This window comes from Rhinolophus ferrumequinum, chromosome 18 (genome assembly GCF_004115265.2).
Source record: "Rhinolophus ferrumequinum isolate MPI-CBG mRhiFer1 chromosome 18, mRhiFer1_v1.p, whole genome shotgun sequence".
NCBI lineage: Eukaryota > Metazoa > Chordata > Mammalia > Chiroptera > Rhinolophidae > Rhinolophus > Rhinolophus ferrumequinum.
Window position 1 is genome coordinate 47,697,857 of NC_046301.1, and position 69,490 is coordinate 47,767,346.

At 50.8% G+C, this 69,490-nt stretch overlaps 2 protein-coding genes, 1 non-coding gene and 1 pseudogene across 7 annotated transcripts; 2 read left to right on the forward strand and 2 right to left on the reverse strand.

Moving 5' to 3' along the window:
• The first annotated feature begins 3,507 nt into the window (after positions 1-3,507).
• On the forward strand, positions 3,508-11,509 carry DDX39A (DExD-box helicase 39A). Of its 2 annotated transcripts, none has more exons than XM_033135362.1 (11): positions 3,508-3,656; positions 7,330-7,541; positions 7,673-7,800; positions 8,626-8,718; positions 9,054-9,237; positions 9,936-10,054; positions 10,394-10,525; positions 10,617-10,726; positions 10,828-10,972; positions 11,102-11,249; positions 11,358-11,509. In XM_033135362.1, the coding sequence occupies exons 2-11, from the start codon at positions 7,334-7,336 to the stop codon at positions 11,372-11,374; spliced, it is 1,284 nt and encodes a 427-aa protein (XP_032991253.1). In that variant the 5' UTR covers positions 3,508-3,656; positions 7,330-7,333; the 3' UTR covers positions 11,375-11,509. The 2 variants fall into 2 exon arrangements, with proteins under 2 accessions (XP_032991253.1, XP_032991254.1); XM_033135363.1 differs by lacking the exon at positions 3,508-3,656 and adding an exon at positions 3,688-3,710.
• Positions 11,510-11,632: 123 nt separating this feature from the next.
• On the reverse strand, positions 11,633-26,958 carry ADGRE5 (adhesion G protein-coupled receptor E5). Of its 4 annotated transcripts, XM_033135359.1 has the most exons (19): positions 26,818-26,958; positions 23,605-23,655; positions 23,280-23,414; positions 22,580-22,735; positions 19,298-19,429; positions 18,572-18,718; positions 17,378-17,424; positions 17,161-17,232; positions 16,034-16,211; positions 15,843-15,950; positions 15,410-15,633; positions 14,646-14,828; positions 13,655-13,846; positions 13,220-13,446; positions 12,982-13,048; positions 12,746-12,837; positions 12,504-12,672; positions 12,314-12,412; positions 11,633-12,225 (listed from the first exon to the last, which is right to left on the reverse strand). In XM_033135359.1, exons 1-19 carry the CDS (start codon positions 26,900-26,902, stop codon positions 12,196-12,198), a joined length of 2,394 nt encoding a protein of 797 aa, XP_032991250.1. In that variant the 5' UTR covers positions 26,903-26,958; the 3' UTR covers positions 11,633-12,195. The 4 variants fall into 4 exon arrangements, with proteins under 4 accessions (XP_032991250.1, XP_032991248.1, XP_032991249.1 ...); XM_033135357.1 differs by lacking the exons at positions 23,280-23,414; positions 23,605-23,655; positions 26,818-26,958 and having other exon boundaries at positions 13,208-13,446; positions 22,580-22,730; XM_033135358.1 differs by lacking the exons at positions 23,280-23,414; positions 23,605-23,655; positions 26,818-26,958 and having other exon boundaries at positions 17,378-17,427; positions 22,580-22,730.
• A 27,435-nt stretch (positions 26,959-54,393) lies between these two features.
• On the forward strand, positions 54,394-54,500 carry LOC117038591 (U6 spliceosomal RNA). The gene has a single exon (XR_004425684.1). It is a non-coding gene; the product is annotated as a U6 spliceosomal RNA (small nuclear RNA).
• Positions 54,501-62,917: 8,417 nt separating this feature from the next.
• On the reverse strand, positions 62,918-63,226 carry LOC117038570 (U6 snRNA-associated Sm-like protein LSm3; annotated as a pseudogene).
• Positions 63,227-69,490: the final 6,264 nt, after the last annotated feature.

The following is a 69,490-nucleotide window of genomic DNA, read 5'->3' on the forward strand; positions in this document are numbered from 1 at the left end:
ATACGAGCAATACACCCGTGGCCATGACCTAGTCTACTCCCCAGCTACGTAAATTTTACTTGTGTCCTTTCTCAGGCTACCTTGTCCTTTGGATTCTACCATATCACCATAGATTAATTTTGCCTCTTCTTGAATTTCACACTGCATGGAATCATTTTATGATTTTATGTCTGGATTTTTCATGTCTGGATTCTTTCAACATGTTTTGTCTTCTATTGAAATAAAATTCACATACCATATAAATCACTCTTCTTAAGTGTGCCATCTAGTGATTTTTAGTAATTCACAATGAACATGATGTTTTTGAGATTTGTCCATCATGTCGTGTATATCATTAGCTTATTCCTTTTTATTTCTAGTGGTATCCCAGGGTGTGGATGCACCACAGTTTCTTTCTCCATTCACTTGTTGATGGACATTTGGGTTGTTTGCAGTTTGGGGCTATTATGCATAAAGAATATTCATTGCTCGTTATCTTTTTGTGGGCAAAAAGTATTTCATGTACTGTCAGATCTATACGTAGGATTGCTTAATTAATAGGTGCGTGCCTATTTAACCCAATGGGTCTCATCTGGGGTGATTTTGTCCCTTTTTCCAGGAGGGACATTAGCAATGTCTGGAGACATTTTTGGTTGTCACGACTGGGTGTGGGGTGGGTGCTACTGGCATCTATGGGGTGGAGACCAGGGATGCTGCTCAACGTCCTACAATGCGTGGGACAGCCCCCACCATAGAGAATGATTGGCCCAAAGAATAGCAAGTGTGCTGAGGTTGAGAAACCTGGTTAACTGTATAACAAACTGCTGAATCATTTTCCAAAGTGACTTTCGCATTCTACATGCCCACCAGAACTTCTCCAACCCCTGGTCTTTGTCTTTTTAGCCATCTGGGTGTGTGTGTTTTAAATCTTTTATGTGTTAAAATTATTCTGAACTGAATTGAACCAATATGAAAAAATGTTAATGTTTGTTACTCTTGGGTTGTTGGGTGGTGGGTGTACTTTAGGAGACTCTGATCTTTTCCTTTTCTGGATTTAAAATTTGTGGAGGGTTTTGTTTGTTTTTTGAATAGTAGAAGCTCCCCCTGGCTGCACGGGGGGTAGGTGTGCTGGAGTGTCTTCCTGTTTTCCCAGACTTCTCAACTGGACTCAGCTGGCTTCAGTGGCCTCCTCCACAACTCATCTCAGATGATCTAATTATTCCAAGCTGTTTCCCACCTGCTTTCCTAGCGCCCCTCCTCTCTCCCTGGAGACTGTTTTTTCCTAGGCTTTGGTCTCTGTCTCTACCTTCAGAGAATGCTGGCGCAGTCTAAGGGAGGGAGATGGCCTGGACTTGAATCCCTGGCAACAGTTTGACCTAAGGCCTGGGATTAACACCCTTTGGATGTCAGGTCACCCACCTGACAATGGATATGCTAAAACACACCTCTTTGTGGGCTGAGAATTCAATCTGTAGATATATTTAGATTTCTCAGAATAAGGCTGAGCACCAGAGCAGGGGTCTAAGGTGAGGAGAGTGAGGCAATTGCTTCAGGCACAAAATTGAAGGGGGTGCCACAAAACTGAAGATACACAATGTTCTAAAGCAATAATTTTTTTAAAAATCAAAATTAATGCAAAATATCCAAATAAAGACAGGATCAGTAATCTTGATCTTGTGCTTCTGCCTCAGGCGTCAACATGGCTTGGCACCATGTAGCACTGTTACTGAGTCTTGTCTTTACTTAAATTTTTGATATTTTATCATAGATTTAAAATTAGTTTTGATTTTAAAATAGTGCATTCAAATATTATTTATCTTTATGACTTGAGGTTTTTTGTTTTGGGTGTCCCCTTAAATTCTGCATGCCTCACCCTCATCTTGGCCCTGCTGGGCATACAGTAGGTACATGTTATGGTATAATATATACACTATCTATTTTTTTAATTAAAGTTTATTGGGGTGACAATTGTTAGTAAAGTTACATAGATTTTAGGTGTACAATTCTGTAATACATCATCTATAAATCCCATTGTGTGTTCACCACCCAGAGTCAGTTCTCCTTCCATCACCATATATTTTACAACATCTATCTTATAGTATGTAAGCCTCCCTCTGGATTGGTTGATTTCTCTTCATTGGGCTTTTTGGCTGAAATTTTACCCCTAGGGCTTCAGCTTTGAATTCATTGTCTAGAACATGGACCCCACGATAGCCTACACTAAATGAAATTGAAATGCTTGAACCTCCTTGGAAAACTGGTGGAAGGTTTAACTGCGTCCGGAACTTAGGGAGACTGGAATGCTGGAGCAGGTTTATTGTTCTGACCTGCTTACCTTCTTTCCCTGCATTGCCCCCCCCCAAAAAAATCCCCCAATCAAAACATAGCTGAGAAAAAACTGATTATACCAGGTGTAGGCAAGGACCGGGAGTAACTGGAACTTTCACAGGATGCTAATGGGAGTGTGAAGTGGAACTACCACTTAGGAAACCTGTCAGGATCTATTAAAGATACACACATGACCTGCGGTCCACCATTCCACTCCCATGTATTTACCCTGGAGAAGTGAACTTATGTTCACAAAAATACCTGTACAAACTTTACTCATAATGGCCAAACACTGGAAACAACCAAATATCCATCAATAAGTGAATGGAAAAATTATATTGGTTATATTGTGATAGAGCCAAACAGTGGAATACTATGCAGCAATGAAAAAGAATTAGGTATTGATATATGCAGCAATATGGACAAATCTCAAAACATCCTGTTGAGCAAAAGAAGTCAGACACAAAAGACAATGTATTGCAGGAGTCCATTTATATGAAATTCAAGAACTGATAAAACCATAGTGATAGAAATCCACATAGCGGTTGCCTGGCGGGGGCAGGGGGGTAAGGAGTGTGTTTGACTTCAGGGGCACAACAAAACTTTCAGGAAAGATGGAAATGTTCCTTATGTTCACTGGGCAACAGTCGCTCCGCTGACAGTCTGTTCCTTTTACTGTAAACTTTACCTCAGTAAAGTACTACGAGAAAACATCTGGGGTTAAGCTTTTGTCCTGAACCTGCATGGCTACTAGCACAGCTTCTAACCCAGGACATGACTCTCATCAAACCAGCACTGTTTCTATGACCATTTCTCTCACTCCCACAGCCTGCCGGCACAAAATGTCCTCTCCATACCTTCTAAGCTCCCAATCCTACTCAAAACCTTTTCAGAGCCTCCTCCTGGAGGATCGGGAGGCGGCGGTTGATGCCACTACAAGAGCCCAGGGTAGAGGCCACAAGGGTGAAAAACTAGCCACGGTTCACCCATTCCAGCTTCGATTGCCAGTACTGAATATGGCGACGCCCGCCGAGGGCAAACCCAGTCACGTGACAGGGCGCAGGCCTACGCTGGCCCAGCCTCCTCGGGCCCCTACTTTTAGATTGACCAATGAGCCCGAGGCAAGAGGCACGGCCTCTTTCCTCTGTCCACCAATAGCCTCCCGACGCCTCCCTCAGGACCCAATCACCGCTCCCGTCTCTCTTGACTGAAAAGCCAGCAGACCAGTGAGCGCAGCCTCAGTCGGACGCAGGCGGCAGGAAGAGTCATAACTCGTGTCGGGGCGCGGGGACCGGTAACCGGAGTCGGGCGGCTTTCTTCGCTGCACGCGGAGGCGAAAGGGGAACCAGGTGAGCGGCAGGTCCGGGCTGCGGGCCTGCGGTGCGGGGACGTCGGGCCTGCGGGTGAGCGGGCAAGGGGAGATGCCCGGGGTTGAGGGGAGATAGAAGGGAGCGCGAGACAAGGGGTGCGGGGCGGTTGGGGCGGCGCGCGACTGCAGCCGTTGAGCACCCGCGCGCATGCGCCAGGGGTGGGCCGGCTGTTGGCGCGCGGGTCGCGGAGCCGGTTTCCGGATGGGTTGTCATGGCGCCCCGCAGGGGACTTGGGGAGAGAGGCTGCTTGTTGGAGGAGACTTTGAGGCGACCCACGACTGTGCAAGGAGGGATTCGGAGGGCGACACCGGAGTCTGGGGCCGTGGTGGAAGAAGCCGGAGCCTGTAGACGTGACGGGCTTCTCCGAGCCCGAGGGCCTCCCCCGCCCCCACTAGGTTCTGTTCTTGCTCTGCGGTTAGCTGAGATTCGTGGTTCCAGGGATTTAGGGGAAAAAAAAAATGTCCCAGTGAGGAACAAACTGAAGTGGATATCCGTCCCGGGATTTGAGGGTGAAAGGGTACGCGGTGTCAGCTTCCACGTTCATCCGCTTCTGGGGCCTCGGCAGTCACTGTCACTCTTCCGGGCGGGGCAAATCCCGCCAAATCCTCTCCTGATCAAATTTGTTTTGAGTTTTATATCCTGGCTAGGCACTTCCTAGAAAATTTTGTGCCTCAAATTCAGTATGCTCCCAAATCTGTCTCTCCGTCAAAATAAATCGACATCGTTTGACCTCCTTGTTTCTTTTAAACACACCATCTCCTCCTGGTCAGCCAGGTTTGAAGCCCAGTGTAGCTGACTGGCTCTCTTATGCCCTCGGAACACCCAGGGCATGGTCCCACCCTGTGTTCCACCTTCTTCCCTACTTAACACCTCTACCTTGGTTAATTGGTTAATCTTCTTTCCCTTGCTGACTGATTTTCCCTGCTGCTAGTCTTATTCCCCACTCCTACTCCGAGTAACTTGCTCTTGGGCAAATGAAGGGCAAAAACTGAGTCACTGAACTAACTCTAAAACCTAATCAGAGACTCCCGGTATGAGCATCCTGGACCTAACCAGCCCGTCCAGCTTTGTTTTCTGCTAGTGTCAACCCAGTCCTATTCTTCGTTCCCCAAAAGGGTTCCCCAAAAGGGTCTGGTGCTTTTGGGACAGACCTTTCCTGGCTCCTGCTGTTCTCCCTGCTCCCTAGGAAATGACCTCTTCCTGTCTTTGCCAGTCTGAATCAGACAACCTCTTTCAAGAATCAGATAAGAATACATGATGACTTTATTCTCTAAATTCCACCTGAGGCCTTGATTCTGGTTCCATTTACTCATCATTACTGTTGAGTGCTTACCGGGTGTATGCCAGGCCCTGTTCTAGGACAGAGCCTTCCTGTCCTAGGCTCTTGGCTGGGCAATGGGGCTGGCATGACTGGAGGGTTCTTTTTAGGTCGGGACCAGCAGAAAATGCTCTTCTGCAGCAACAGTCCTGAGGGAAGTGGAGTTTGTGACCATTCTGGGCAGCAGGAGCAGCAAGTGCAAAGGGGCTCAGGAGTGTTTGAGACGCAGCAGTAGACCATTGAATGAGGGCGGTGAGAGAAGTGAGGTCTGACTGTAGAGGGGGTCGGGTTGTGTAGGGTCTGGTAAGATGGTGAGGACTCGCGTTTTACTCTGAGCACAGTGGGAGCCTGTGGAGGGTTTTGAGCAGGAGTCATTGGCTTCTATGGGCTCCTTATGGCTGCTGTGAGGGGCGTGGCTCGAAGGTCCTGGGGATGGAAAACAGGGAGACCAATGAGGAGGCTGTTGGCATGATCCAGGCCAGAGATGATGGCACCTAGATGCCCATCAACCAACAATGGATAAACAAACTGGTACTGTATCCGTATACAATAGAATGTTATTCCGCCATGAAAAGGAATGAATTACTGATACATGTTACAATTTGGATAAATCTTGAAAACGTACTGCAAGAAGCCAGACACAAAGGAACACACAGTGTATAATTCCATTATATGAAATGTCCAAAACAGGCATCTTCATAGAAAAAAAAGTAGATGAGTGTCAAGGGGGTTGGGCAGATAGGATGATAGCTACAGGGTACATGGTTTGCTTGCAGTGGTGAGACGTTCTAAAACTGACTGGTGGTGATTGCATATATCTGTGACTACCTAAAAACTCGTGAATTCCACGCTTTAAATGGTGAGCTGTGAAGCATTTGAATATCTCAATAAAGCTGTTCTGACTTAAGAAAGATCATGGTAGCTTGGGACCAGCAAGGTAGATAGCAGGGGTGAGAAGTGGCTTGATCTTCCTGATGGGACTTATTGGGTGATTGGACAAGAAGGGAGGGAGGGAGGGGGAGAGAGAGAGAGAGAGAGAAGACAGCCATTGAGAATATGGACTTGCCTTTTCTGAGATGAGGAAGCAAGCCTGTGGGAAGAAATGGAGGATTTTGCTCTGGCATTTTGAGTTCAGCTTCCAAAGGGAGATGTGAAAGAGGCAGCCCGTAACTGAGTCTGGAGTTGAGGGGAATTGTTACTGTTAAGAGAGGCAAGTTTGGGAGGCCTCAGCACTGAGGTGGTGAAAGCCTTAGGGCCGGAGAGAATGAGTGTCCGGAGGGCCAGAAACTGGGCCCAGGACCCTCTACACCCAGCTCAGGAAGAGCTTCTGCCCCCGAGACTGGAGGCTGGGGTGGGGCAGGGGTGACAAAAGACAGTATTGTCATGTTTGGGTCCCTGGAGCACCATTTGTACCCAGTAGGTGCTCTGTATGTATTGGGTTAAATAAAGCCAGGAGATAAGCAGAGCTTTGTATGCCATTTACTATCTCGGCTTCAATTGTATTGGCTTGGGCCCATTGGGAGGCCTTTTTGTGAGCGCACTTAATTATTCCCCAGTGCAGACCACAGAGAGTGGGAGGAGCAAGGGCTGGGCAGACGCTGCTCTCATAAACTGAGGTCTCCAGCAGCTGCAATCCTAGGTCTCTGGGGTGGTGGCCTGTGCAGGCTGGGTGGAGTCCCTGGGGAGTGAGGGAGAGATGGGGCTCCTTTAGGCTAGGTGGTCTGAGGTGGTTCATTAGAACCGAGACCGGAATGCTGAGAGGGAGGTGTTTGTACAAAGACCTAGGAGCAGCCTCTTCTGGCGGCGTCGATAGACTGTAAAAGCTTGGAGTATGGGGTTTGATGAGTGAACAGCGAAGCAAGTCTGGGGGTGATTTGAAAGGGGTGGTATGGAACGAAGTGTGTAGGGGCCAAGGAGGAGGGTTGGGAGGGCCGTGGGGAGGAACTGGGCTATCGCTCTGAGAGCAAATGAAGCCTGTGTTGGTGGAGGGTATATGTGCGCACGTGGGTATGGCTGGCCGGGCGCAGGGAGAGCTGCGGGGTTTGGAGGAAGGTGGTGGAAATGGGGCCACACAGGCTGAAATTGGGGGGTGCTGCCCAGATGGAGCTGATGGGACCTGCTGCTGGAGTCAGTGTGGGGTGAGGGAAAAGAGTGACCACTGAGCTGCATGGGCTGGGTGGCTTTCCGGGCGAATGCTAAGATCTGACCCGGTACATTGCCCCCTTTGACATGTCAACAGCCCACAGCCGCGTGTAGCCTTCTCCCTCGCTGCTGGGTTTTCCTGTTTGTGTCTCAGTTGCTCCTCTGGGCCCTTCCTCCCTCTTCTGTTCTCAGCATCATGGCGGAACAGGATGTCGAAAATGAGCTTCTGGATTACGAGGAAGATGAAGAGCCCCAGGCTCCTGCAGAGAGTACCCCAGCACCCCCTAAGAAAGATGTCAAGGGGTCGTATGTTTCCATCCACAGCTCTGGCTTCCGGGACTTTCTGCTGAAGCCTGAGCTCCTGAGGGCCATAGTGGACTGTGGCTTTGAGCATCCATCTGAGGGTACGCCTCCCTGGTCCTCTCCACCACGCCTTCCTCTGAGTGCTCTCCCCATGGTCCCCTCAGCCACCTGGTGAGGGGCCCACACAGGGAGCATCTGGTTTCCAATTGCTCACGTGCTGTCTCTCCCTCAGTCCAGCACGAGTGTATTCCCCAGGCCATCCTGGGCATGGACGTCCTGTGCCAGGCCAAGTCTGGGATGGGCAAGACAGCAGTCTTCGTGCTGGCCACCCTGCAGCAGATTGAGCCCGTCAACGGACAGGTGGGTGGGCGCCCTCCCTCCCAGGCCTGAGCTTCCTGAGGGACCATGTCTCCTCCTGTTAAAAATTCATGCTGCCAGATTCTTTTTGTGGGCTTTTAAAATAAAGTACAGTATTTAGTTGTAACAAAATTTTCCCCAAAATGATGAGCCAAGATAAAAAACTGTACAGTGCCCACAATTTTACCATCCAGAGACATGGCTGTTATTTCACTGTGTACTTTCTAAATCGTGGCTGTTTCTGAGGGGGGCTACACTGCGCACAGCTTTGGTATTGGTGTTGCTGACAGGCCGTAGCTGTCTTCTCATATCCGGAACATTGTGCTCCACTCTCTTGGAGAATTGAGCCGAACAATGGTATTCTGCTCTTACCACGCTGGGGAAACATCCTTGGGCTGTGTGGGGGTGCACAAGCTCTCGTTCCCGTAGGGTAGATGGTTAAGGAGGGTGGTTGAGTGGGAGGTCGCCGTGCGGTTGCCATGCTTGGTGGTGTGGGCCGGGAGGCCAGGGCCTCCGGAGAGCGACTCAGCCCAGGACCTCCTACTGGCCAGGCCAGGCTGCAACTCCATCCAGTCCACATGGGTCCCAGTGTTTGGAGACAGGCCTCTGTAGCTCTGAGAGGAGGCAGGGCATGAGGTGGATGAAGGGCTGTGAGAGGCATTTGGACTGGGCCTTCTTGTGGCCCAGGTGTGGGGAGCAGGTGGTGGGTACCCTTAGATGGGAGCCTGGTGGGTGTGGGCTGTCCAGGGAAGAGAGCAGCAGTGTGGGCTCTGGCCAGGGAGGATTTAGGACACCGCTTTGAGTGAGTCTGTGCTGCCCACCCCATAGGTGACGGTCCTGGTCATGTGCCACACGCGGGAGCTGGCCTTTCAGATCAGCAAGGAGTATGAGCGTTTCTCCAAGTACATGCCCAGTGTCAAGGTGAGCCCCCCGGGCCGGGTCGGGTGCCATGTGGTCCTCTGCAGCCTGGCTGGCCTTGGCTCTGGCCCAGCCAGCATTTACCAAGCTTGGCTGCAGTGGCTGCCTTTGAGGTTTTTGGTGGTTTATGCTCCTTAAAAGCCTGGTGAATTATGCATGCCCCCCAGAGGCCTGTGCCAGTCCCAGCCTGGGCTGCTTTTCAGTGGAGCTGTGCCCAGGGTCTCAGGCCTCCGAGGCAGGGCTGGCAGGGCTGCGGGCTTGGTAGTCATTGGCATGGAGCGCGGTGCAAGCTTCCAGCCGTTAGACAGGCAAAAGTGACTTCCTCTCCACCTGAACAGGTGTCTGTGTTCTTCGGGGGCCTCTCCATCAAGAAGGACGAAGAAGTGCTGAAGAAGAACTGTCCCCATGTGGTGGTGGGGACTCCAGGCCGGATCCTGGCGCTCGTGCGGAACAGGAGCCTCAACCTGAGGAACGTGAAGCACTTTGTGCTGGACGAGTGTGACAAGATGCTGGAGCAGCTGGGTGAGTGTCCTTGCCCGGTCGGTGGGAGTTGCCGGAGACCCACCCAGCTACACCCTCCCCCATCGCAGCCCCCTGGGCTTCAGAGCCAGGTGGGCCCTGACAGGGCAGGCTGAAGGTTGCCTCAAAGGGGGGTCACATGGGTGGTCGGCGCACGGGTCTCCTGTAAACAGTTTTAGGGGACGTTCTTGTGTTGGCTAAGTATGACCAGCCACTTCTGAGCCCAAGCTGAGCAGGACCACAGGGCCCAAATAAGCCACTGTCCAGCACATGTCACATCAGCCCTAGGCTTGCTGTGGCCTCATCACCTGCTGGGTTAGTTCTAGGCCCCTGCCTGCCTTCAGTGAGCCCCAACAGGGCTGGTGGGAGATGGGGCTTGTGTCCTGGGAGGCAGCTGCAGCTCTCACCCCAGCGGCTGTCTCTGCCTCAGGCTCCCCTCCCTGAAGCGTGGCTCGAGGCGCGCTGGCACGGCTGCTCCGCTCTGGCAGCGTGTAAGTGGATTGCAGCTCCTCCCGGGCCTGCACTCACCCCAAGTCCAGCCCCTCAGGCACCAGGCCATGGGGACTCGCCCCTCCCTCCACTCCTTGATGACACTGCCCTTATCATGGTGCCAGATTGGGAGGGGCTGGGTCTGGTCTTGGGTTGGGGGTCGTGGTCTGCCACGTGCTCACACCCATCTGTTTCTTGCCCTCCCCACCCAGACATGCGGCGGGACGTGCAGGAGATCTTCCGCCTGACACCTCACGAGAAGCAGTGCATGATGTTCAGTGCCACTCTGAGCAAGGAGATCCGCCCCGTCTGCAGGAAGTTCATGCAAGACGTGAGTAGGTCAAGGCAGTGGCCAAGACCTCAGTGCAGCAGCCTTGGTCCTTGGTCCTGGGGCCTGAGCTGTCACTGCTGCAGGACACCCACACTGCCCTCACGACACAGTGCTGGGGGGCCGTGGAGCTCTCCCTTCTCTGTCTTGTCAGATTGGGAGCTGAGCTTGGTCCACACCTGAGCCAGACCAGAGCTTAGATCCAGCTGTTGGGAGAGAAACGTTTACTGGGTATAGCAGCCTCTCTGGGAAACACTAGATAGTCACTCCTGGAAAGTTCTGGGCAGGTGCCATGCCCAGGAGTTAAGCCCTGCCTGCCCCTTGCTGCTCCCCTTCCCTCAGCCCATGGAAGTGTTTGTGGACGATGAGACCAAGCTCACGTTGCACGGTCTGCAGCAGTACTACGTCAAGCTCAAGGACAGCGAGAAGAACCGCAAGCTCTTTGATCTCCTGGATGTGCTGGAGTTTAACCAGGTGACATCACTGTCGCCTCTCGTGGGTTTCTGGGCCTTTGGGAGGCCAGTGCGTGGGGCCTCTGGCCCTGACCGCTGCCTCCCTCTGGCAGGTGGTGATCTTTGTGAAGTCTGTGCAGCGGTGCATGGCCTTGGCCCAGCTGCTTGTGGAGCAGAACTTCCCAGCCATCGCCATCCATAGGGGCATGGCCCAGGAGGAGCGGTGAGTGCACGCCACCCTGAAGGCTCGAGGCAGGCCCCTCCGAGGGAGCGCCGCCCAGGAACCCTGTACCTGATGGCCGCCTCTTGTTCCTCCTGACCCAGCCTGTCACGCTATCAGCAGTTCAAGGACTTCCAGCGGCGGATCCTGGTGGCCACGAATCTGTTTGGCCGAGGGATGGACATTGAACGAGTCAACATCGTTTTCAACTATGACATGCCCGAGGACTCGGATACCTACCTCCACCGGGTGAGTGGCCCCCCCAGAGGTGTCACCTCCCTGACGGCCCTCTTCTGGAGTGGGGACCTGGCCCGGCTTGTCCTTAGATTCCCCAGGTTGTGTCTTTGTGGCTTGACCCATGCTCCTGTCTCTCTGCAGGTGGCCCGTGCGGGTCGCTTTGGCACCAAGGGCCTGGCTATCACTTTTGTGTCTGATGAGAATGATGCCAAAATCCTCAATGACGTTCAGGACAGGTTTGAAGTGAATGTCGCAGAGCTTCCTGAGGAAATTGACATCTCCACATACAGTGAGTAGCTCGGGCAGGAGGGGTGCAATGGAGCCCTGGGGCCAGCGTGGGGGTGGGAGGGGCTCTCTTCTCCTCTCACTAACGTATGGTGTGTGTATCTCTTAACAGTTGAACAGAGCCGGTAACCACGCGCCTGACAGCCTGGAGCGACCATGGCTTCCCACGTGCTGCTTCAAGTCCTCTTTCTAGGTGACAGTGGGCCTTTCTTTTTACTGTTTGAAAGCTGTAGATTTGTGTAAGAATAAATTTTTATTATGGAAGCCTGGCTCCCACTCATCTGTTCTTAATTGTTCTACATTTCACAGACATAATGGACCTGGCTAGGAAGCTCCCAGCCAGCCAGCAAAACCACTTTCTGTATCAGTGAGATTTAATTTTAAGTGTCAACGTTGAAAAGTTTATACAGATAAAAAAATATTACACAACATCCACACTTCAAAACAGTGAGAACCCTCTGCTCCAGTGCGGGGCAGATAGGCCTCTGTACCGTGAACCACAGGCAGTGCAGCCAGGAAGGGCTCTGCCCTTCTCCCATTCCTGACCCCAGTCTTAGCTTAACAGGAAAAGGAACCCCAGCACTCTTGCTTTTTGTTCTGTAGCAAAGAGATGAGAGGAAGGCCAGGCGGGCACAGGAGCCCTCAATCTGTCCGGGTGTTGTGTACCTGGGCAAGGGGCTGCAGCCCGGGGCCAGCTCCAGCCCACCCTAGATCCCAGCTGGGGTACAGCAGAGGCAACCAAAAGCAGGTCCGTCAAGTCTGACTTTCCACCCTGGCTGTGTGCTCCAGGGTTTGGTGCCAGGCAACAACTGTCAACTCCTTCTCCCCGAGGCACATACGGGGGCAGGATGGCAGAGGGAGCAGAGTGGTAGAAGAGAAGGGGACAGTCTTCCACGTGTGCAAAAGCTGCTGAGGCCACAGGCGTTGCTGGCCTGGCCAGAGCTGCAGGGTCACATGCCCGACTCTGATGGCCTGAGGACCTGGAGAGAGAGGAGCCCTATGAGGATTGAGCCCAGCCCAGGCTGCTGCCTTCTGGTCTGACACCCCCACCGCAGGGTCAGCCCTTACCCGAGTCTGATTGTTGCTGGACCCCGATGTGGACGTGGCAAACTCCGAATACTTGTTCCCGATGACCATGCAAGCCCATTTCCGATACTCCTCTCTCACCTGCAGGGCCCAGGATGCCAGGTCAGGGGAAGGGCAGCCCTGGGAAGGGGTAGGGGGTACTGGCCCAACCCCGGCTTGGCCCAAAGCCCACCTTCTTGTTGAGCAGGCAGTGCAGCAGGAAGAGGAAGAAGCCCTGCAGGCAGTTGAGGATGGTGAAGGTGTAGGACTGCACCTGGCTCCTCAGGTCCAAGAGGAACAGGCCAAAGACCCATGTACAGCCCAGCAGGAAGAGCTGTGCCAGGGCGGTGATGGTCAGCACCCTAGGGGAGGAGAGCAGCTGCAGCAGGGGCCAACCCCCACACACCCCCTCTCCTGGCCAGCCCCAACCCTCACCTCGCCTTCTTTAATTTCTTCATGTCTGGGTTGATCTCAGAGAACTTTTGAGTGAGCTTCCAGACAGTTGTCACGAAGATGACAGCATTGCACTGGGTGAGGGACAGAGTAGGATTACTTAGGGGTTGTCCTTGGAACTCGAAGGTAGAGAGCTGGTCTATGGGACTCAGGGAGGCGTCAGGTGGCTCAAGTCTGAGTTTGAGGGTGGGGTGTGTGTAGGGGGAGCGGTTAGTTACCAAAATGATGAAAGCCACGGGTCCGTTGAAGCTCCAGATGAGGCCGCCTTCGTAGTCCAGCCAACAGCTGGGCAAGAAGGGAGGGGTCCGTCAGCGGGAGGGGAGCAGGGCACTGTGCACCGGGCAGCCCCCACACCCTGGGCCAGCATCATCACCAACCCACTCCCCACCCGGACCCCGGACCCCAGTCTCCTCGCCTCCCGTGGCTCCACCACCCGGCACTCACTAGGACACGGACCCTTTGACACGGCCGTAGCCCTCGCTTTTGACGGCCGCCGAGACAGCCACGATGAGCCCGGGCACGCCATAGCCGATCAGGTAGAGCCAGCGCTTCCCAAGGCCCTGGCCCTGGAACACGCGCACCACAAGGAAGTAGAGCTCCAGGCCTTCGAGGCTCATCCAGCAGAAGGCGGCCAGAAACCAGTAGTGCAGTAGCCCGGCCACTAGGCGACAGCCTGGCCCCACCTGCGGGCAGGGGTGGGTGGGGCGACATCAGTGTGGGGCGGGGCCACGCACTGTTGGAGCCAGAGCCCTCGGGGTGGGCGGGGGTTGAGGTGTGGCCAGGCTGCTCTAGAAGGAGTGTGGGCGGAGCCACCGTCTCCCCACGGAGCCCCGGGAGTGGGCGGAGCTACCCCTCTCCTGGGCATCGCTGGCCTACTGGGCAGGGTCTCACCTTGTCGCCTTCGTTTTCGATGCCCAACAGGAAAATGGCGGAGCCCACAAAGAGGCAGATGCAAAGGTGCAGGTGCACGGTAGTGCGCGAACCCTGTATGGGCCGCACTAGCAAGAAGGTGAGGATGCACAGCAGCAGGCAGACCAGTGACAGCGACAGTCCCACCTTGGTGATCAGGGCCAGCTTCAGGTCCTAGATTCAGGATGGGGTGGGCAGGTCTCCATCAGCATCCTGAGGCCTTCTGCCCTCCTTGTGAGCCCCCCCGCAGAGACCCACCTGGGACCTGGCCAGAAGAACTCAGATCAGGCTGCTCACCTTCCCCCACTTCCTCTGCCTTCAACATCTGAACAAACCTGCTGTCTGTCATCCTAAATATCCCCTACACACACACACACACACACACACACACACACACACATGCACGCGCGCGCAAGCAGGGATCCCATTATGCACTTAGACTGCTCTCCCGAAAAAGGTCCTCAGTGAAGCCTTGACTGCCACAACCTTTTTCAATACTGATGGGTCCCCTTCTCTAACCTCATCTCATGCCCCTTCCACACCTGCCGCACCTATCAGCTCACAAATCCCACACTTCGGTACTTCCTGGGCCTTTGGCCTGGACCACTGACCTCCCCTACTTTGCCAGGCTCATTCCAGTTATCCACGTGGCCCAGTTTATGGATCACCTGAGGCCGCATACAGAAAGCTGTGGTCTTCCCGGCTTATAGAGATATTAACAATTGGATGGGGGTGGGTAGTCAGAGGGGCACTGCCCAGAGCAGGGCCTGCAGTGCCAGGTTACACTCTTTAGTTGCTGAGTCATGGGGAGGTCTGGGGGGTCCAGGGAAGGGGCTGGGGGACATGGCATGGGGCCACCTGGGCTGTGCAAACATACAGAAGCAATTGGTCCTCATCAAGAACCAGCTTCCTGTCTCACCTAAGCCAGCCTTGCTATGTGTGGGCTTTTGAGGATGGCCCCAGGGCTGCTCACCTCAATGTCATAGTGGGCCATGAGGATGGCAAAGCTGCTCAGGTGGCTGCATTGACAGGTGATGCTGCCATTCCAGCCGCCCAGCTTCCAGCAGCCGGTAGTGTCCCAGTACCCGCCACTCTTATTGTCACCCTTCCAGAAGGCACAGATCAGCTCCTGCCGTGTCTCAAGTTTACGCATTACCTGTGGGCAGACGGGATGGTTGGAGAGGTTAGCCTAGAGGCCCCTCTTGGGTTCTGAGCTTAGGTTGGGTCTGAGGAAGGCTGCTTTTCGTTGACAGATATTTACGAAGCACCTACTGTGTGTCCCTGGCCAAGAGCAGACACAAGTCCCTGCCCTTATGGGGCTGATATGCTCACGGGGGAGACAGACCTAATAAGAAACCTAAATATGTAAACTAGAAAGTGTATTAGAAGGTGAGAAGTGCTATTTAAAAAAAAAAAAAAAGAGGGGGTGTCCGGTTTGATCAGTTGGTAAGAGCGTGGTGCTAATAACACCAAGGTTACCGGTTCGATCCCCGCATGGGCCAAAGCCTTAAAGAGAAAGTGACATTTGAACAAAGACTGGAAACACATCAAGAACTGAGTCATGTGGGGAAAAAGTGTCCCAGGCAGAGACCAAAGCAAGCGCAATGTCTCTGAGCTACGTTTAAGGAAGAAACAGAATGGGTGGAGGTGGGGGATGAAGGCTGCAGAGGGACCACCGTGACTTTGGCTATGGGGTGAGCAGTGGGGTTGATCCCCGCTCCCCACCCAAGGACTCACAGAGTGGGAGAAGGCGAAGGTGACAGGGGCGTCTAGTTTCTCTGTCTTCGTGTTGCTCAGAAAGACCGAGTTGACAGCAGAGACGAGGCTGTGCTGGACAGCCCTGACGGGACTTTCATGTGTCTTTTCCAGCTCGGCTTTCTTCTCGGAGTCCAGATTGAAGGCGGCGTTTTTCAGCAATTGACCCATGCTTGGGCTGGAGAGCATGCCTGCCACGGAGGGGCCTAGGGGACAAACACACTGGCTACCTTCACCTGCCCTCCCTCCTCCCTCCTAAGACGTCTAAATCAGGCTTGGCCAGTCCACTGTGATCCCTGGAGTCCCTCAAGATGGCTCAATTTCCAACTGTTACATATTTGGAACCTCACCTCTAATTCCATCCCAGCTCCTTCTTCCTCCTCCCACTGGTGCCCCTCCAGCTCCAGGCTGTTACCTGAGTCCTTGCTCCCAGCTGCCATGGACCAGTTCAGCAGCATGCGTGCATGGCTCTGGCCCATGGTGACATTTCCATTCCCTTGCTTCTGAATCATCAGGGACAGCTCTGAGGAGAGAGAGACAGTGATTGGGGGCTCCGGGTGGAGAATGGGGCCCAGGGCTGGGATCGGGGACAGGATGAGGCCTTACCTGTGTTTTTGGGGGAATGGTAGGTGAAGGGGGCTTCAGGCATGGTTAAGGCCAGGGTCCTCAGGAAGTTTTCAAGGCCTGACAGCAGGTTGGTGGCTATGCGGAGCCGGGCCCACGAGTCCAGGGTCTCCAGGTCCCCGGGTTCTTCCAGTAGCTCCTCCAATGACTTGATGAGATCCTGGGGGTGATGGGTGACAGCTGCTGGGTCATTGTACCACAGGGGCCGCTCAAAGAACCCTGATCTCACCCCCTCACTAGAGGACACACTGGAGAACCCACCCAGCTTCCTGGGGGACAGGCACAGGGGAATCAAGACACTGTAGTAACCTGAAGACGAGCAGGGGAATCGAGTATATGCCTGTGTACACATACGTATTATAACAATGGCCCTTACATTCATCGGCCAGTTTCTACTGTAAGTCTGCACTATCCAGAACTGTGGCCACAAGCCACTTGAAATGTGGCTCCATGTTGAAAAGGTAATATTTTGGATCTATTGGGTTAAATGCAATCTTCATATTAATTTCATTTGTTTACTTTTTTTTCATTTGTTTACAAATTTTTAAACTGCATAAGAGGCTTATATATTTCTACCAGGCTAAGCACATATACTAAAACATATATTATGCTTACTGTGTGCCAGGCACTATTCTTTGAGCCTTGTTTCTCTTAGTTCATTTAAACCTTCACAACCACTGTATGAAGCAGGCACTATTTTCAGAGGAGGTGACGGAGACCCAGAGACAAGGAGTCACTTGCCTGAGGTCACACAGCAGGAAATGTGGTGGGGTGTTTGAACCTTTGTGGCCCAGCTCCAGAGGCAAAATTCTTAATTGCTCCATTCTGTTGCCATCATATTCCTCTTGATCGTGAGTGTGTGTGTGTGTGTGTGTGTGTGTGTGTGTGTGTGTGTATGCCCTGCTCTGGCCATTGGTGGACTTCGGAATTGGGGTGTATATATACATCTGTGTTTGTGTATTGGGATTACGTATTGTGTATATATTGTGCATACGGCCACGTGTGTTTCTCTGAGCAGGGGCCCCTGCTTGGGCTGTCTCCCCTCACACTGAAGCATTCCTCAGCCACCCCCACACTGTCCTGGGGTTCCCCCCAGGTCCTGCCCTTACACGGATGGTGACCTGAGGCGAGTCAGAGTTACTGCTCAGATTCTTGACCTTTTCAAAGAAGTGGGAGAGACTCTGGGGAGAGAAGAGATGAGAAGTCAGAGAGCTTCACGCATGAGTAGGGGAGCTTGGGAACAATGGGTGGACACAGTGGGCTATGCAAAGGGATCCCTGCCTTCTAGGGCACGTGTGGGGGGGATCCCCTACTGGGGCCACTCACCTGGCTCTTGATTCCATGGGGCGGGGTCCAGGTGGGGAAGGAGATCACTGCTGAGAACAGAATGGCGGTTCATTAGGTGTGAGAGTGTCTGTGTGTGTTGGAGGCGGGTCTGGGGTCAGGTCAGGCCAGGTACCTACACATTAGGTGGTATTTTTGAAGCAGGGCCCAGGTGGGACTACTTGCAAAGTCCCCGGCCTCACTTTTCCTTGACCCTAACTTAATGATAGATCATCCCCCTGTGACTTGAAATGAGAATGTCCCTCCTGTCTCAGTTCCCAGCTTAGAAATTGCCCTGAAGCTTACGATCAATACCCTTAGGCGTATTGATCACAGTCTCTATGGTCCAGCATTCTTTCCAGGCTATTCCCATCATTGTTCCTGGGTTTCTGATGCCACCGGAGAATCACGTTGGCAGAGGAAAGGCTCCATCTCCAAACCACGTAGCCTCTGGAGGAACGCCCAGATTTTCCTTTAAATATCCCAGGCTAGTCTGAGAAAGTGAAGGCAGTTTTGCTGATAATAAACGCTTATTCTATGGCCCAACTCCTGTGTCAGTCTACTGGCTGAGTGGCGCGGGCAGCTCGTGCTCCAGACTCAGGTGCCCTCCAGTTCCATTTTGTCTATTCAGGAATCCGGGTTTGGGCGCCTAGCCTCGGAGGCAGTGGCATGTGCATGAGCCCATAGTCTTGACACAGCAGGTGGAGTTGTCACTCTGATGCCCCCAGAATGACACTCATCCACCTCTGGGGACACGAAGAACAGGCCCGGTCCCACCCAATCAGGCGCCTCTCCTCTCCATGCCCTGCCCCCTTCCCCATATTAGTGCCCGCCACCCCCCTTGGCTGGAGGTGATGCCACCTGATGACTGCACGTCCCTGAGTGGTGGACGCAGGGGTTATGGGAGGTGTGCAGAGGCCTGACACATAGCAAGTGAGCCCCGTACAGATGTAAGGTTGGCAAATACCTTCCTCCCGGTTAGTAATTGGCTGCTGCCTGGGGTCCCCCAGGAGCCTTTCTCTTGGTACATCAGCTCCTTCCCTGGGACCCCCATATCTGTGTCCATTTAGCCTCAAAAGAACTAACACCTGGCACAGCAGGGCACCCCCAACATTCATTCTGCTTGGTTTCTGTGAGTGCCACTGAATATGTGATCAGATGGTTTGAGTGTGGGAGTGTGGGATCTGAGCTCCAGACCTTCGCAGATGGTGGTGTTTGGGCCATTGGGGGACCCAGGCATTGGCTTCCAGCCTGGGCGGCAGCGGCACTTATAACTGCCCACACTGTTGAGGCAGTGGGTGGTTTTGTGGCATGGTTTTGTCTCCGAAGTACATTCATTCACATCTGAGGACAAAGCCAGAGTGTCAGGCCCTTCCTCCACTCACTACACCCACTTCTCACTGCCCAGCACTAAGGACTCTACCATTAGTACATGTGCCACTACCTGGTGACCTTCAACTTCACCCTCAAAGCACCTTATGGCAGCCTCCCTGCAAAATGAGCACAGCATAAACCATAGTCTCCAGTTTATAGGTGGCAAAGCCAAGAGGAAAACTGAGTAATGGGGGCTGACCTTCCTGACCAGTGACTCTTACCTGCTCCTTCCTGGGCCCTAGGCCTGGTTCCCCTTCTGGGAACTGGACATGACACCTCCCTCTGCTCACATGTGACAGATGAGGAAGGGGTGGGGCCTGGGGGAGCTCACAGGGGCTCCACAAGGGAATCCCAGGCCCCAAAGGCCCTGCCACCTCCCTGCTCTGTGGCAGGACTTTTCGGGGAGACAAATCCCTGGGAAGGGCCTTGGTAGGCCCTTGGCGTTTTGGGAACCTGAGAGTCTTTTCCCTCCTCCTCGGGCTGCAGGACCTGCCTCGGCTCCTTCCCCAGCTCCAGTCCAGCCTCATAGCGTCTTCCCGGGGCCCGTACCTTTGCACAGGTTTGGGTGCTGCTGGTCGAACTCGAAGCCAGGCGGGCACTCGCAGGTGTAGCTGCCTGCAGTGTTGACACAGATGCTGCGGCCCTTACAGATTCTGGGGTACAGCTGACATTCGTCTATGTCTGCAAGAGGAAAGAGAGGGTGATGGACACCTGCAGCTCTGGGCAGCCTTCAGGGCTGGGTGTCAGCCACATTTCCTGGCATGGAAGCATCTGGAAGGCCCCACTGTCTCCTCCCAGGAGAGTGGCCTATGGGTGAATGTGGTGGCCAAGGTGCTCTGTTGTCCAGATGTGGCCAGAAGCAACCCAAGTCCTCCCAATCTGCCAGCTCTGGCTCCCTTAGCGTCGTTGGGCATCTCCCAGGTGGGCAGGGACATCACAGCCACCTGTGTTCCAGCCTGAGCATTTGGACAAAGGCCAGGTGGACCTTCCTGGGAACCGAGTGCAGGGGAAATGCTGCGTTCCCTGAGCAGGCCCTGTCCTGACTCCCCTGGAGTGGGTGCTGCTGGCTGAGCTCTCCTTGGAATCCTGGTGACTGCACTCTCCTGTCCTTGCTAACTCTGAGACTCCAGCTCCATGGAGATGGGCCAAGACCCACCCCTGGGCCTGGCCCCTCAAGGATGAGGCTTTCAGGCAGGGGCTTGGAAAATGAGAATGATGCTTGACAGGCCAGAGCCACCCCAAGAGCGTCAGATTGTGGTGGACGGGGGGGCTCATGTCCAGCCATGCAGCGTTGGGGCGGTGCAGGTGCCTTTTCTGATTCCCATGACGGCATCCCCTGGACTGGCAGGAAGTGGTGAGAATCCACGTGGACATGGCCAGCAGTAGGCGAGGGCTGCATGGCCTGAAGGGGGAGCAGGTGCTGAACGGCGAGGGGTGACGTGTGTTTCTGTCATCTGGCCCCTTGGCCTCCCACAGGGATGTAGACCTGGGGGTCCTGAGTGGGGCTCAGCCTCCATCTTCTGTCCCCCAGTGGCCTGCGCTCCCAGGGGGCCTGGGTTGACATCCTCAGGAGAGGGCCGGGCCTGGGGCTGTGGTCTCCAGTGATGCCCTCTCTTGTCATATGGTTCACACGGGAGCCTCTTCTTTCATCCAACTGTCTGAGTTTGAGGTGGGGGGTAAATGTCGCCCTGCCTACCCGACATGACACCCGTCTAAGTCCTGGTCTTCTGAGCCGTCTTCAGGCCTGTGCAATGAAGGTATTGGGAAGGGTCAGGGCGGAGCTTTGCTCAGGGAAATAGACGGAGGCTGAGTGGCGGAGAATTGGGGTCAGGGTACCATGAGGCATCTTCTCCAGGTGGGGATGTTGGCCAGAGGCAGGGCCAGCTGGGGAAGGTGGGCCTGAATCTCTCTTCTCCCAAGTTTCTTGACCGGGTCCCTACATCCATCATGGCCCAGGGGCTCGGAGACGGCTCTTGGTGTTGCCAAGCCTGTATGGGCTCCGGTGGAGGCAGGTCTCATCCTGGCAATCACCGACGGTGGCAAAGAGGATGGATATTGAATGCACTGCACCATGAGCTCCTGAAGTACCTTGCATGCCACCTCCCGCTTTTGTTTTATGCAAATAAGATGCCAGGTGGGCAGGGGGACGTTCCAAACTTCTGGAAGTGGTCTCTGCAGAGGGTTCTGAACCTTGGGGTTCAGAAAGGGTCAGCAGACTAGGTGGGTGCCTGGGACGACCCTTTGATGCCTGGAGAAAGTAGGGCAAGGAGCCAAGGGAGTGGGCCTGGTCTCCTGCTCATAGCAGACCCCGTGGGCCATGACACTGGTAGACATGTCCTTAGGTGCGGCAAAGGCTGGTATGCTGAGGTGGGCGGGTACACAGACGGCCCAGCTGAACCCATCACAAAGCTAGGTCTTTAGGTGGCAGGTCTTGATCCAAACCAGTAGGCTGCTCTCTCCCCATTACCCACCTTGAGGTCCCACATCTCCCACCTCACTCTTGTTCATCCATGTCTCTGCCCAGCAGCTTGTGCCCCTTCTCTCAGCCCTGGCCTGTTTCTGACACAGTAACACATCTCCTCAATAACCACAATCACCACCTGCGCCGCGAGGCCCACAGTAGTCCAGGCACACTGAGTGGGATCCATGACTACCATGCAGTTGTGCAGGTTGTTCACTGCACAAGGGGGTCCAGGCAAAGAGACAAGTTGGGGCTGAAAACCAGCTCACTCTCCATGCCCCAAACACACTGTATTTCACCTGAAGATGAGGGACCTTTTCCCAATTCACATAAAGGCTTGGTCTTCTAGCCAGGCCACATGATGTTTGGGGCACAACATCCACCCACAGAGGTCCTTATGGACTAGCAGTGAGGTGGATGGAGCCCTCCCGCTGGGCTCTACCCAGATGCTGGTATCCCCTTTCCTCCCACCAGGGAGGCTCTGCCATCCTCTGAACGCAGGGCAGGGATCCAGGCTGTGGGCTCTTCTATCTGCAGCAGAGTGAGTCTGCGGACCCTGCTCCGAGTCCTCTGGGATCCTCGGCCCAACCTCCTCCTCCCCTCTCTATATTTGGCACTAACCCCCTCTCTCTGGGTGAGCCGTGGCTCCTGCCAGCCCATAGCTGGCTCCATCTGCCCCTGCAGCTGCCTCAAGGTCCATTGCTGCCCACCTGCTCCCCTGGAAAGGGGCAATGCCTGGTAATGCATGGAGGCCTGGCTCCTTGTGGGCCCCTGGTGAGGGGATGGACCGGGCCAGCTACTCTCAGAGCACCCATGTGGGGCACAGTCCCCTGGGATGCCCATCCTGGAGAGGGTGCATGAGGTCATAATTATTATAATCTGAAAACCCAACAACCACCTCTGGGGTGTGCTCTGTGATCTCATATACCTTCATGGCAATTCTATGAGGTAAACACTACCGTCACCCCCTTTAAAAGACAGGTAAATTGAGATACAGAGAGGTGCAGTCACACGTCCAAAGTCATACAGTTAACAAAAGGCAAAGCTACTTTTGTGTTGCTTTTTCCTATAAAAGATAGGAGCTCTTTTTAAAAATACATACACGCACAAAATCACAGTATTTTTACATCTCACACATTACCAGTGATTTCTGAATAAATGTCCTGGCTGGTGTCACACACACAACCATCAGGTGACAAAGCCAGGATTTGGACCCTTGGCTCTCACACCACCCTGTCTCTCTGTGCTGTTGGTACAGGCACAGGCACACCTGTCCCCACTCAGACCTGGGCACTGTACTGCTGCAGGAATGGCTCTGGCGACCCCAGTCCTCATGGATTGGGAGACGGAAGATGTGGGGTCATTCTTACCTTGACACGTGTTCTCACTCTCATTTCTGAACATTTTTGCCCCAGAAACAGGCTCGTATCCTGGGTTGCATGTGCAGTAGTAGCTCCCCTCCGTGTTCTTGCAGTCTGCAAATTTTCCACAGGACACTACCGGAGGTGGTCCACACTCGATTATGTCTGGAACACAACAGGATAAAGGGTCGCCTCCCAAAAGCATGAGATCGCTCAGGGCATTGATCTTCATCCCCTACCTCACCCCCCAGCATGGGGCCTGATGCATAAGCTGTGTCTTTTGGGGCAAGAATTAGACTCTCCGACAACACTGCTGGAGCTGGGCTATGGCTGGAGCAAGGCACTCCTGAAGTCCACTCAATCAGCTCGGCTCTTCTCAGCTCTCTGGCTGGCACCATGGATTTGGATATGGGAAAAATGCTGAAGGGGGGTGGGTAGGTGAAAGCTCTGCATCCCCCTCCCCAGTCCTGGAAGGGCAAACTGAGGCACAAATTCCAGACTCCTAGAGACCCAGCTCCTCTCTCCAGGAAGCCATGTTTATTCACTTCTTATTTTTCACCTTCATATATTTTCCTTTCTCTTTTCTCTGTCCTTGATGACAGTCTAAGAACAAAGGCTGAGGTCCCCAACCACCACCCGTATCCCTGTGAGCACTGGGCTGTGCCCCACAATCTCCATGTGCCCCTCCACCACCCCAAAGTCTCTGTACCATCACATGTCTCTGAGGAGCTGGTGAAGATCTCCCCAGATGAAGAATTGAATCCCGGAGAACAGCGACAGGCGGTGGCATTGACACATTTGGAGTTCAGAGGGCACCAGCGAGCACAGTCTGTGGAGGCAGAGGCTGTGGGGACGGAGACCATGGTCAGAAGGTGGGAGCTGAGTCAGGGGCTGGGGAAGGCATCTGGAGAGGGCAGCCCTGAGCTTCCTCTACAATAGGCCTCTCTACTCCCTGTGCTGAGAGGTGAAGCTGGGGGTCCGGGGCCCCTTTCCCAGGCTCTGGCTGTGGATTGTGTTACTTTCAGCAGACTCACCAGTGGTGTTCCCAGATTCAATTTCCAACAGAATCAGCAAGGCACACAGCGCTGGAACAGAGAGAGGGAGGGTCAGAGGGGACACAGAGCAGGGAAGGGTTGACCTGAGGGTGACGCATCTGAGGGAAGGGAGCTGCTCACCCCTCCCAGGCTCGGGCTCTGCCCATTGCTCAAAGAGAGAGCTGGCAGGTGGCACCTCCTTGGCCTCTGAAGCCCACAGCTCTAGAGGTGGCACCCGTCGATAAAACTAAAGGATGGGGAAGGGCCTGAGCCCAGCCGGGGTCTTGGCTCCTGCTGACCTGTGGGCAGTAGCTCAGAAAATAGACTGGAGCCGGGTGGTCCTGCTTCTAATCCCAGACCTTGGTGAGATTATCTCATCTTTAAGTGCCTCAGTTTCCCCTTCTGTGAAATGGGGATGAAGAGGGAACCCACTTTCTAGAGTATTGGGAGAGTTAAGCACATGAGTACTGCCTGGTATGGCAAAGTGTTTACTGTCATATCATTTCTTTATGTGAAAATGAAAGGGTTGGACCAGGTGTTCTCTCAGATCCCCCAAAATCTGAGGTGTTCTGCTGCCCCCCCACCGTACCCTCACTCAGGGACACAGGTGCAAGCACACCACACCCATATCTGTCAGCCCCAATGAGCGCGTTGGGACCCAGCAGTGATATTTCACCCCTGGCTCTCTGAACAGCAGAAGACGCTGTGGGCTCATTGGGGATGGTGCTGCACGACCTTCCCTCTCCTGCTACTCCTGCCTCTCGGGGGGGCCCCCCCGCCCCCAGGGCATGTCCTAAGGGTCCTCCTCAAGTCAGCAGGGGCTCTGGAGATGGGGACCTTGTTACCATTCACCAGACAGACAAACGAGGAAGACAGAGATTGAGGGAACATAAAGAGACACAGAGAGAGAAGAACAGAGAAGGAGCTAGAGACAGAGAGAGGTGAGAGGGGGAGACAGGAGACAGAGAGGCGAAGAGAAAAGTGAGATGAGAGAGACAGACAGAGACACACGCAGACACAGACAGATGGAGAGAGAGAAACAGGGAGAGAAACAGAAGTTAAGACAGTGATAGAGAGAGGTGGACAGAGAAATAGGGAACTCCTAGAAAGGGAGGGACAGAGATTAGACAGAAAGATAGAGAGGTGGAGAGCCAGCTAGAGAGACAAACAATTATAAACAGAGAAGGGGAAGGTAGGGAGGAGGGTGCCTGGGCAGCAGGTGGAGGCATGGGGAGGGCTTGGGAGCCACCCAGTCCCTACCTATCTGGAAATGTTGAGGAGGAAGCCCAGACCCCCAGAAATCAGGGAGACCTGAGGAGAGGTCACGGAATTGAGGCTTGGAGGGAGGGCGGGTGTGAGTCACTTCCTGGGCGAGAGAAAGGATGACACATGGCTCCTTAGCCCCTAGAGGGGCTCCTAGGGGAATTCTGGGGTCAGTCGTTGTGAACACAGCTGTGGGGGTTGCAGACTGCGGAGTCCCCTGAGCACTCAGCCCCAAAGTCCAAACTTGATACCCCTCAGGCCGGGGGAGGGTAGAGATCCCCTTCCAAAAACCCTCTTAGCCGGGGTAAACTGAGGCCAGAATGCCCTTCCCCTTCCTCGAGTGAGGATTCTCTCTTCCTCCCCTCTGGCCACAGGGTTTGACCAGTTTCCTCTTGGGCCAGGACCCAGTTCCTCTGTGCAGGACAAACCACACAATGACCGCAGTAGCAACTTTCATGCTCACAAGTGCCCCAGGAGGCAGAGGCTCTGTTTATGTCCACCCTACAGATGGACAAACTGAAGCTTAGAGCCCAGAAAAGGCTCAGGGAGAATCTAGTGAACAGAGGGGGCTGAGGAAAGTGGAATTGAGGGGTCAAGGTCTCCAGACCCTTCAGGGAAGGGCTCTTTGTGCCTGTCCCCTCCCTTCAACCTGGGCTGGGCTTGGCTCTCCTCCCTCACCAAGGAGGCTGCTGGGCCAGACCTTCTCCATCTGGGGCCTTGGAAGTCAACCAAACAGGAGCTGGAAGAGGAGCTACTGGTCGTCTGCTCCCAGTCTCATCTGGTTTGCATTCCCCTAGCTGAGCACTTAACAGTCAGATTCCTGCTTAGGGACCCTGGGATGGGGGCAGGGCAGTCATTCTCTCCTTGCTGCCCCTGCTAAGAACCACCCCCCAGTGAAATAATAATAATAATAACAACAACAACAACAAATACTGTTTACTTAATTCTTACTGTGAACCAGGACTCACTAAGCCCTTAACACAACCCTATAAAGTGGAGACAGGTCTTGCCTCATTTTACAGATGTGGAAAGTGAAAATCAGGGGCTCTGTGACTTGGCCCGGAGGACACACCACCTCCCATCAGATGTTCCACATGGATTCCGTAAATTTACTAAAAATCATTTAATTGTATGCATGCAACAGACAAATTATATGCTATGTAAATCACACCTCGATAAAACTTTTAAAAAGCTCATGCCTGACACCCTGGGCCACCATGGGGAACCCCATCCCTGTGGCTCAGGGAAGTTCCGATTAATACCCCAAAAGTCATTTCTTCACTCTCTTTGTTGCCTGGTTGCCCAGGTAACGAACTGCCGCAAAAGAAACCGTTAGAACTACCCTGGGTGGGGTGGGAAGGGAAGCACAAGGGAAGTCACAGCAAAACTTAAGTTCAACCCACAGCTGACAAATCCCTTCAACCCACAGCTGAGTCCCAGCCAGGCCTGGGGAAGCAAGAACGGGGGTCTCTGGGCTGCTCCTGTCACTGAGACACTGGGGGACATATTGGGGACACCCCATGGTGGAGAGGTCCCTGACCCTAGCTTCCCAGCAGCCCTTATGCCATCTGTTAAGAGTGAATTCCTGAGGCAGACTTCAGCACTCACTTATTGCCCCCTTTCCTTCCCCTCTGCCTCAGTTTCCCCTCTTAAGGAGTAGCCTCCACAGTGGACCCAGTAGGGAGCTCAGAGATTCCTCTGGGGGGGGGGGGTGGTCCAGGCTCTTAGAGTACGCGGGGATCCCTGCCAGGATGTAGGGGGCCCGGGCTCTGCCAGCCACTCTCCCCATGTGCTTGTGGTGCCTGCCTGACCATGTGGCTTCCTCCTCCACAGGCCCCAGAGCTGCCAGCTGAGCCGTCCATTTCTCCACGGGAAACAGGAGGCCACAGAACCGAAATGGTACCGCCAGGAGCTCCCTCGCCCCCCTTAACAGGGCCCCCAAATTCTCACCATGTAGAACGAGAAAGACTCTGCAGCGGGAGCCTCCCATGGTCTGAGCTGCCAGCAGGGGAAGAAGAGGTTGGGGCAGGGCCATCCAGTGTTCCCAGGCTGGACAGCTGTGTAGCTCTGCAGCGTCCCTTAGCCTCCGGGGCCTTTATGAAGTGGGGGGTGGGGAGAGTCACTGGCCCAGGTCCCTCCCCGGAACTGGCAGGGCCGCTGGAAGCCAACAGGAAAGTGCCATAAAAACACAGACCCAGGGGTGTTGCCTGAACTAACACACACACAGACACATACACACATACATGCAGACACACACACACACACACACACACACACACACTCTCTGGAAGTGCAAATTTGAGCATTTGACAAATTTTCTGACCCCTGTGTGCTCACCGTGGTATCCCAGGGAGAAGCGGGGGCAGTGAGGAGAGGGGTGGCAGGTGTCTTGCCCAGGGGGTCGTTTAGGTTGGGGAAGGCCCACTCAGAAACAGCTCAGGATTGCCACATGGGCACCCCACTGTGCTCACTGCCTTGACAAGCCCTGGTCTCCAGGGCCAGCCCCTGAGCTAACAGTAGCTTCTCCCTCATTTTCAGGTGAAGAAATTGAAGCACAAGGAGTCCAGAGTCCAAATAGGAGCTGGAGGGGCGTAAAGAGGCCTCTCATGAATACCAGGAAGGCAGCAAGAAGAGAAACTTCAGGCCACCGAGGGGCAACCATACGGGAGCTGGACTTTCTGGGCCAGCGTTTCCCATGGTGTGAAACTTACATTTTAGGGGCACATGGGCACTGCGTTAATCAAGAGAATCACATGATAGGAAAGTTGTTTCCTTTTTGAAATATCACATGTCAGCTTTCCTCCGGGCCATTTAGTAATTTTTTAAATATGCTCTTATTTATAAAGCGCTTACTCGGAGCCAGGCCTGACTCTAGGTGTTTTGTCCATTTCAACTCATTGACTCCGCCAAACACCTATGGAGGCAGGTGTTGCTCTGACTCCCATTTACAGAGGGAGGAAGCTGAGGCACAATTAACAAGTGGCCCAGCAGAGATCCACAGGCAGGAGGCCTGATCCCTGGGTTTCCGTGAAGAACCTAAGGTCCAGGAAAAAGTCTCTACTGAATGCTGTGTCTTTAACAGCTTGGTGGCCCTGAGGTTTTTCCAGCTAGCCTCCATGGTTTTATGTTCCTTATGTTGTTATTTATTTTTAAGTTTATGGACTCTTCAGGGCAATGAGAAGGGTTTTCCAATTAGAACATCAATATAGAGTTTCCTTTTTAAATGAATAGGTTCAAGGATGTGAAAGTGTAGAGAATCAAAGAAAATATTAAGTCCATCATAATTCAAAAGGGGAGGATTGTGGTCATGGAAAAATAAGGTCACCAAGGGCTGAAAGCAGAGATGCATCACCCCGAGGGGTGGTGGAGCACCCCCACCCCCCAGAATTAACCCCTTTCTGCCCACTGCCATTTGACCTGATTGGGGCATGGGAAGGGGTCCCACCATAGTGCCAATGGGCCTGGGGGAGGGGAGTGGATACTGCAGGAGGCTGGGACAGACAGTAGGGGGCCAGACCAGGTCCAGAGTGCCTTTTGACTTTTTTCCCAGTAATCTGGAAACCCCAGGGCTGGACGTCCTGTGCTATAGGCCACTGGTATGACAGCTGGTACCTGGAGAAGCTGAAGGGTCAGGGTTCCAGCCTGGAGAAGGTGAGAGGCTTGGCCCCAGAGTGTTATCCACACACCCATCCAAGCAGTCATCCATTGTTTTGCTTTCGCTTCCCCTGGAATATGCTCGGACCATTGGAGCAGGTCTAACCTGTTTGGGACTCAGTTTTCCTGTCTGGTGAATGGGATTAAAATGCCTGCCCACTTGGTCTCACTGAGCAGGGTGGGAAAGGACTAAGGTAATGTAGGAGAAAGCTTTGAGATGTTTGCTGCAAGCTTGAGAAAGGCATGAATAAGGACACCCCCCAACCCCCACCCCACCATAAACTGGCTTATCAGCAAGCCCTATGGCCCTATAGACCCAGAATCCTCTCACTTCTCATCAGCCCCCACTCTGGTCTAGCCCTATCATCCCCACCTTGGTGCCCAGACTCTTGTCCCCTACACTCTTTTCCCCTCACAGTGGCCCAAGGCATTCTCAGGCCGCCTGAATCAGGACACATCCCTCCTCTGCTCAAGAACCCTCCATGGCTCCCACCTCACTCAGCATAAAGCCAAAAGTCCTCCTGTGGTGCAGAAGACCCTGCACACTCTGCCCTGTCACCTCCTTGCCCTCACCTCTTCCCTCTCTCCCCTCTTGTGGGAAACATCAGGCATGTTTGACCTCAGGGTCTGACCTTTGCAAGGGTGGCTGTCTCTGCCTGGAGCACTCTGGCCTCAGATAACCTCCTGTCCTTCATGTTTTTGCTCAAACATTCCCTGATCTACCTCCCACGTCCAAAATGTAATCCTCTCCCATCCTCAGTACCCCCAAATGCTCCCCACTTTTCCCATTCTCTGTAGAACCTTACCAGACTCCCATCATGGAATTCCCTTGCTTCCCTTGTTCACTGTCAGCTCCCTACCCTATAGATTGTCAGCACAGATGGCAGGACTTTGATCCCTTTGTGTCTCTGCACCCCACAGGGCTCCATAGTTAGTGATACTGAAACCAGAGGGCAACTGAGTCCAGGGCTGTGCTGCCTGCGCCACTCAGCCAATAGACGGACACAGGAGTTGGGCTATTGAGAATAAGTGTGTATTGTCAGAACACCAGTGATCAGAAATGCAGCAGGTTAACACCTTCAAAAACTGCCTTAATATTCCCAAACCGGCTTAGGGTCTGTAAGGGAAAATCTGGGCATTGCTCCAGTTGACGAGAAAACCTATGAGTTTATTTGAGGCAAACTGACGACAACTGCAGGGAAGCAAAATCTCAATGAATTGAGAAAATGCTCCGGAAAATGGTGCTTTTGCAACTTATTTTATCCATTAGAATCAAAGGAGGGTTACATGAAATCTATTGGTGGTAGATTAAGGGAGTGGGAGAAAGCAAAGCAGGAGGAAATCTCTGGGATTGGATAAAAAGTAAAATGGAGAGACAGGTTCTTCTTTTACGTTGGTGAGTGCAGGATAGTTAATAGCATTTTACAGCACAGAGAGATGGTAATCAAGGGATTGGAACAACAATGAGGGATTCTGTAGTTTCCTGTTCTGGTGAGTCGGGTGGTGCCCTGCGGGTCCAGGAAAAGGGATTACTCTGACATTCCAAGGGCAAGTTATCTTAGATGCAAAAAAGACTACAGACAGGCTCCCTCAAGGTAAAGATTGACCTTTGTCAAGGAAGCTACAGGCCAAGGCTATGACTACCGGTCGTGACCCACTCTTAGTTAGGAATTTTTATGTTCGGATCATCCTATGTGGTTAATGTCGGTCTCTGAGTTTGTAAGGCCCGCCATGCAGGCCTCCCCTGAGCTTGTCAGGTTTAGTATGTGGCCCTTTTTTCGTCCACCCTCCTGAGGTCTGTTCTGCTTCATGAAGCCTTCCCTCTGGCATCGTGTCTCTCCAGCATCCTCGACAACCCAGGAACAATGAGGAGTAGCCTGGAAAGAATGCTAGACCATAGAGACTGTGATCAATAAGCATAAGAGTATTAATCATAAATTGCAGGGCAATTTCTAAAGCAGGGTAACTGGGACAGGGGACATTCTGAGCTCAAGCAGCAGGGGATAATCTATTACTAAGCTATAAGTCAAGGAAAGGTGAGGCCAGGGGGCTACTGGAGGCCTCTGTTATGGGATCCCAATCAGGCCTTGCTTCGGTGCCACGCCTGCTGCTGCCCCCCCACTGAAGGAAACCACCTTCAGGCGTCCTGATCTGGCCCCTGACATCACTCCTCCTCCTTCCTTGAAGTTCTCTTAAGTTCCAACCCCACTGACCTATTTGGCAGCCCCTGGACAACCCCAAGACCTCTGTTCCACAATGGTGTGAGGCAGGGACATGGGTCTCCCTTTGTCAGAGAAGAAATGGGCACCTGTGGGGTAGGGCCAAGATTCCTCAGCTAGGAAGTGGCTGAGCCAGGCTTATTCAACCAATAACAACAAGTGTATTATTTATGGTCTGATATTATGATGTTCGTTATTATAGTTGCAACAGGACCAAGTCATCGTGGTGGGTGATAGATGTCATCTAGTGCCTACGCTATGCCTGGCCCTCCTCTCAGCACTTCACAGGGATTGAACTCATTTCTCTTCCAAGGAGTCCCAGAAGGCAGGTGCTGGGATTTGCCTTAGACAGATGAAGAAACTGAAGCACAGTCACAAAGCACTCCCTGTCTCACATCAGAGGTCCTCGGAAAAATCCATCTCTTCCGCTTTTGGATCATGGGGTCTCAGGCAGTGAAGTGACCTCTCTGGGCCTCAGTTTTTCCCTCTGTGAAATGGTGGAAATCTCGGCGAGCACAGGTGAGGGTCATCTGGGAATGAAGGAATTGCAGAGCTGTAGCTCAGAGTGGACATGCAGTCAACATCAGCAGTGGTTCCTAGGATGATGGCTTTCTCTGTGATGCCCTCTGCCTTGGGGAAGGAGACGAGGGGACCTCAGTGTCCTGCCCCTCTTCTTGTGTCACCAGTCAGCCCATGCCCAGCAGCTTTGCAAGCCCCAGCTGAGGCGGGGGGTCAGATGGGGTCTCTGGAGGAAGGGGGGCATAACAGGAAGCCCCCTGCCTGGGAGACAATGGCAAAGGAAGGGGCCGGGCCAGCCCCCACGCGGATGATCCCAGCTGCCGGCTCCAGGAGGGCGGCACAGCTATTGTGAGGCCAGACAGCTGTCCCTAAGCCAGGAAGCTCCAGGGAGTGAGGGAAGCGGGTGGGAGCCTGCTGGCCAGCCTTGACCCCAGACCCATGGGCAGGCCCGACAATGGATCCTTTGTCGCCTCCTGCAGGCTGGACTCGAGGGTTCCTCCCAGGCCAGGCTCTCCGAGTCCACCTGGCTGGCATACTCATGGTCAGACCCCTCCCAGCCCCCAGTGGCATCCTCCTAACCCATGCCCCCCACCCAGCCTGGCGCAGGGTGCTGGGAGGCAGCACTGAGTTGGGCCGTATGTATAGTTCCTGGGCACTGCTGAGTAAACTCCTAAATATAGAAGCCGAGCTATTTGGGGCCTTGGCATGGGGCAGAGTGAAGTGGGAGGCACCACACATGTGCCTCCCTGGCCTGGGTCCCGAAGACTTGCCTGGGCCAGTCAGTTTCCTGGGGCTGGAGTTAGGGGACATCTTGAGATGGGGTAATATGTCTGCTTAAATGTAGGTACAGACAGAGACCTGATGGAGGAGCCCAAAGTGACGAGAGGGCAAGCAAGATGCTGTGATACATAAAGAGGGGCACGTTCTGGGGGTCAGAAGAGGAGGGCGTCCTGGGTCACAGCACCCAGTTCCTCTGCCTTCAGCTCAAGACCGCAGCAGTAAGAAAAAGGGGTTGAGCTGTCACCCCTGAGTGTTCTCTGCTTTTAGGAAATGAAGGCCTTCAGGAAGCTGCGGGTGCACCCCAAACCTCAAACAAACCCCAGCTCCTAGCAACCCACTTCTTCTTCTCCATCGGGGCTGAGTTCACTGCAGGCAGGGGGGAGGCGGGGTGGTGGTGGTGGTGGTGCTGTGACGAGGGCTGGGGGAGGGTGGGGTTATAAATAGCTGGTTTATAAGCAGCTGCAGACAGCCAGGCAGAGAGTGGGCCCCCCAGCAGAGCGGAGAGGGCTCATCACTGTCACCTGGGCCCCACAGTATCCCCAGTTTCACCCCCTCCCAGTGATTGCCAACATTTAGGGAAGTAAGTGTGAGTTATTTAAAAGCGACAATGCCAAAGATCGGTAAGGCAGCTCAGGGACTCGATGGCCATTCAAGTTTAATAGAAACTGAATGCTTCCTCAGCCACTGCATAAAGTGGATTGGAATATTACACAGTGGTGAAAAAGAACCCCAGGGGCATACAAGGAGATGAATCTTAGCAACACATTCCTGTCCTGATTTTAAAAAGTGAGTGAAGTGCAAACATCTTGATTTACTTGATGGACTTTGTAGTAGAATCTTGTTTTCAGCTTTTTCAGCTTGATTGAGGTACAATCGACAAAATCATAATATATTTAAAGGGTACAACTTGATGATTTGATCGTAGTAGACTCTTGAGCAAAAATGAAGTCCCCGGAGTCCCATACAAAAGCCACCCTTTGTCATAAAGCGCTGACAAGATAAGGTGTCAGCATACGCGAAAGAAAACAAACAAACAGAAATGAGCAAGGGAATAAGAAACAGAATTGGAGGTGGTGGAGGGAGGGAACATGGTCACATCCCAATCCTTGGTGGGGGGAGCTCACGGGGCGGGCGGGGTGCGTACAGGATTTAAAAAAGGATAAAGTAAACCGAAGCTGGTCACGGGTGGACTGATGGTTATGAGAAGTATATTTAATCAATTCTGTGAACCTGAGGCCCTGTAAAACTTTTCAAAATATTTTAAGTCTCTAATGAGAAGTGGTTAGAGGAATCACAGGAAAGAGAAATGGAAAGAAGTGCTCAGGGTGGGGGTAACCAGAGGGGGGAGGCCCCGCTGAGAAAGGGGAGCAGCTGTGGGTGGCAGTGGGTGGAGGAGGAACTGGTAGCAGCCAACAGGAAGCTGTGCAGTCCCTGGGCTGGGAACACTCAGTGACATTTCTGCCTCTTTCTCGAAGCTCTCAGCCTCTTCCCCATTCTGCAAGGACTTCTGGGAGTGGCAGGCTGGGGACAATGCCCAGTGAGGATGGGCTCCAGCTTCCCCGGGACCCTGCAAGGGGGTCCCAGGGTCCCAGAATGTGGGGCAAGGCGGGGAAGGAAGGGGGTTTAGGCTGAGAGCCCAGGTCAACCTCTCCCTGAGCCTCAGTTTCTCCAGCTGCCACCCCCCCACCCCTGTCACTGGTTTCTGGGGTCATGGGGAATGGTGCGGATGGTCACGACCAGTCTCAGAAAGAAGCAATGTATTCTGGGAGCCAGGGGCTTCAGTAAGAATAAAGTTATCCCCAGGACTCTATCAGATTGTGGTCTCTCTTCACCAGCTGTGGAAAACAGTTTGGCGCTTCCTCAAAAAGTTAAACACAGGATTCCCCTATGACCTAATCATTCCACTCGTAGGTAGATACCCCAAAGAATTGAAAGGGACTCTGACAAATACTTGTATGTCCATGTCACAGCAGTGTGATTCTCACTTGCCAAACGGTGGACACAAACCACGTGTCCAGCAACGGATGAATGGATGAACAAAATGTGGTCCATCCATTCAATGAAATAGTATTAAGCCACAAACAAGGAACGAAGTTCTGATAGAGGTGATGGTTGCCCAACATTGTGAAGGTGCTGAATGCCACTGGATTGTGAACCTCATCCCAATTTTTAAAACTCTTGAGTGGATGATGGCAGTGTCCCACAGGCCCACCCTAGGCATCTCTGCTGTCACAACCTCTCCTTTGTGGCTCACACGTTGCCCCTCAGTTCATCTTTCCATGAAATAGGCACTTTTTACAGAGTTGACTGTCACACATTCACTCAAACACTGCATGCCGGGCACTGTTCTAGGGGCTGGGGGTATAGGTGTGAACAAGCCAGAACAAAACCTCTGCCCCATGGGGCTGACATTCCCACATGGGAGATCATGAACGTGGTATGTAAGAACATTGTGGAGAATGTCAGGATGGGAACAATAAGCAGGAGGAGGAAGGGATGCTGGGAGGTGGCAGGGAGGGGGGTAGGGGGGTCGACAAACAGAGTGGTTGGGGAAGGCCTCACTGAGAAAGTGACATTTGAGGAAAGACCTGAAGGAAGTGAGGAGGGAAAAGCCATGAAGATATCTGGGGAAGAGAGTTTCAGGCAGATTGAAAAGCCTGTGCAAAGGCCCTGAGGCCAGAGAGTGTCTCGTATGGAAAACCAAAGAGGCCTATGTGGCTGAAGTCCCGTGAGGGAGGGGGAGAGAAGTGGGAGATAAAGCCAGAGAGGTAAGGGGATGACATTATGTGCTGCAAGCAATGAAGTCAGAGGTGATATTCAAAGTATTTAACACCCAGCCACGCTTGCGTCAGCCCTCATGGGTTCTTTCCTGTCTCCCTTAACTCCAAAGGCTTCCGCTGATTGCCTGGGAGATTGGGACCCTCCACAGCAGCTCTCCCCACCCCAGAGGCAGCACAGCCCTACCCACACCAGACCTGAGCCAGGAAGGATTACGTGTCACTTCACAGGTGGAGAAACTGAGACTAGAGTGGGCGGATGGCTCAGGGTCACATAAACTCTGGCAGAGCTGGGCATCTTGGTGCTCTCTACTACACTGGGGTGGGAATATGGACTCTGGGTGACTTCCTGTGTCCAGCCCCCATCTTTGCTCACCTGGACCAGTGCAGTCACCTCTGCCCTGGTCCCCCGGCTTCCACCCTCATCCCTCCACCACAGCCAGAGGTGCCTATGAGCACCCGAGTCAGGGAACATCCCTCTGTTCAAGAACCCTCCATGGCTCCCACCTCACTCAGAGCAAAAGCCTGAGTCTTCCCACAAGGCCCTGAATACTCTGCCCTGTCCCCTCCTGCCCTCACCATCTTCTGCTCTCCTCACACACTCTGCTCTAGCCACACAGGCTGTTCCTCAAACACTCCAGGCACATTCCCGGCTCAGGGTCTTTGCACTGGCTGTTCCCTCTGCCTGCACTGCCCTTCCTTTCCCAGACATCCACACATTTCTCCTCTCACCTTCTTAAAGTCTCTACTCAAATGTCACTTCACTGAGACCTTCTCTGATCCCCCTCCTTAAAATTGCAGCCATCTCCAGTCTCCTTTAACCTGCTGTACTTTTTCATTTTTTAAAAGCACTGATCTTCTTCAAAGTGACTTTTTTCCATTATTCACTGCCCGCCTCCCACCAGCACACCTGCTGTGGTCACAGCTGCGTCCCCTGCACCTTCAACAGTGTCTGGTAGACAGCTGGTGCTCAATAATGGCTACATGAATGAATGTCAAAGTCTGAGTTTACTGCAGTTATATCTTTGACACCTTTAAACACTTTTTCTTTCATTTATTTTCCTTTTTGTTTTTCTTTTTAATAAAAAGAGCAGTGTCTTTGATCGAAGGCTGGACTAGAGGGTGAGGCTGCAGCTCTCAGGGCCCTGGGAATGCAGGTACAGCCCTGAGAGCGAGCAACCCCCCACGTTTTGCCCCTGGATGCTTCACTTTCCTCATCCTCGTCCCAGTTCCAGCCTTCAGCAGGCAGCCACATTAACCAAATTTAATATCACCCACGCCTACCCCACCGATGTTCTTTTTTTTTTCTTTTTTTCTTTTTCTGCTTTCAACTTTTGGAAATGGCCCTGTCTTCTTTTTGTGGCAGTGGAATAAGGTTCCTTTCAAAATAAATTCATTTAAGAATTAAAAAAAAAAAAAGGAAAAGCAAGTTGATTGAAGGAACAATCTGTGTTCTGTGGGGAGAGGAATGAAGGATGTTTGTGAGCTGCCAATCAACTCCACACTACAAGAGGTGAGGACAGGGCAGTGTGTCTGGGTTTTGTGTGCAGGTGTGACAATGTCTTGGCCAAGTGTCCTGTAGGTGATGCCACCAGGAGCTGGAGAGGGCAGAGGGTGCCTCTGGGCAAAAAACATCATTTTTTTTCTGAGTGATCCAAGAAGGGACTTTTCTGAGATCATTTCCTGTTGCCACCCCCATATCTGGGGGTGTGAGAATCACTGGGGTTTTCTGTGACCCTTGGTGTGTGTCTTGGTGCCAAGTCACAAAGTTCACTGGCAATGTCCTAGTGGGTATGCCACCACCATGCCTGCCTCTTGCCCCCAGCTTCTACCTGGCTCAAGCAGCCAGCCCGGGGGACCCTCCCCCTGCCCAGTTCCCATGAGGCCAGCTGGCCCTGGCATTGGCAAGGAGACTGGCACCCATGTCCTAAGCTTTCCTTGAAACAGAGTCGTTAAAATCCCTAAACAAATAGCCAATATAAAAATGAAAGGATACTCAACATCACTAATCATCAAGGAAATACAAATCCAAACCAGAATGAGATAGCACCTCACTTTTATTAGAATGGCTACTACAAACAAACAAACAGAAAATAACTAGCGCTGGAGAGGAAGTGGAAAAATTGGAACCTCTGTGCCCTGTTGGTGGGAATGTAAAATGGTGCAGCCACTGTGGAAACTGTCTGGCAGTTCCTTAAAAATGAAACATAGAATTAGCACATGACCCAACAGTCCCACTTCTGGGTATACACCCCAAACGAATTGAAACCAGGGTCTCAAAGAGATACTTGTACACCATGTTCACAGCAGCATTACGCACAATAGCTAAAAAGTGGAAGCAACCCAAGTTCCCATCAATTGATGAATGCATAAACAAAATGTGGTATTTACAAACAGTAGAATATTATTCAGCCTTAGAAAGGAAGGAAATTCTGACACATGTTGCAACATGGGCAAACCGTCATGACATTATGCTCACAAAAAGACAAATACTGCTTGATTCCACTTACATGACCTATTCAAAGTAGTCAAATTTATAGAAACAGAAAGTAGAATGGTGGGTGCCAGGGGTGGGAGGAAGGGGAATGGGGGAGTTAGTGTTTTGTGGGTCTAGAGTTTCAGGTTTGCAAGATGAAAAAGTTCTGGAGTTCACTTAAAAATGGTTAGTGGTAAATTTTATGTTATATATATTTTTATCACTTAAAATTTAAAAAAAAAAGGAAGGAAATTCTAACTCCTGTTACAACATGCATGAAACTTGAGGACATCATACTCATATTAAGTGAAATAAGCCAGTCACAAAGGGACAAATACTGTATGACTCCACTTATGAGGTCCCCTGAGGAGTCAAATTCATAGACAGGAAGTAGATGATGGTGCCAGGGGCTGGGGAAGGGGTATGGGAAGTTGGTGTTTAATGGGGACAGAGTTCCAGTTTGTGAAGATGAGAAAGTTCTGGAGATGGATGGTGGTGATGGCTGCACAATGATGTGAATGCCGCTGGACTGTCCACTTAAAAATGGTTAAGATGGTAAATTTTATGTTACATGTATCTCACCACATTAAAAAAAGAAGAAGAAAAAAGAAAATCCAGGGTGGGAGTTAAGACAGGAGACTCACTGTGTTCTTTTCCTTCTTGCCCGGACAGTAGCTGGGTGAGAAGGAAAATCTCTGGTGTCTTAAACCCCTGAGATTTGGGGTCTGCTTGTTACTACAGTGGAACTGAGCCCACCCTGAGTCCGATGTGGCAGCTGACACCTGAGTGCTCTCCTGTGTATGCTGATGGCCTCTGACTCTGAACCCCAGGTCTGGAATTAGGGTGAGAAGTGAAGCACTCACCTCAGGAGCAAAATTTAAGGGGGCACCAAAGAACTCAATAGTCAAGATGACTATTATTCTAATGCAATGTTTTAAAAAATCAAAATTAATACAAAACATCATGGTGAATGAAATAGCAAAATTTTAAATTAAGACGAGATCTGTCACAGTGATGTGCAGAGATATTTTGGAACCAACGCAGAGGGAAAAAAATCAATCTTTGTGCCTCATTCGCCTCACTCTAGTCCCAGACCTAGTGAACCCCAGAGGTGCTCTGTGTGGGCGCTTTCTATGGCCCACATGGCCAAAGGTCGGAATTCTAACATCCCTGGGAATAACCCTCCATTACTTTTGGTGAATCAATACCCCAGCTCCCTCCCTGCTCAAGTATGTATCCTACAAACTTTCTCAGAGGTCCCCAGAGGGACTGAGCTCCAGGTACCCTCTGCAGAAATGTGCTCATTCAAACTCTCAGTATTTGCTGCCTATACCTCCTCCTCATTTCCCTTCTTCTCTGCTCATGCTTTCTAAGGTCCCCTTTTAATGGAGAATGTGTACTCAATCCTTGTCTCAGGCTCTGCAGTTGAGGGAAGCCAGATGTTTCTTACATTTTATTTCAACATGGCAAACACTATAACTCCTGACTCCCCTTTTAACCTCTGGCCAAACCTGCTGCATTAGTGAGTTATTGCAACAAATTACCCCAAGCGTGGAGGCTTGAAATAACAGCAAACAGTTATGATCTCACAGTTTCTGTGGGACAGGAATTGGATGTGGCTTTGCTGGTTTTTTCTGCTTCAGGGTCTCTCATGGGCTGCCACCCAGGTGTCAGCTGGGTCCTCAGTGTCATCTGAAGGCTTGATGAGGGAAGGGAACATTCCCAAGCTCACTCACGTGTTGTTGGAGGATTCAGTTCCTCGCTGGCTGTTGAGGAGGCAGCTCTCAGCGCCTCACCACTTGGGTCTCTCCACAGGGCCACTCACAACATAGCAGCAGTCTTCATCAGACCCATCGAAAGAGACAGTGGGAGCAAGATGGAAATCTCAATCTTTCATAACCAAATCTCGAAAGTGACATCCCATCACCTTTGTCTTACTCGATTGTTAGAAGCAAGTCACAATGCCCTGCCCACACTCATGGGGAAGGGATTACAGAAGGTGTGGATACCAGGAGGTGGGGATCATTGGGGCCATCTTGGAGTCTGTCTAGTGATTTTCCCATTCTTAGTATATGGTTCCACCACCAGCTCAGTTGTTCAGGCTCCAAGTGGGGGTGTCCTCTTAGACTCCTCTCTTTCTGTCATCCTGTCCACAAGGCATTCTAACCTAGCACCAGATGACCCTTCTGATCTCACCTCTTTTCTTTGTCGTGTGTTGGCCTTCCTTCTCTTCTGGGAAGCTCAGTCCCACCTCAGTGCCTTTTGCTCCTGCTGTGCTCTCAGCCTGGAATTCTCTTCCCTCAGATATGGGCATGGTTTCTCCTTCAGCATCTCTCACCAGCCTGCTATCCAGGTATCAGCTGGGGCTGCAGTCTCATCTGAAGCCTGGATTAGGTAAGAACCCACTTTCTTCCAGCCTTAGTTTTAACATGAACTTAAATATGCATTCCTGATCCACCATAACATTTAGCCCTATACAGTGAAGAGTTAACTCTGCAGGCTTGAGGTGTTCCAATCCTACACCTTCCAAAGGAAGGCCTGTCTGCAGGATGCCTTTGTTTTGCTCCTGGGAGGTCATCTTTAAGGCTCTGGACTGTCATGTCTGACAAGCGTGTCTATGAGGTCTCACAATTAAGTTCGCAAACTTGTTGCAGCCATGTTGCTAACTTTTTTGATATCAGAGGGATTATTCATTATGAATTTGTACCAACTGGACAAACAGTTAACCAAGTTTACTATTTGGAAGTGCTGAAAAGGCTGCATGAAAAAGTTAGACGAGCTGAACTTTTCACCAACAATTCACGGCTCTTGCATCACAACAATGCACCAGCTCACACAGCAAGGTCTGCGAGGGAGTTTTTAGCCAGTAAACAAATAACTGTATTGGAACACCCTCCCCACTCACCGATTCTGGATTTCTTTCTTTACCCTGAAGATAAAGGAAATATCAAAAGAAAGACATTTTAATGACATTCAGGACATCAAGGGTAATGTAACGACAGCTCTGATGGCCATTCCAGAAAAAGAGTTCCAAAATTGCTTTGAAGGATGGATTAGACTCTTGCATCAGTGCCTGGCTTCCCAAGGGGAGTACTTCGAAGGTGACCGCAGTGACATTCAGCAATGAGGTATGTAGCACTTTTTCTAGGATGAGTTTGCGAACTTAATTGTCTGACCTCGTATATACCTAGGACCCTAGACTACGTCTGATAGTTGTGTTCGCAATATGATTCATGGTGGAGGCCTTGGGCCACCATGCACTATCAACTTGACCTCTGCGGGCACTGGACCCTGAGGTCAGCCACACGAGTGGTCAGCCATGCCCACATGACTGACTCCCAGTAAAAACCCTGGACATCAAAGCTCAAGTGTTTCCCTTGCTGGCGATACTTCATGCATGTTGTCACACATTATTTCTGGGAGAGTTAAGAGCTGGGATTCCCCTGAGAGGAGGCTTCTGGAAGCTTGTACCTGGTCTCTCCTGGGTCCCACCCCATGTGCTTTTGTCCTTCGCTGATTTTGATTGGTATCCTTTCCCTGTAATAAACCGTGACCAGGAGTATAACAGCTTTTCTGAGTTCTGTGAGTCTGAATGAATCATTCACCCCGACACAAGCCCTCACCCCACAGCCACCCTCTTTTGAGATCTCTGACGCCTTTGTCACTGAATGATGTCTTCTTGTTCGTTTGCCATTTCCTGTCTCTCTTCTGGACTGACCGCTCCAGAAGGCAGAAAAGCAGGGTGGTCAGGCCAGGTGCCAGCTCTGCCACTTTCTGCACTTTCTGGTGGTATAGCCCTGGGTGAGCACCATCGCCTGTCTGCTCCAGTCTCCCCATCGGTAAAACAGGACCGTGAACACGTGCTCCTCTTTCATAGGCCATCAGGAGATGGATGGACTGGTTGATTAACACCCAGAAAGGCCTCTACAAGTATTAGCTTCTAAGGGTTGGTCACTCTGTGTCCCCAGTAGCTACAGCAGGGCCCAGCGGGTCAGTGCTCAGTTAAGATCAAACGAATCATGACGATCTCTCTGAGGAGGCAGGAGGGGCCCAGAGACGCCTGGATGGTGGGGAGGAGGAGGACAGAAGAGGTACAGGGAGGGTCGGACATCTGCGCTGTGGCTTTGGCCACGCACAGGCCCTGCCAGGGCTATTTGGGACTGCATGGGGAGCCAGGCTTGCTGTGGCTGCTGTGGCCATTGAGGTCCCTGGGAATAGCAGAGCTGGGTAGAGAGGGAGAGCGTAGGGGAAATCTAATCCCACGGTCAGGGCTCCTAGGAGGAAGTACTGAGAGGTCTGGTTTGTGGGTCACGGCCTCTGGGACGGGTTTCCAAGGGCTCCAAGGAGAGCCTGTGCTGGGCAGCAGCCGGTCTGGCCTGGCCTGGCCTGGGAGGATGCCTCCCTTTTGCCGGACGCCCTGGAGATGCCGCTCGGCTGCTGGACACAACCCTGCCCACCCCCAAGAAATGGGCAGCTGCCCCACCCCCTGCTTCTAGACTCTTCCACATAAGGCTTTCAGGGTGTTGATGCCATATGAGCTCAGGACAAAGGAATCAGAAGCAGCACATGAGCTGAGTCCCCAGGGAAGAGAAGTTCTGGAATGAGACTGAAAGGAAGAGAACAGAGCCAGAGGGATTTCTGGGACGTGGACTTGGGAGGCACCGGGAGGCGGTGCCTGGCTCCGAGTAGCCTCTGTCCCTTGCAGTGCGAGAGCTCTCGAATCAGGGCTGTCACTCGGCTGGGGATGAGGGCCACTGTGCACCCGTGTGCAACCTGGGCACCTCCCTCTGCCTCTCTGGGCTTCAGTGTCCTTCCTAGTGGCCAGGCGTTCAGGTCAAAATAATTGGAGTCATCCGTGTCTCTCTGTGTCTCTGTCCCTCTTTCTATCCTTCCCCCGCCCCCATCAGCAAACCCTGAGGGCTCTGCTTTCAAAATCTATCCAGAATCCACCCACTTATCACCCCTTCCACATCCCTACCCTGACCCAGCGCCATCATCTCCCACTTGAACCAGTGCAATCACCTCCGCCCTGTTCTTTCAGCCCACTCTCAACCCCCTACAGGCTTTGTCCCCAACAGCGGCCAGAGGGCAACCTTGAACACATGAGTCAGGATACATCCCTCCTCTGCTCAAGAACCCTCTGTGGCTCCCACTTCACTCAAAGCAAAAGCCAAAGTCCCCCCTGTGACCCACAAGGCTCTGCACTTCCTGCCCCATCCCTTCCCTGCCCTCACCTCCTCCGACTGTTCCCCTCACTGTTCCCTCCAGCCCTACTGGCTTCCTCATTGGTCCTAGCTCGCTCCCACCCCAGGGCTTTGCCCTTGTGATTTCCTCTGCCTGGTACCTCCCTCCCCACGTGTCCACACACCTCTCTCCTCACCTCCTTCAGGGCTTTACTCAAACGTCACTCCTCAGAGAGCCTTCCCTCCTTCCCTGAGCCCCTACTTAAAGCTGCACTCTGCCGTGCCTACTTTACTTTTTGAAATACGTCGCCATCTGAGACTCTGTAGATTTCAGTTCTTCATTTTGTTTGTCTGTCTCCCCAGGAGAATGTCCACGCCATGAGGGCAGGGCTTGTCGTCTATCTTGTTCCCTGCTCTATCCCCAGTGTTTGGAACAGAGTCTGGTGCTGCAGGTATCTGTTGATTTAATTGGCCGAATGGTGACAGTCCCGTCTATGGATTGTTTGAGAGACGTTTGATAGCTTTATTGACGTATAATTTATATAGCATATAATTTGTCTGTTGTTTGCAATACAGTTAGATGATTTCTAGTAAATCTACTGAGTTATGCAACGATCACTACAATTCAGTGTTTGAGAACACTTTTATCACCCCAAAAGTTCCCCCGTACCTTCTCTGGAGGAAAGTCCATCTCCACTTTCCTCCCTTGCTCAGGCAACCACTGGTCTGCTTCCTGTCTCTACAGCTTTGCCTTTTCTAGAAATTTCATATATAAGTGAAATCATACAAGATGTAGTATTTTGTGTCTGGCTTCTTTTGCTCAGTATAATATTTCTGAGGTTCATCCATGTGGCTGTGTGTATCAGAAGTTTGTTCTTTTTCATGGATGAGTAATATTTCATTGTCTGGGTGTACCACATTTTGTTTATCCATTCATCCATTGATAGACATCTGGGTTGTGGCCACCATTTGACGATTGTGTGAATGAATCTGCTGTGAGCCCTCCTGTACAAGTTTTTATGTGGATGTATGCTTGCATTTCTGGATCCTATGGTAAATGTATGCTTAACTTTTTAAAGAAACTGCCTGATTGTTTTCCAAAGTGATGGTACCATTTTACACCCCCACCACGAGTGGCTGAGGGTTTCAGTGCCTTCATCCTCACTAACGCTGGGAAGTGTCAGTCTTTGTACTGTTATCTTCTCCAGTAGGTGTTGCAGTGGTATGTCACTGTGATTTTCATTTGCATTTGCCCAACAACTACGATGGTGAGAACATTATCCTATCCTTATACGTCACCTGAAGAGCCTCTTTGCTAAAGGATCTATTCAAATTCTTTGCCCATTTTTAAGTTGAGTTTTTGGTTTTCTTATTATTGAGGTTTTTAAAAAATATATTTTTCAATCGCTTGTTGCTCATATATAAAAATAGAACTTACTTTTATATATTGACCTTGTATTCAGGGACCTTGCTAAATTCACTTAATTCTATTAGCTTATTAGATTTTATTAGATCTGCTAGTTACATATTGTGTTGTTCACACAACACAAGTTTTATTTATTGCATTGCAATTTTTAGTTTTCCATGATCTTTTCTGTCTTTGCTGCCCTGGGTAGGTCCACTGGTGCAATGTTGAAGAGAAGTGCAATGCCTTCCTTTTCTGTTCTAATCTCAGGGGCAAATGTTTCACTATTTCACAATTAAGTTTGATATTTGCTGTGGGTTGTTTTTTTTTTTAACTTTTTAAAAAATTTGTTTTAAATGTGTTTTTCCAGGACCCATCAGCTCCAAGTCAAGTAGTTGTTTCAAGGTAGTTGTGGAGGGCGCAGCTCACACTGGCCTATGTGGGGATCAAAATGGCAACCCTGGTTGTTACGAGCATCGTTCTCTAACCAACTGAGCTAACCGGCTGCCTGCTGTGGGGTTTTTTGTAACTACCTTATGGCAAAGTTTAGAAGTTCCCTTCTACCTTGCTTAGAGTTTTAAACATGAATGGATGTTGCGTCTTACTGAGTTTTGAGAGCTCTTTATACATTGTCGATACAAGGCCTTTATCACATATATGATTTGTACATATTCCCCCCTGGTCTGTGGCTTGTCTTTCTGTTTTCCTGATATCTTTTGAAGAGTGCAAGTTTTCATTTTGATGAAGTCCAATTTATTAATGTTTTCCTTCATGGATTGTGTTTTTGGTGCAAATCTAAGAAATCTTGGCCTAAGCCGAGGTCACAAAGATTTCCTTGTATGTTTTCTCCTAGGAGTTTCATAGTTTTAGGTTTTATGTTTAAGTCTAAAATCCATTTAGAGTTACTTTTTGTGTAGGATGTGGAGTAAAGTCTAAGTTCTTTTCTTTTCTTTTCTTTTTTTTTTTTGTATGCATCTATCCTATTCTTAGGAAAATTTGAAGGAGAGCTATTGCTGTTTCTGGTAGAGTTAACAGCTTGTGTTCCCTTGGCTGTAATTCTCCCACCATGGCCAGGGCAGGGCTGCAGGACAGAAAGCTATAGGAGCCTGTCCAAACAGGATGTTGCCCAACATTCAGGGCTGACATCCAACCTCAAGAGTCCTTATCAACACTTCCATCGACAGCTCTGGCCACAGGGCCCGCCACCCCAGTCCTACCCCTTCCTATGGCTTCGGTTTGGGCAGGAGCCTTGATACCCAAACAGAGAAAGGTGCCAGGGAGGCCCTAACTGGCCCCTGTGCTTTCTCAAAGGGGGTCCACTGTCTTCCCCTCCAGGTCTGGGGTCTGGGTGACACAGCTTCCCTCCCCTGCCCTATCCCCACGCCAAATCGGACCTCCCCATGACCCCAGCCACACCTGTTCCCACCTACTTGGAGAACACAGAACACAAACATTTCCTGCAGCTCTGCCCAAGTGTCCTGGATTGGGGTGGGGCTGGGGGCTCCTTATCTCCTGGGGGGGCAACCCCAGGCGGCCTGTCCTCCTAGCCCTTCACCTGACCTGTGCCTCTCCCCATGGGTGGTGGGAAAAAGCAACAAACCAAGCCACAGGAGGAGGGGATGGTAGCGGGCAGACCTGTGGAAACCATGGCCTACAGCGACCCTGGCTGGGTGAAGGACTAGCTCAGCCTGAGTCCAAATCCAGTTGTTACACATAAAATATCTCTCTGTATACACGATGCTGCTTTGTTGGTTTGACCATCGGTCTGACCATTTATTCTTCTTGTGAACACCCGAGTCAGGTCAGATCCCATCCCTCCTCTGCTCAGAACCCTCTGTGGCTGCCACCTCACCCAGGGTAAAATCCAAAATCCTCCCCGAGGCCCACAGGCCCTGCGCCTCCACTCCTCACCTCCCACTCTCCCACTCACTCACATCCTCTAGTCACACAGGCCCCCTCGCTGCTCCCCAAACACACCAGCCACAGTCCAGCCTCAGAGCCTTTGCACTGGCTCTTCCCTCTGCCTGGAACGCCCTTTCCCAGATATTTTCGTTCCTTCTGCCTCAAATCTTTGCTCAGATAACACCTCCTGTTTACAATCACAGCTCCCTCCCCCAATCATTCCTATCCTACCCCACCACCTGCCCTCCGTTTTAATTTTCTGTCACCTTCTAATATTACTCTAATTCACGTCTTTACCTAGAGTGTCAGCCCCACAAAGGTAGGGGTTTTTCTGTCTTGTTTGCTGCTGTATCCCAGCACCTAGACCAGGGCCAGACACACAGTAGGTGCTCAATAAACGTTTTTCGAATAAATTATCTCCTTCTATTCCACCCTTTGTCCACATAGGTCTGGTATGGCGGGCCCCACCCCCATCATCAGGAAAGGTTACATGACCCAGGCCTGGCCAGTGGGCACATTCCATCCTTTCCAGCCACAGTGATTGGTTCCTAAATGACATGTGACCCAGTCTGTCCAATGAGCTGTAGCCTCAGGATTTTTGCTAGAGCTATTGGCAAAGTGGTTTCCTTGTTTTTCTCTGGAGTTTCTATTAAAATATAAACCAGGGATTGCTAAGGCCCTTTTATCCCCATGGAAAATGGCTGCCTGGTCTTTGGAGAGTTGTGGAAAATAATTTCATAATTATTGCCCAATAGTTCACATTCTTGCCCAGTATCAGATTGTAGCATTTTCCACTATGGCTTCCAGTGTTTTTTTTTGTGTGTGTAATGACTCTGACCCTCTCCCTAATATTTAGCATTTACTTAGCAGAGGATATATTTCTCAGACAATTTTTTTTTGTTGGGGGGGAATTTTATGAAGCAGAATCCTCGTGATACTAAATATGAAATTCTGCCATTTCCATAAACTTCACTGATAAGTCTGCCCTGATTCTTGTGACAAATCTGAATATCGTTTTACCTCATTAAAGACTCAATAACAAGATAAAATGATTTTAATTTACTTGAGAATGTCATCAAAGTATGCTAGATATCCAAGAGTCACATTAAAAACAAACAAAAAACAAAAACAGAGTTGATTACACATATTAAACAAAAATATTTAATGAAATTTGTATTTGTATAAATCCTTCTATATCTTGAATATATAATAAAATATTAATTTGGTGTCTTCTATGTGATATTTTGACTGTTTTCTCTTTTAGAAAAGAAAAAAAGAAAAGAAAAGAAAAGAAAAGAAAAGAAAAGAAAAGAAAAGAAAAGAAAAGAAAAAATGGCTGCCTGAGAGTGAAGCTCCCCCGAGGAAAGCTTAGTTGAAGGGGGACATAACTTTGTTTGAGCCCTTGGATCCATCTATGCCTGAAGTCAACATACCTTAGACTTTGCAGTTACATGAAACAATATGTTCTGTTTCCTTTTCTTTCTTTTTATTTTTCAGTCAGTTTAGGTTTGGATTTTTACTTGCAACTGAAATGCTCGTGACCAATTCTTCCTTCCTTCCTTCCTTCCTTCGTCCCTCCTTCTCTCCTTCCTTCCCTTTCTCTCTCTCTTCCTTTCTCCCTTCCTCTCTCTCTCTTCTCTCTCATCCCCTCCCTCCCTCCTTTTTTCCCTTCTATCTCTAATTTAATCCTTATCCCACCCTAGCCTAAACCATCATTCCCCCAACACACACCCAAGTCAAAACTACTTTATACCCTCCTGTCAAATAATCTTCCTCCTACCACTCCCTCCTCTACCTCCTCAGGCTTACCTCTCTCTCCCATGCCAGTCCTATGGGACTCAGCCAAATATGAGTGTTAATCCCAGCTCCCCCACTAGAGGGCTGTGTGCCCTTGATAAGTGACTTCTCTCTGGGCTCGTTTCTATCTCTGTAAAACAGGAGCGTAACATCCTGACCACTGTTCCCAGGTCTGCCTCTTCTCTAACCTCTTCTGACAGTGATCACCTGAGTGTCACTCTTGCCTGCCCTGCCAGTTCACTATTATCAAGGTCTGCTCAGAATCCCCTGAGTCCATCCTGTGACCTGCAGAAGAAGGTCTTTACACATCCTGGCCTCTGGGACCACTACAGTTAGGCTCTAGAACCTTGAGAGGACTGTTGACATCATCCCCATTTTACAGATGAGGAAACTGAGCCCCAGGTCATTCAGCCAGGACATAAACAATGCTGTGTTTCCTCAGAGGGGTAAAAGCATGATAAGCTGGAGAAATCCCAGGAAGGGAGTGGTTCCTAGGGAGACAGACTAGTCAAGGAGGGCTCCCTGGAGGAGATAACATTTTAGGGCCAAGGCTTCCTAGACACAGCACCACTGGGGAGAAGTAAGCCAGACAGGGAGAATCACAAGGGCAAAGGGCCTGAGGTAGGAACCAGTGTGGTGTGTTTAGGGCCCAGCGAGTGGGTCAGGTGAAAAGCACGGGGGTGGTCAGTACCTAATACTGGTATTGCTATGAGTCCAGGCATAGGGCTCCAGGAGGAACACGGTGGCTTCCAGGGTTGCGTGAGCTCCAACAAAGGGCTGTCACCTTGGTACCCACCAGGGCTTCCGCTCTTCAAAGACTGTTGTTCTTGGCATGCTTCATTCTGCTCACTCTCAGTGCCTAGTTCATTGTGGCTTTGCACCCATTTAACAGGTGAGAAAATTGAGGCTCCAAACAGGTCCCCCTAAGCCAGAATCATCAACCCCAGCTTCTCCAGGTCTTGCCGCTCCCCAGGTAAAACAGGATCTTAAAAGCCCTGGGCCCAACCAGGGACCACTTGGGGTCCTTAGAACCAGCCCTCAGCCACCACTTCCAGGAAGTCTTCCCAGCTTTCTCTGCCCAGAGACCTCCCTCCTCTGAATTCAGCCCTTGCCAGTGTCAAGCCCAGAAAGTGGGGTTTCTGCAGGCAGACAAGTGGTTTCAGGTCTTCCTGACTCTTCCCAGCCCACTACACACCTCTATGCAGAGAAATTGAGATGATGTGTGTGTGGAGGGGGCGCTTCTGGGAGGGAAAATATTTTGGTTCTCAGAAGGCTCAAGAATTGCTTGATTCTCAACCGATTAGGGGTAATTAACCCTTCGCAAGGCAGTAATTAAGTCTGTGCCTCTGAAACCATAATTAGAAACTCCAGGAGGCCCCCCCCCTTTCCCCAAGAGCCAGGCAGTCCCCAAAGCTGAGGCAGTTAGGACTGGGGACAGGGCTCTGTTCCCCTCATGGGCCTGAGGGAGACCTAAAGCCTTCTTTGTGGCCCCCCAAGGCAGGGATGCTGGGAACAGCATTCATGGAGCCTGAGCATGTCCCTGCACAGGCCCTTTTGGGGTTGTCGGGCCACACAAGGGGACTTTACTCTCGGTAGGGATCAAGGCGGGGATTGGGCTGGGCTGGGAGCTGGGGTGTGCGGCTGGTGACAACCCTTGAGGGCTTTCCTCTCTGGCCAGAATGAGCTGAAGCAGAGACACCAGCCTCAAATGGGGAAAAGGGTGCCAGGGATACAGGCTGACCACAGGAGGATGGGAGTAGTACTTGGGGAAGGGGGCTCAGAGAGGACATCCCCTCTGGTGGGGGCACTCAGCACAGCCAAGAGGCATTGGTCTCAGGAGCCAGACTGGCTGTGTGGTTCCTGGCTCTCACAGAGGGGCAAGAAGCGGGCTTTGCCAGCAGAGCAGACCCCCTGCCCCAGTGCCAATGGAGTGTCTGGTGTGGGGCAGCTGGCACACAAGGAACCCTGGACATGCAGGGCCACATGAGCTCCCTGTGTGGCTCCTGTCTCAACAATCTGACCCTTGGCATCTCCCAAGGAGCTGTCTCAAGCTGACTTTGGGTCCCAGGAGCCCTAGCCCAGTCATTGCCCAGCTCCTCTCCACTGCGCATGGCCCTTGGTGGTGTAATTAAAATCAATATCATCAGAGGCAAAGGCCAGGGAGAGTGAGGTGGGGCACGTGGGCTGAGACTTTTCTCTGTGGGAGAAAAGTGGTCCCTGGCTGGTACGGTGGGTGAGGAGGGTGAGGCAGGAGGATCTCTGTGGAACTGGGTGGTGATGAGGGTTTTCAGCTCAGAGTGAGGTTTATTCTCCCATTGGGAGTATGGGCTTGGACTTATCTCCAAAAGGGGCTTTGATGTTCCACCCCACCTCTGCCACCATCTCTCAGCTCTGGTCAACCTGACCTCCTTTCTTGTTGTCCAACATCCTAAGCTCCTTTCTGCCCTAGGGCACATGCTGAGCCCTCCACTGGACCACCATGTCCCTCTCCTGCCATGGCTGGGGCCATATCCCTCTCAAGCCTCAGCGTGAACGTTGTGTCCTCAGAGATCCCTCCCCACTCACCTTATCCAGAGCAGGCTGCCCCTCCTGTTACATCCCTCTGTTTATTTTCTCCTTTAAAACACTAATATCCCACCAGCAATCGCCTCCAGGAGTGTTGTCACCTTTCTCTTCTGTCTTCCCCCAAACTGTAAACTCCAGAAGGGCAGGGAGGTTTACCTTTTCTGTTCCTTCTGTGTCTTCTGAACCCAGAACAGAGTCTGATACACAGTAGATGCTCAATAAATGTTTGTTGGTGGTGGTGAATAAATGAACGACAAGGTTAGAGTGAAAAGAGTGAATGGGAAAAGCCGAACGTAGGTGCAGGCTGTATCGTATACTGATGGGGGTTCCGGGGGCCCTAGGAGGAGTGAAACGCCCGAGGCGACCTACTTTTCCAGGAGACGCACGCACCTCCCCGCGGTGGCCTACAGGTGGCGCTCGTTCCCCGCGCTGCAGCGTCGGGAAGCGGAGGTAGGAAAAACCAAGTATTGGGTGGTGGGAGAGACACCTCCAAATTTAGCCCCCTCCCCTGTCTGCCTCATAGGGTGAGCCCTTAATTTGGACTTCAAGCCGGGCCTCGGATCCCAACTACTGGGGTTTCATCGGCAAGGGGATGAAAGCTGAGAATTGGGATTTGAGGGCTCCGTGCCTCTCTACCCACTGCTTGCTGCTGCTCTCCACCAAACTAGTTAAGTGGGCACCATGCCTGCGGGAGGGGTAAGTGGGAGAAAACGAATACTATGCACCTGTCCCGCCTTTAGAGCTGGGCAGAGCGCAGTGTCCTCATTGGGCTCTCGGCGCACACTTGTGGAATGGTGAATAGGTGAATCCCCATTTTACAGATGGGGAAAGTGAACACGTTCCTGCACACGTTCACAGAGCTAGAGGTGGGGCTGGGGTTGGAGCCCCAAGCGTGTCTGACTCCAGGGTCAGCCGGTTTAAGAAACGTTTAAAGATAACTGTCTTACCCACAGAGAAACAGGAATCCCTCTGGAAAGCTAAAGTCTTCTGTGACCCTCCTTACTTGAGCCCTCAGACAGTAGGTGGGGAGTGCCCTTCCAGCCTGTTTCCTCTGCCTTTGCACACATACCTGGGGCAGGGTGTCGTCTGGATTTCCAGCTGGGTCACTGGGCATAAACTTTCCCTCTCTGGGCCTCAGTTTCCTCTTCTGTAAAGTGGGCTTAATGGTCATTGAACCATTTCCCCACATGGCTGCGAGGATTGAATGAGTTATTCCCACAAAAGCCCTTCAAGCAGAGCCAGGCAGCAGGGCAATGCCCAGACCTGGCGGATACCCTCTGGTGGTCTACACACCCTGGTGGGAAACACACCAGACTTGAATGTTTCTGCTTACTTCCCAGGGATGAGGGCCTGGTACAAGTGTGTATTTGTGGTCTGAGGCTACCTGGGAACCCCACTGCGTGTCTGAGTTGGATATGCACGCACTCAACTGTTTCCATGTGGGGGTCTGTGGGGACAGAGCCAGGAGTGCAGTTTCCAGGCTCTCGGTGTCAGGTGGAAAGGTGCTGGCTCAGGTAGTAAATGGCCATCCACTGATTGGATGGCCATCAACTGTGGCTAGTTGGCCATCAGCTGTAATCAGTGAGCCATTGGCCACTAATATAACTGCCGTGGCTACGCTAGCAGCAAATGGGGGCTAGCAGGAAGATGGTGGCTGAGCTAGCAATGGCGGACTACAGTTAGCACGGCGGATTGCAGCTAGCAAGTGAGGTTGGTTGTCAGAGAAGTGGACGGCAGGTTGCGGATCGTGTGGCTCCTGCTTCCTGTGTCTCCAACCCAGCTGCCAGTGAGACTATAGTGGTATGACTCCCCTATCTATGATCCGTGGGTGTTTATTTTTGGCCTCACGATGTCCTACGTTCTTATGTGGGGAGCGGGAGCTGAGACCCCGCATGACGCCCCGCATGACAGGGTCAGTGGGTGTGACAGTGCATGAGGCAGCTCCTGCAGACCAGAGTTGTCAACCTCAGCACCTGACACTGGTACTGGATCACTCTTTGCTGTGGGGACTGTTCTGTGCACAGCAGGGTGTTGAGCAGCATCCCTGGCCTCCCCCCACTTGATGCTAGTAACACCCCCCTTCATTGTGACAACCCAAAATGCAGCTTTGTCAAACATCCCCTGAGGGACAAAATCACCCGATTTGAGAACCACCCCTGAATGCCCTTCTGGTGTATGTTCACACTGGCCAGTGCATGCTCGTGTGTTTCTGCTCTGGGTGCCTTGGTTTGACTTTCCCCAGGTGCAGACCCTGACACAAGGGTTGGAGGGTACTGGGTTGATTTGAAAGATGCAACAGCCTGAATGTTTGTGTCCCTGCCTCCATATTCCTATGTTGAAATCCTACCCCCCGGTGTGAGGGTATTAGGAGGTGAGGCCTTTGGGAGGGGATTAGGTCACGAGGGGGGAGCCTCAGTGAATGGGATTAGTGCTTTTATAAAAGGGACCCCCGAGAGCTCCCTTGCCCCTTCTGCCATGTGAGGACAGTGAGAAAATGGCCATCTATGAACCTGGAAGAGAGCACTCATGAGAACCCCGCCCTGATCCTGGACTTCCAGCCCCCAGAACTGTCAGAAATAGGCGTAAATGTCTGTTGTTAATAAGCCACGCAGTCTATGGTATTTTTGTTATAGCAGCCTGAGCTGGCTAAGACACGTGATGCTCAAAGGGAACTTGGGAGTGTGGGGGAGAGAAAGGGAGACAGGGCTGGGTCCCTCTGGGGGCCTCTGGGATTCCCTGTGGACCATGCATCTGCCCAGAGAGGCAGCTAGGATATTTACCCTCCCACCTTTGGCCAAGGGCTGCTCCTGCGGCATTCATTCCCGCGCTGTGGCTCCTGGCCATGTGCAGGGCAGTGGGCAGCACCCAGATGTCGGGTTGGGTAGCATCTGTGCCAAGGGGGCTGTGGGTGTGAGGATTCTCCACCTTACGTGTGGCCATTCCTGGGGGGTCTCTGGGTTGTCTGAGCTGGGCTGCAGGAGCCCACCCCAATTCCTACAGCCGGCTGTGTGTGTATTTGGTGTGCCAGTGTGTTTATCTGTCGTGCATGTATTTGCGTCTGTATTTATCTGGCACGAGTGTGCCGTCTTTGTTTTCCCTTCTGTTCCGTCTCCTAGAACATGGGGGAAACTTCTGTTTTTAATCAGGGACAAGGGAACTGTCTGGTCGCCACGGTAGTGACGGCGTTATTGTTTAGGCCGATTGGAAATCATCTTTTAGAGCCTTCCCTGAGGTAGGGCCCAATGTGCCTTGTCCTGGGACCCTCCAAAGGGGCGCAGCAGCAGGGAGGCGACCTGCCCATTCCCTGTGTGCCAAAGAGGGAAACTGAGGCAGGGGGCTGGAGGAGGCCTCTCGGTTGGCAACCAGGGAAAGGGAGTTAACACCTACTGGAAACTATGTGCAAAGCATTTTACATGCATAAAAGCTTGATGAATCCCCTTGTATATAAAGGAAAAGGAATTCTTGCCCCCATTTACAAATGAGGAAACTGAGGCTCAGGGTGGGACCCAGAGCACATGTGAGTCTGGAGGCTCTCGAGTCTTCAAGGCTTCACTCTCTGTTCTTTCAAATGGCAACCACTTCTGAAGCTGTCCAGGGCTGCCTGGTCCTCCTCCGTGCCTCAGTTTCCCCTTCTGGTCACTATGAGGCCTTCCCTGTTAGCTAGCCTACGGGAAGCTGAGTAATCCATATTGCCTGGCAGGATGCCAGCTTTCTCATACTTTCCTTTCTCCATTGTTCCAGGCCCAAGGGCCTGGCTGGCTCTTTGAACATAGGTATTAATTAGTGTTAATTAATAACCCCCATGGAGTGGGGGTGGTGCCTGTGGATCCCTAAACTCTGAAAGACATAGAGGCTGACTTGGGTCCCAGGTGTGTGGCGGTTAGAGCCTGGGGATGGACAAGGGCATGTGCCATGAACAGGGTCCATGGATGGCACCACCTGGATGGCACCACCTGGATGGCCTTAACTGGTCAGGATCGCTTCTGGGCCCAAACCTGGGGTGCTGAGACCCAGGCCCTGTCTTTCTCTGTCTGCAGAACCACATCTGGGCTGGAGGGATCCCTCACCCCATTATCTGGGAGATGGAGCCCGTGATCCCCAGAAAGTTCACATGTTTGGCTCAAATCCCTGCTCTGGTACCTGCTGTGTGACCAGAGGCACGTTTCTTAGCCTCTCCTTGCCTCAGTTTCCTCATTATGAAAATAATTTCTCCCTTGCAGAGTTATTGAAAAATATAAATGTATAAATGGTGTTCACTTCGGCAGCACATATACTAAAATGGGAACGATACAAAAAAGATTAGCATGGCCCCTGTGCAAGGATGACATGCAAATTCGTGAAGCGATCCATATTTTTAACAACAAAGGAACAAGACAAACAAATGAAGAAACAAAAACTCATAGACACAGACAATAGTTTAGTGGTTACCAGAGGGTAAGGGGGGGAGGGAGGTGGTAGATGAGGGTAAGGGGGATCAAATATATGGTGATGGAAGGAGAAATGACTCTGGGTGGTGAACATACAATGGGATTTATAGATGATGTAATACAGAACTGTACACCTGAAACCTATGTAACTTTACTAACAATTGTCACCCCAATGAACTTTAATTAAAAAAAAGAAAAGAAAAATCTAAATGACCATGTGTATTTCATGGCAGGTACACACTGTCACCTGGAAGTCAGTAACCAGTAACCAGTAGTCAAAGGTCACTGGGGTCAGCTCTGCCACTTACCAGCTGAGTGACCGGAAAATAGGCACTCAGTGTACTTGGGTATCAGTTTCTGGTCTGTAAATGGTCTGTAAAATGGGGCTAACACAGTATGGACACTTCATGGGGATATTGCAAAATTTAAATAAAATATGCCCCTAAAATGCTTAGGAGAGTGTTATAAGCACACAACGAAATTGATGAAATCCAGGGAGAAAAGAAACAGCTGTGGTTGGGCTAAAGCTTGGAGGCAGGAGAATGTCCCATCTTCACAGAGCACCCCAAGAATTTATCTCAAACGTAGGCCAGAGCTGCCCAGGGATGCTGCAGTCTCGTTGAAATGGTGCTTCTGTTCCAGGGAACTCTGCAGAAGCTTTCTTAACCCATCCCTTGGGCGTTGGTACTGAAGAAACTCTCTTGGGGATCTGGTTTCCCTGTGTGAGCCCTGAAACCAGAGGCGGCTGGGAGATCCAGGATGTGATTGATTTGGGAGGTGACCCCAGGAAGTACAGGTTAGGGGAAAAGAGGTGGTGGTGAGAAGGGACAGGAGGGTGGCCATTGGAGGTGTGTTTGTGAGAGAGTCTCCAGGGCAGGCAACTGCGGCTGGGTGCAGCAGGGGAGTGCTGAAACAGAATAGAAGACACCTGTCAGAGTTTTCCCACCAGAGGACAAGGAGGCTGGGGTATTTATCCACTGCCACCATCAGTCACTGGGTGAAGGCTGCTCCGGCAGTGGGTTTACTCTCCAGCACTTTCTGACCTTCTTGGGGATGGTTCCAGCAGCCAGGAGCTGGCTGCTGGAAGCCGTGGGGTCAGCGTGTCCAGGAGTGCCATGGGGATACAGGTGGGCACTGACATTCTAGGGAGGACAGTAAACAGAACAAGTAAATCCCAGGGCATGTTTGAAGGGATACGTGTGGGCCTCAAACGGTGTATTAAGAACAGGGCAGAGGTAAGGCAACAATGCTATTGGTGAAGTTTCCTAATGCGGAGCTCAGCACCCAGTAGGCGACTAATAAATGTTCTGTGCTTCTTTCTAGTTCATGGAGAGAGAGCGTGAAAGAGGGAAGCCTGTGTGGAATAGGTGCTTGGGTGGGGTGGGAAGGGATGGAGGGAGGGAGGGAGAGGCTGGTAATGATGTGAAAAGTAATCGGCCTTTCTCTCTGGGAGGCGGTGAAACTCTAATTAGAATGAAAATGTGGTTTAATGAGGATGAAAATGGTAATTGTGCCGGGCAGCGGCAGTCCCCAAGGTGCCACTTTCCCAGGGGTTCCCTTCTGGGTCTCCAAGGGCCTGGGATGTAGGTGAGGAGGACTCAGGGCTGGGGGAGTCATTGTCAGGGCCTCAGTTTCCTCCCAGAGGGTCCTCTCAGATGGTTAAAATGCTATGCAGAGCCCCACCGGCCCCTGGGGCTGGCTCCAGGTGCCCAGGACCCTGGAGGAAACCACCCCACACGTTTGTCCTCAATAATAATACAGCAAACAGAGAAATCAAAACAGTGATATTGTTTATTGAGCACCTACTATGTGCCAGGCACTGTTCCAACCCCTTTACAGATGCTAACTCGTGATTGTTAAAATTATCCCCATTTTACAGACGGCAAAACTGAGGTACAGGGAAACCATGGGCCCTGATATTAAAGAGTAGATGAGAAAGGTAGGCTCAAGTAGCCAGGGGTTTCTTTCTTATTTTAGCTCAGTGGGTGCTGGGGGCACAAACGTTGCCAGCCATCAAGGCCAGTGGACCCCTCCTGTCTGCTCCCCTCGCACTATGGTGCCACACATTATTTTCTATCTGCCACTTCTGGTCCACTAGAAGAGGTGGACATGGCTGGATGGGGAAATGGGTATGGCCGATGGGCCATGGGCCTGGCTTGATTAACCAAACCCTCTCAACCCAGAGGAAGCAGAAGCTGAGGCACTGCGATGGACTACAGAACTGGGGCACAAAGCTGGGGCTGCTGATTCCCAGGTCTGAGCTTTTTGCCATGGAAAGGTGAGGGGTTCTTCAAGTGTTGGTCTGGGGAAGACTGAGGTTTATAAAACCTCAGGGTCTCCACTTTTGTTTCGAGAAACACCGTCAATAAAATATAGCCTGCAGTGAGGATTCATCAGAACAGAAACATACACTGCAGCCAGATGGGCAATAAAAGCAGATCTGTCTGGCCTTTCAAAGTGGCTCCGGATCAAGAGAGATGAGTGTTTGCCACATATATGGCAGACAAAACATCAAGAGCCTTAATGTACAAAGAGTACTTACAAATCAATAAGAGAAAGACAAACATACCAAGTATGAAATTGGCATGAACAGGAGGACCATAAAAGAATGACACAAAGTCAACAAACCTCTGCAAAGACGCTCAATCTGACCACTCATCAGTTAAAGAATCACTTGTCAAACTTACCACGAGCGTGTGTGAAGTTTTGGGGACTGCACTCATGCACTCACCTGGGAGTGTAAACTGCCCTGGAGGGCAGTCTAGATATTTGTATTGAATATTTAAGTGTGTGAACTCTCTGACCCAGCAAATCCATCTTTAGGAATATGCAAAGATCTATAAAGAGTAATGCAAGGTGGTTAAGAGCCCTGCAGTCAGACAGCTGTGATTCAAATCCTGGCTCCATCGTCTCAAGCTGTGTGACTTCAGGCACAGGACCTGAGGTCACAGAGCCCTCCATTTTCTCACCTGTGCAATGGGTATATCACGAGCACTCCATAAAGTAATATGTGTGAAATGTATAGTTAGTCTCTTGCCAAACACATATTATCATTGTTATGAAAACCTTTAAGGAAAGCTGGAAAATGATGGAAGTGTTTGTGCCTAGGGGGTTCACACAGTAGAAAATGAAAATGATAAAACCTATGTTCACTGATACCATGTAACCTCTGTGATATATTAATTAAAAAACAAAAAGAAAACAGATTTCAAACATCATATATAGCCTCATATGTCAAGCATTTTGATCAAGAATGAAGAATTCATGTGTTACATTGTAATGTAGTCCACCCAGATTCAGAATGGAAACAAAAGTTTCATGCGGTAATATTAATCCTTTCTCTGTGCAGTGAGTTCTGATGGGTTCTATTCTTTTTTTGTTCCATTTTGAGAAGCAGAGCATTCTCACAAGGTTCTGGTTGATGTCACCCTGACCTGTAGGAGAGGGTAGTGTCTAGATAATGACAAAGAAAAGGGTGAGGGGGGCAGGGGCAAATGATGGCTCTCACCCACTGGTTTGATTGCACCCCCATTAGGGGGCTGCAGTGTATGTGGTGAACTCATGTACTTGTGTGTACATGTGCGTGTATGTGTGTGTGTATATGCGTGTGTATGCCAGGGCTGGGATGAGAGGTGAGTGAGGAAAATTTAAGGGGTGTCATCAACATAAATTCAGTCATCAGGTAAATATTTAATTGCAGTATTTTTAAAAAATCAAGATAATGGAAAAACCCATGTGGACAAAGCACCGAATTTTTAAATACAGCCAGAATCTGACCCTATTTGCAAGACTTAGTCTCACTCACCTCACCCTAATCCTGGTCCTGTGTACATGTGTGCATTTGGATATATGTTTTCATGCACATGTGCACACACCCTTGGGTATTTATGGGTGTGCACACACACGTGTTTGCACGCTTCTGTGCACTTGTGTGTGTTGTGTATGCATGAGTGCGAGCATGTATATATTTGCAGGCATATGTACGTGTGTGTGTGTGTGTGTGTGTGTGTGTGTTCACCTGCATGCACAGAGAAACATCCAGAAAGATACCCTCTGAGTGTTGACCATACTTCCTTCCAGGAAGCAAGAATTCAGGTATTTCCCTCTCTTTGTACTTGCCCAGACTTTTTCCCTCTGGTACGTGACATCTTAGGACCAGAATAAAACAAGAAAGCCATTTTCACTGTGGAAAGAAGGTCACAGGGCAGTAGCACCTCCCCAGGGAAGCCTGCCAGGAAGAAGGGATGGGAGAGATCCCTGAATGTACTGACCATCAGGAATTGCTGACATTCACTGATCATGTCACCGTGGGTCAGGGACTGTTTCCAACGTGTCATGTCTTTGTTCTTGGTCCATGGCTGTATCCATGGCAGGTGAACTGTATTAAACAAATAGTTGTTGAATGAATGAGTGACTAAATGAATGATCCCATTGGCCCACCTTGGGAGCCAGGACCACTGTGGTCGGCCTTTGCCTTTCCCTCTGCCTGGAACACCTTTCCTGATAGTCCTCACATAGCTGGCTCCTTCTCATCACCCAGACTCCAGTTAATGTCACCTCCTCCAAGAAGCCCCCTCTACTGCCCTGTCTATACCAACCCATCAGCCCATTTTCATTCTCCAAATAGCATGTTTCTTGTTTTATTGCTCATCTCCCCTCTGAGGATAAAAGACACCTCTTTTATTCACCCCTCACACTCAGCATTTGGCACATAAGAGGCACTCGATACATATTGCTGACTAAATGAATGACACCCTCTTCCCATTACAAATGAAGAAATTGAAGCTCAGAGGTTCAGATCCTGTTGTTTTTCAGCCCCACCCCACCCCCATTTGTGGTCATTTGTTATAGCAGCCACCAGAGACAAATAAATCTGTTCTTCCACATTTCAGCATAAATGTTGCCAACTGTACAGAAAGATTGAAAGAATTGTCCAGTGTACCCACTCATACACCCACCACCTAGAGTCTACAGTTGACATTTAGCTCTATTTGTCATTATCTTTCTATCCACCTATCCACCCATGTCATTTAAAAACATTTTTTTTAATTAAAAAATTTTTAGCGCAGTTTTAGGGTCACAGCAAAATTGAGCGGAAGGTAGATTTCCCACATGACCCCTGGCCCCGCATAGCACAGCCGCCCCCATCAACATCCCCACTGGAGTGGTGCATCTGTTAGGACTGCTGAACCTACATCACCCGTGGTCCACAGTTTACATTACACTTCACTCTGTTGTACATTCTGTGGGTTTGGACAAACGTATGACATGTATCCATCATAATAGTCTCATACAGAGTAGTTTCACTGCCCTGAAATCCTCTGTGCTCCACCTAGTCATCCCTCCCTCTTTCCAACTGATCTTTCTCCCCATCTCCATAGTTTTGCCTTTTCCAGAATGATTCTAGTGAGAATTATACAGTGTGTAGTCTTTTGAGATTGGCTTCTTTCACTTACCGTGTTTCCCCAAAAATAAGATCTAGCTGGACAATCATCTCTAATACGTCTTTTGGAGCAAAACTTAATATAAGACCCGGTCTTATAGTAGAATAAGGGATCATTCATTTATAGTAAAATGAGACCGGGTCTTATATTAAGTTTTGCTCCAAAAGATGCATTAGAACTGATTGTCTGGCTAGGTCTTATTTTTGGAGAAACAGGGTAGTAATATGCGTTTTTTTCCTCATGTGTCTTGACAGCTTGATAGCTCATTACTTTTCAGCGCTGAATAATATTCCATTGTCTGGATGTATCACGGTTTATCCATTCATCTACTGAAGGACACCCACCTCAATTTTGTATGTATTTCAAGATAAGACTCTGCCTCCTCCCCATTTATGTAAACACAGCAGCCAAAGGGATCTTTTAAGAGTCAGACCATGCCTCTGCCCTACTCAAAACCTTTCTGGGGTCCCTGTGTCACTCGAGTGAAACTCACATGCTACACTGCACCCCTACTCCCCCTTAGCCCTCTCACCTGTCCCCCACCATCCTCCTGACCTACTTAGGTCTGCAGTCACTGTTGGCCACATGTGCATACTGAGCACTTGAAAATGATGGTCCAAATTGAGATAAGCTCCAAGAGAAAATATACCAGATTTTGAAGACTTATTACTGATAAAGGGATGTAAAATATCTCATTAATCATTTTTATATTGATTATATGTTGAAAGGATGAAATTTTGGCTATATTGGGTTAAATAAAACATATGGTTACAATTAATTTCATCTATTCCTTTTCTTCTTTTTTTAATGTGGCTACCAGAAAATTTAAAATTACGTGTGTGCCTGCATTTGTGGCTTCATTGTATTTCTGTTAGTAGGTGCTGGTCTAGGTGGTTCACTCCAAGAGGGCCAGGTCTTAGACGCTCAATAAATACTTGTTGTATGAATGAATGAATGAACCCAAGAGGGAACAGCACCAAAGACAAAGATGTATTCACGCCTGGAGCATGAAGACCTCGGTTACCGCCTTTCACGCCTTTCACGCCCTTCACGAGCCATGTGAGCTCTGACGCCTCTCGAAAGGGGAAAAGTGGGCACAGACAGGCCCCCATCACAGTGCAGCCCCCCAGGCACCACTGACTGGTTGCCCACCTCCAGCCCTTGGGACAAGATCAAGTCTCAGTGGCTGGGACTTCTGGGGATAGAGAAGGAGGGGCGCGAAAGGAGGGAGCCCAGAGCCAGGCGTGGGACTTCCAGCAGGCTCCACCCAGCCCGGGTCCCCTCCTGGGGGCTGGGCTGGCGGGAAGGGGCGGGGCTGCCGGGCAGGCGGGACGCTGGACGGAGTCGGGGTGTCTGCTATCGACCGGCCTGGGCGGCGGCAGAGAAGCTTTCAGACCCGCCAGCGAGTCCCGGCGGGGGACAGAGGTCAGGGTTTCCCCCTCCTCTTTAGGGAGGAGGCCAAGGGCTTCCTCTCAGTCCCACATCCCGCCCACCAGCAAGGCCTGCAGGCTCTGAACTAAAACAGGATCAGGAATCCCACCGTCATCATGCGGGGGGTGGAACCACTTTGCCTGGATCCTGACTGAGATCATTTACCTCCAGTGGGGAGGTCCATGCCTGTGTGCATTACATGTGCGTGCAGCCTTGGGCCCCCCCACTCCATCAAAGTAGGGATCTGTCTATCCAGACGGCCCCGGAAATGTCCCATCCCTCTCATCCCCCACCCCAACCACTATTCTGATTTCTGTCACCAAGGGAAAATCTAGCCTTTTGTCTGGCTTCCGCTCAGCATCCAGCCTCCCGAGATTTATCCACCTGTTCCTGTATCCGTATTTTGTTCCTTTTGATTGCTGCAGAGTATTCCATGCCATGAACAGACCTCAATTTGTTTATCTGTTCTCCTGTAGGGAAATATTTGGGTTGTTTCCAGTGTTTTGGCGATAACGAATAAAGCTGAGATGAACATTTTCCAACGGATCTTTGCGCCAACGGGTTTTCATTTCTCTTGGGTAAATATCTACGAATGGAATTGCTGGGCTGTATAATAAATGTATAATTGCAAAAGAAACAAAAACAAAAAAAACCTGGCAAACTGTTTTACGCACACCAGAGGCAGATGAGAGTTCCACTTCCTCCAAGACTCGAGACTCGACAGCACTTGGTGTTGTCAGCCTCTAATTTTGGCCACAGTGATGGCTTGTACCCTGGGCCACTGGAGTCCCCTCCACCATGAACCCCTACCTCTGCCTGCCTTCTCCACAGTTCTTTCTCCCCCAGAAACCTGATACATGGTTTGTCGTTAATATTTCCTCTTTTATTACAGAAAATTTTCACACACCTGCAAAAGTAGAGAGAAACCTGTAAGGTGCCGTCCTCCAACTCTGACAATAATCCATATTGTACCCATCTTGTTTCATCTCTCACCTCCTCAATTTATTATTATTATTTTTTAAATATTTAACCAGCTTTTTTTTTGTTTTTTTGTTTTTTTAATTGGGGAATATTGCGGGACTGTGTTTCTCCAGGGCCCATCCGCTCCAAGTCATTGTCCTTCAATCTAGTTGTGGAGGGTGCAGCTCACTGGCCCATGTGGGAATCAAACCAACAACCCTGTTGTTCAGAGTTCGTGCTCTACCTCCTCAATTATTTTATTTTATTTTTAGTCATTTATTTATTTTTGCATCTTGGTGATCACATTTATTGGAAGGTTTGGAGAAAAATAAAAATGCCGTTTAGCTTAAGATTTGTAAGTTATCTGCAAATCAACTCATTTCAGGAGTGGAAGAATCCTTGGTCATTTCTTAGTATCAAAATTTATTCAGGTTTTTAAAAATATCTTCTGCATTTAAAGAGGCAATCATACAAAGTCTCCTATTTTTCCACACAGGATAAATTATTTGTTTCAGCCAACTGTCAATGGAGGGGCAACTAGTACAATACCATCTCCCCAGACAAAGAGCATCAAAATATTCCGTTTTGTTGATTTATATGTCTCTTCATATGTTTCTTCGTCAGTTTCTATAGTAGTCACAGTTTCTTCCCATCTCCCAGTATCATGTTTAAATGTCGATCATAAGCATGTAACCAACCTCGAAGCTCTCTTGTCATTTCTCCTTTTCACATAAATTCGCTCATCCAGGCTGAGCCTGGTGAGATCCAGGGGCTCTTCTGTGGGGTTGCTAGTTTGTTGCTTGCCCACATCGTCTGCCATGTTTCAAACCCTGCCTCCATTATTATTATTTTTTTTTAATTTTAAACTTTTGTAAATTTATTTTAAGTGTGTTTTTCCAGGACCCATCAGCTCCAAGTCAAGTAGTTGTTTCAATCTAGCTGTGGAGGGTGCAGCTCACAGTGACCCATGCGGGGATGGAACCGGCGGCTTTGTTGTTAAGAGCACCACGCTCTAACCAACTGAGCTATCTGCCTCAATTATTTTTAATGGACTGTTTTCAGGCAAATCCCAGGTACCATGGTACTTCTGTAGGTATCATAGGAATCTTCTCAAAATGTAAATCAGATGACATCATGCCTGCCTTGAAATTAGCCAGTGCTTTCTCACTGCTCTTAGAAAAAAATTTCAGATTTCTTCGTAGGACCCTCAGGATGGCTGCTGGCCTCTCTGCCTTCATACTCTACTGCTCCCCTTTCTTCAGTCCCTGCTGCAGTCACATTGTCCTGACCACACACCACATTTGTTCCTGCTGCAGGACCTCTGCCTGGAATGCTCTCCTCCCAGATAGCTGCATGGTTCCTGTGGGAGGCAGCATTTAAGATGGCTTCTAATGGTCCCTGCTTCTTAGCTTTCCTGCGCTATGTAATTCCTTCCCTCCAAGTGTGGGCTGGACCACTCCTAACCAATAGTGATGGCAAAAGTGATGGGATGTCAGTTCAAGATTAGGTTATAAAACTGTGACTTCTACCCTGCTGGATGCTCCATCTTGCCAGCACTCTCTCCTGTCCTCTTGCTTGCTCACTCTAATGAAGCCAGTAGCCAGGATGTGAGCTGTCCTATGGACCGGTCTGTGTAATGTAGCAAAGAACTAAGAGTGGCCTGCAGCCAACAGCCAGCAAGGAACTGAATTCTGCCAACAGTCCCATGCATGAGCTTGGAAATGGCTCCTCCCCAGTTGAGCCTTGAGTGCAGCCTCATGAGATACCCTGAGCTAGAGGACCCGCTGAGCTGCACCCAGATTCCTGACCCACAGACACCGGGAGATCTCCATCTTGCTCTTTTTTTTTTTTTTTTAAAGATTTTTTTGGGGAAGGGGAACAGGACTTTATTGGGGAACAGTGTGTACTTCCAGGCCTGTTTTCCAAGTCAAGTTGTTGTCCTTTCAATCTTAGTTGTGGAGGGTGCCGTTCAACTTCAAGTTGTTGTCCTTTCAGTCTTAGTTGTGGAGGGCGCAGCTCAGCTCCAGGTCCAGTTGCTGTTGCTAGTTGCAGGGTGGGCTGCCCACCATCCCTTGCGGGAGTTGAACCGGCAACCTTGTGGTTGAGAGGATGCACTCCAACCAACTGAGCCATCCGGGAGCTCAGCAGCAGCTCAACTCAAGGTGCCATGTTCAATCTTAGTTGCAGGGGGCGGAGCCCACCATTCCTTGAGGGAGTCGAGGAATCGAACTGGCAACCTTGTGGTTCAGAGCCCGTGCTCCAACCAACTGAGCCATCCGGGAGGCAGCTCAGCTCAAGGTGCCGTGTTCAATCTTAGTTGCACGGGGCAGAGCCCACCATCCCTTGCGGGACTTGAGGAATTGAACTGGCAACCTTGTGGATGAGAGCCCACTGGCCCATGTGGGAATCGAACTGGCAGCCTTCTGAGTTAGGAGCATGGAGCTCTAACCGCCTGAGCCACTGGGCCTGCCCCATCTTGCTCTTTTAAGCCACTAGATTTGTGGCTAATTTGTTATGCAGCAATAGGAAACTAATACAGCTCCTTCACCTCCTTCAGCTCTTGGCTCAACAGCCACCTTCGCTGTGAGGCCTTCCCTGGCCACCTAATTAAAATTGCAACCCCATCCTCAGCCGTCCCCATTTCCCTTCCCAGCTTTATTTTCCTTGTAGGACTTATCATCTTCTATTTTATTTAACTAATTCATTGCCTGCCTCTCCTCACTGGAACATGAGCTCTGCGAGGGCAGGGGCCGCTGTCTCTTTTGTTCGTTGCTGGATCCCTAGTCTTAGAACATTTCCGGGCACATAGTAAGCCTCACTAGATTTCAAGATACACACAATATTGACCCAGCAATCCCACTTCTGGGTGTATTCCACAAAACAGAAAGAAGGGTCTTGAAAATATATTTGTACACCCATGTTCATAACAGCATTATTCACAATAGCTAAAACGTGGAAGTAACCCAAGTGTCCATCGACCGGTGAATAGATAAACAAAATGTGGTATATACATACAATGGAATATTATTCAACCTTAAAAAAGAAGGGAATTCTGCAATATGCTACAACATGGATGAATCTTGAGGACGTTATTGTAAGTGAAATAAGCCCAGTCACAAAATACTGTGTGATTCCACTTATATGAGGTCTCTAGAGGAGTGAAAGTCGTAGAGACAGAAAGTAAAATGGTGATTGTCAGAGGCTAGGGAGGGAGAAGGGGAGTTAGTATTTAATGGGGACAGAGTTTCAGATTTACAAGATGAAAAGAGACCTGGAGATGGATGGTGGTGATGGCTGCACAACAGTGTGAATATACTTCATGCTACTGAACTACACACTTAAAAATGGTTAAGATGGTAAATGTTGTTGTGTGTATTTTAACACCATAAAAAAAAGAAAGAAAGAAAAAGATGCACCTGCTGTGTAATTCTGTCCCCCAGGAGGAGGAGCCTGGTTGCCAGATTCAGGCTTTGAAGTCAGACGTCTATCATGGGTGGGGGTCCTGGGTATCCCCTTCCTCTGTTGAGCTGAGCTATATTCATACAATTCCTGCCCCCATCAAATCTGCATGTCTTTCACATCTGCCAGCATCATGGGAATTTATCAGGGGTAGGAAAGAGCCTTCCTGTCTAAATATGGAACTGGAAAACACTCATTTATGTCTACTCAATGTGGGCTTGGAGACTTGGAGAACTTAGCTTGGGCCCCATTTATTGGGGCTCCCTTGTCCTTTTTGCAGCCACCTCTGGTCAGCCTTCGTGGACAGGAGTCTGAGGACCCATGTCGGGAGAGGTCACCAGCCCTGGGAGAAACACCTTTGAAGGGCCTCTGACAGGCGTTATCCCGTTTCCCATCCATACGGAGATGTATCAGCCACCGCAGGGTTCAGCAGACCCCACTCCAGCCCTCCTACCTTTGTCTACAGGCGAATGGAGAGACCCAGCCCATGTTCATGAAGGGACTGTGTGCCCATCCGTCACTGAGAAGCTCAGAGTCTGGCTGTTGCTGGATGTTCTTCCATTCACCCTGTTATGGACTGAGTTGTGTCCCTGCAAAATCCATGCTGAAGCCCTAACCCCCAATGTCATGGTATGCGGAGCCTGTAGAGAGGTAATGAAGGTTATAGAGAGGGGCCCTGATCCCATAGGACTGGTATCCTTATAAAACGAGGAAGAGACACGAGAGATTTCGCTCTCTCCGTGCACACACAGAGGAAAGGCCATGCGAGGACATAGTGAGAAGACAGCCATCTGCAAGCCAGGAAGAGAGCCCTCACCAGAAACCGAATCTACCAGCACCTTGACCTTGGACTACTAGCCTCCAAAACTGTGAGAAATCAATGTCTGTTGTTTATTAGCCATTCAGTCTATGATATTCTGTGATGGCAGCTGAGTTGACTAAGAGAGGGAAGTAACAGCTCCTGACTCCTGACAGCCTTGGGGTACACCACCACCACCACCACCACCACCACCACCGCTGATTGTTCTGGATGCAGCCCACGCCGTCATTCAGGTTTTCTTCATCGCCCAGTTTGGTGCATCACCGCCTCCCATCACTGGTCTCAACCTTAGCCGCACACTGGGATCACCTGGGGAGTTTTCACAAGGCTGACCCCTGGCGCCACCCCCAGGGAGTCTGAGGTAATTGGATGGGGCTGGCTTTGGGGAGTTTTCAACCTCTCCCAGGTGTTTCTAACTTGCAGACAGTGTGAAGAACCACTGATCTAGAGCAGTGTTTCTCAATGGGGCGATTCTGCCCCCACCCCCACCCCTGGGGACATTGGGCAATGTCTGAAGACATTTTTAGTTGTTACACCTTGGGGCATGGGTGCTACCAACATCTAGTGGGAGGAGGCCAAAGAAGCTGCTAAACATCCTACAGTGCCCAGGACAGGACCCTGCCACGAAGAATGACTGACCCAACCCTAAGTGGAAGTACAGTAAGTCCTCCCTTAACATTATCGATAAGTTCTTGGAACTTTGGCAAAATGATGTATAATGAAACCAATTCTACCATATATTAATTGATATAAACAAGAGTTAAGTTCCTGCAGTATCTCATCAACATTATAATGAAATTACATTGAATGAAATGACGTTATTTAAGGCCCTACTCTGTTACCAAAGTTAAGAACCCAACTCTGGAGGTCCAGGAGCCACGTATTCTCCCTGCAAAGGCGCACAACACCACATCCATGGTAGGGGCTATTCTGTGTCTATTTTGTGGAGGGGAAAACTGAGGCTCAGAGGGGAGAAGTGACTTGGCCATGCTCAGATGGCACAGCGGGATGCTTACACTGCTCTTTAGCACACAAAGCAGTAAAAGGACCCACAGTGTACTGGGGAGGAGAATCTAGGTGGGTGGTGGTAAACTTCAGTTGTTAAGTATGCAGGTCTAGCAGCCAGTCTGTCGCTCTCTGGCTCTGTGCGTTCAGGAAAGTGCTTTACCTCTCCAGGCCTCAGTGTCCCCATTCATAAAATGGGGCTACAGCAGTAATGAGACCTGCCTGGGTAGCCACTGCAGGGGCCTCATCGGGTGCTGGCAGCTTACAGGGTCCACTTAGAGTGGATGGGAAAGACTTAGTTATTATCTGGAGGAGGAGCATGGCAGGCAGAGGGAACAGCGAGTGCAATAACCCTTCCGAAAGGCAGGAAGCCTGCTCCACCTTCCTTCTTCCCCTCTCGTCTCCCTGAGCCAAAATTGGAAAAGAGCCAACAGCAGGCCAGGAGATGACACCCAGCGGTGTACTCGAGCTGGATCAAACTGGCTCACAAGCATCAATTATGCACCTCTCTTCCTAGCTCAAGGCTCAGTGACGTCATTTGCACAGATTGAAATTGGCCACAGTGGGAGAATTTACACCATGGAAATTGGCAAACACTACAGATCAGGTCCCCTCGCCCCAGCTGGTTTACCGGCACACCGCATAGCTTACACCCATCTGGACACCTTCTCACATGCCATCTTAGTCCGTTTGGGCTGCTATAACAAAATGCCATAGACGGGGAGGCTTATCAACAATAAACATTTCTTTCTCACAGTTCTAGAGACTGGAAGTCCAAGATTAAGACACAGGCAGATTTGGTGTCTGGTAAGGGCTCACTTCCTGGTTCATAAACGGCCATCTTTCTGTGTCCTCACATGGTGGAAGGTACTAGGGAGCGCTCTGGGGTCCCTTTTATAAGGCACTAACCCCATTCATGAGGGATCCACCTTCACGAACTCATGACCTCCCAAAGGCCCCATCTCCTAATACCAGCAACTTGAAGGTTCGGATTTCAAACATACAAATTTGGGAGAGGACATACAAACATGCAGTCTACCACGCTCCCCTCACCCCCTCAGTGACATCACTCTCACAGCTTGAAATAGATCAAGGCGGGAGAATTTACATCATGGAAATTGTCAAACATCACAAAGCTCAGATGGTTTGCAAGCACACCTTGAGGATGGAGCCTCCCAGCTGACATCTTCCTGTCCATCTTTCAGGACAGACTAAAACCCCTTGCTCTCCGGTGAGGCAAGGCAGGAGGCCAGTCCGGGGGAGGCGGCAGGTAAGAAACAAACATCACCTCAGAGGGTGACAGCGGGTTAGGGAGAAAGTAAGGGATAGGGGCTGGGTAGAGAAAGCCCCTCTCTTCCTTTAATGCAAACCTGAGCATTTTCCTGCTTCCCACCCCTCCCCCATCAGCCACTCAAGTGCCTGCCACCCCTGTCTTTGGAGTCCTGAATCTTTTCTCTCACCCCTTCCCTCCCCTCTTACCCCACTGAGTCCTCTTTAAGGCTTTTGCCCAGTTGTCCTGGTCTGTCCTCCTCCCTGGAATTTTCATTACACAGAAATGTCTCAGCTCCAGCTCATTTCTGCCCATGGAACTCATTTTTCACCTGAAATTGGCTTTGTTGCATGCTGTGGGAAGCCTCTTTGCTCCTGTTCCAATGGACACACATGGGCAGTGACAGGGGTCACCCGGTCCTTTTGGGAGCTCATGGTCAACTCCTCACTCTGTCCACATCCATCCCAACCTCAGTCACTAGGGGGGCTCTGTAGGCTGCTGGCAGCCGAGCCCAGCCACTGGGCAGACCC

Coding starts and splice junctions, on each gene's coding strand:
- DDX39A (XM_033135362.1), top strand. CDS start 7,334: ATGGCGGAACAGGATGTCGAAAATGAGCTTCTGGATTACGAGGAAGAT. Junction 7,801..8,625: donor TTGAGCCCGTCAACGGACAG/GTGGGTGGGCGC, acceptor CCCACCCCATAG/GTGACGGTCCTGGTCATGTG. Junction 9,238..9,935: donor CAAGATGCTGGAGCAGCTGG/GTGAGTGTCCTT, acceptor CTCCCCACCCAG/ACATGCGGCGGGACGTGCAG.
- ADGRE5 (XM_033135359.1), bottom strand. CDS start 26,902: ATGGCCCTGCCCCAACCTCTTCTTCCCCTGCTGGCAGCTCAGACCATG. Junction 19,430..22,579: donor GAGTGAGAACACGTGTCAAG/GTAAGAATGACC, acceptor TTCCTCTTGCAG/ACATAGACGAATGTCAGCTG. Junction 12,226..12,313: donor CCAGCAACAATCAGACTCGG/GTAAGGGCTGAC, acceptor CTCTCTCTCCAG/GTCCTCAGGCCATCAGAGTC.